The 60,000-nt window shown below is 44.1% G+C and overlaps 1 protein-coding gene across 2 annotated transcripts; it reads right to left on the bottom strand.

Annotated features, from left to right (window-relative positions):
- Positions 1-9,330: 9,330 nt before the first annotated feature.
- prkd1 (protein kinase D1) lies at positions 9,331-38,357 on the bottom strand (the record flags this gene model as incomplete). 2 transcript variants are annotated; one of them, XM_083682870.1, is made up of 19 exons in its annotated part: positions 9,331-9,549; positions 9,985-10,070; positions 10,860-11,127; positions 11,961-12,059; positions 12,526-12,687; positions 13,199-13,305; positions 13,520-13,592; positions 14,236-14,288; positions 14,668-14,962; positions 15,126-15,203; positions 16,412-16,535; positions 16,883-17,093; positions 17,391-17,480; positions 17,947-18,148; positions 18,355-18,378; positions 18,663-18,832; positions 19,332-19,463; positions 24,023-24,161; positions 38,193-38,357. In XM_083682870.1, the coding sequence occupies 19 exons, from the start codon at positions 38,355-38,357 to the stop codon at positions 9,331-9,333; spliced, it is 2,697 nt and encodes an 898-aa protein (XP_083538996.1). The 2 variants fall into 2 exon arrangements, with proteins under 2 accessions (XP_083538996.1, XP_083538997.1); XM_083682871.1 differs by lacking the exon at positions 18,355-18,378.
- Positions 38,358-60,000: the final 21,643 nt, after the last annotated feature.

Here is a 60,000-nt window from a genome sequence, read left to right as displayed (position 1 = left end):
CAATCAAGAGTCTTTATTATATTCCTGCTCCAGTCAAATTGGAGCCATCCTATGTTCTGCTCTAATGGATAGTTATCCAATCTTCCCGACGTTCTGATTGAGATTATCCTGATGATGTTCATAACAGAAGCGAGAAAAAAAAATCTCTCATTTTCAACCTTGGAACATCATAAGGCCGTCTATTAAAGCTGGACTCATTTACTCCCTGTCGCTTAGGGGGCTCGTGTGATTACGGTTACCTTGGTGACGTTAGGCACAGCTTCGGCACATAGAGACGGTGTCACGGGAGCGGCTAACGGAGAGCAGGGTGAGTACAGCCGAGGGGAAAATTGAATGCCATTACTGTTCATATTTACTCATTAAAAAGCGCGTCACTTTGAGGGAGGCTTGCAGAAGTCCTAATTTTTCAAATCAACCGCCGCTCATACCGTTTATTATGACCCTGTCACTCACGCACGATTTCGAAAAGGACATTAAAAGTTAGTCAGAAAGGAGTAGGCCTGTGTTTTGTTGTGTTGTGTTATTTGTTTTGAAGTTGTTTCCTGTTGCTTTTTATTTATAGACACCAATTACTGTGTTAGCTGTGTTTTGCTTGTAATAGAAATGACAAAGTGTAAGACGTGATGCTGGTATAACAAAGACAATATTTTGGGAAATTATATTGTGAGTCATTGCAACATCAGAGTAGCGAGTTTACCAAATACCAACTAACTACTAAAGACACTGTACACGTACAATACGGGATCTCATTGTAGTTTTGTGGGATACTGATGCAAGTATCCTTTGAATACTTGTGTTGATGGCTCATTGACTCAGACCTGATAACTCAGCTGATATAACCCACGACCAGGGGAGTGGGTGGACAGACAGATAGACAGGCAGACAGACAGGCAGGCAGGCAGGCAGACAGATAGACAGACCAACAGACCGACAGAAACACACACACACACATACACACACACACACACACACACACACACACACACACACACACACACACACATACACACACACACACACACACGCACACACACACATACACACACACACACACACTCACACACACACACACACACACACACACACACACAGATAAACAAACAGTCATATTGCTCCACAGAAAGCTAAGATAAGAGTAGCGATTACCTCCTCCCTTCTGCCATGACATCTGTCTTACAAGAACCAAGACTCCATGACTACAGTGTGTCATCACAGCTTCCATGGTTCCACTGATGCATGTTCTGTGTGCTCTTAGAATGGTCAGATAAACTCAACTAAACGGTAGCTGAGACAAGTAACAACATGCTTTAGGGAGGAAGCAGCATCCACAGAGCAGCAGAGCCTGTGGCAGCATTGTGTTGCATGATGTGGCATGACGATGTGGACTAGGATTAGTCCACTAGTGTTACATGGTACTACTGTGCAGAGAAAGGTCTGTAAACCCTGTGCTTCCCCACTGCCAAACCTGTAATCTGCACTAATCTGCACCACATTGCCCAAGAACATGCAGAGTCTCAACAGATCCCCATGCATGCATTCAATCCCTGCGGCATAAGCAAGCAAACACACAAACACACACACACACACACACGGCCAAGCTGGCTGGTCAGTCTGCCACCCCAGTTTAACACACAACCAGTGACGTTGTTGGTTTACTACACTTGTCTGCTGTTGGGGGCAAACAACGGAAACGTTTCCTGGTCGACAACTTCCGCCCCTGGCCTCGTAGCATGGCGTCGGGTGCGGTGGGAGACAAGGTTGTGCTCAGTGATGCCAACTCTATAATCTCAGGCACAGAGGGGCTCCTCTCTTCAGCGGGCAGGGAGAGAGAAAAGGAGAGGGAGAGAGAGAGAGAGCGAGAGAGAGAGAGAAGAGAGGTGACCCAGTATAACTTCATCTAAGATGGCCCTCTCTGTCTCTCTCTCTCTCTCTCTCTCTCTCTCTCTCTCTCTCTCTCTCCTCTAGTCAGAGCAGACATGTTTAAACACCACAGCCCAGTATAGCTCCAGCACAGCAGTAGAGCAGGGCGATCAGCCTGGAAATTCTTTGTGAGCCTCTTAAGTTCTCTGTTGCCCAAACAGCTAGTAGGACCATAACAAACACACACATATGAACATAAACAGGCTAGGTGTGAAATCACTGCCATGTAGCCGCACTGGAAACGCCCTGCTAACAACACACATCTACTCTCAATGGACTGACAGGCAAATTGCTTCATGACTTTTCCTGATTCTTCTGTTTCACGCCCAACTAAGACAATAGCACAGCTCAGGATACAGACAACAACGGGACGGTTGTGTTTGTGGGCTAAATAACTTTCCCATGATGCCGTGTGGCAGGGTGCACTCCACCCGCCCCCCCGACCCCCACCCCACCCCTCCCCACCCCCCCACCCTCCCATCCCACCCCACAGCCCCCCCGCCCCCCCGGTCCCCGGCCCGGGACCCCCACATTCCCCAGCGCTAGCCCAGCTAACTCCCTGACATCTTCATGAACCATGCACTTGAAATGTTGCGCCGTAATTGGTGTTGATCCTAGCATGTGTGCAGACTGCACTACAAATTAGGATGGAAAAGGTTATCATAATATTTAGCTAGCCCAATTTGTAGTCTTGAACTTCACTCTGTGGGGGCATTCAGAGGCAAAAAATGTTTTTAAAAGTTAAAGTTTTGACAGAGGGGACTGGGATGTTGATGGAATATTAAAGAAGGTAACACACTCCAACAATCATTTGAAGTCAATGCTGTGATGTTGACCTGGATGGAGGAATGGAGGAGGGAGCAATCTAGCGTCAGAACCAAGGGCTTCAGAGGGTGTGAAACCGAGCAAGGTTCAGCTACAAAAATGTGGGATAGTACTTGCCCCTCCCCAACCCCGCTTAACAGACCTGGCACTAATGACATGAAGAATTTGATCTGTTTATTGAAAATCTCATGAAGTTTTAAACTAAAGCTCTTTGAAATTGATCACACTTTCTTGGATAAAACAAAACTATTTGCCAGTCAGTTCCCGAGCTGGGGGTCATAAGTTGCACAACTAGTGCTTATTAATTTTAAGGTCTGTTGCAACGGTAATTTCATCAAGGTGCTGCCGTTGAATAATTGGAATGAATGGAATGTTTAATTGATGTAATATATTTTGATTGAGAATGTGGACGTGGAGTGTCTGATGTTTAAGGTTATTAATTCAATTTGTCTGCATGTCAAGTTCTTTACAATGAGCTACTCCGGTTCGCATGTCTAAAATATCCGTCTTTAACATCACCTAGCGACCTCTAGCGCTATATTCATTTGACAGGTTCCTCTTTAATGAAAATATACTTCTCTTTCATTTTCCTCCGGAGAATAATAATATTCAATATATATTTACATATGATTATGAATAATTCTAATTATTATGTGCTAAATAGTTTTTGGCTTTCAATTAAAGTGTCAATTAGTAGGCCTGCATTGTTCGTAAATAAATTTTTAATGTTGGCGAGTTTATGATGTTGACATGTACACGGGATCATAAATCATAATGGCATAAAACACATATTTTTTCAAAACATAGGCTATTTAAACTGTCTAATCATGTGCATTTTAATAGCCTAAATTACCTATATAACCTACATATGCAATGTTTAAGGGCCACAAAGTATTTGCAATCCTATACGCGTTTACCCATTTACTGCATGCCAAGGGAGTGTTGATACAAAATCATGGACATTGAAAAGAGCAAACTTTCAAAGAGCAAAATGTTCGCCGTAAAAAGTATTGCATTTTAAAGTTGTCTGTTTGTTTCAGAGGGATTAGGCCAACCAGAAAACAAAGGGTGGGAAATGAAAACGCGAAAAATAGTTGGTGTTATGTGGCACTGTTTGTGTTTAAGGCCTATTTATAAAAGTTACGGTTGAAAAGCTGTGTCCTCTCGTCGCTCGCTGACCGGTTGAACAGTGTTTGTTGTAAAGAATGTGTTTGTAGTAGTAGTCTGACCAAGGGCAGCGTTCAGCTGCAGGTGTACATTCTTCAGACAGGGACCCGTCATCCACTCAACACCCGGCTATTTCTCCCTGGTAATGGATTCAGTCTGTTCCCATGCTCCTTGTGTGAGCCGCTATATTCCCGCTCTCGTAGGAAACACTGATCCATACGTCTATGGTGTTGTTGTGTGCAATAAACACCAACCGGCAATAATGGCCGCCATTCTATATTCAAAGTTGAGAACTTCTTTTCAAATGATCCTTTGGGAGCGACATGGAAAGGAAAACAGTATGTGACACAAAATCAATACGAGAGGAGGGACAGAAAGGGCCGTCAGTAAACGGTGGGAGCAGGAGAGACCACATGCAGAAAATGAAATGTGTCTTTTGCTTAGTAGGCCTATGCTCTCCAAATCGACAGGACACAATCTATACATATAGGGGGAGTTTTATTTAATGAACACTAATGCTATGGAAAGATGCCACGTTTGAAATTAAAACAATTATATGGGTAGGCCTACGGTTATAATGTATAGGCTTTTCCACACGCAGCGTCTGTTTCGTTGTTTTCTGTGGGTAAACATGGAATAGGGTGGAATAAACTATTTGTCTGTTTTCTTTATTGTTGTCTAACAGAAGTACTAAATAATTTAGATGTGGGAAACTGTTATATATGTTTTCCTGTTGGTGAAATTATTCGTGCCAACAGTGACAGGATGAATAAACGAGTTTCTAAGGCAACAACCCCATCATATCTCCTTTTTTTCTTCTTCTTCTGTGAGACAGACAGAGCATATGGTTTTTCATCGATAGAACTGTGATATCTAATTAGCATAACCAACCCCGTAAAACTCCTACAACCGCTGGCGTCGCTGACAGCTCTCTCTGCTATTTTGAATACAATACAACAAACCTTAACAGCGAGAACATTCAAGTAGGCTATGCATATTAATTAACTGTTGATTTTCGTTGAATTTGAATTGCCGTAAGGTTAGATAAACGCCTATGTATTCGAGATGGCGATGCCAATGTCAGAGACTTGTTCCATATAATCTATTTGGCATTTCAGAAAGCTTCGAAATGTCTAAATTGAATATATATATATAATATATTTATATATTTACTTATAATATACTTTATTATATACTTAACATATATAACACACACACACACACATATATATATATATATATATATATATATATATATATATATATATATATATATATATATATATATATATATATATATGTGTGTGTGTGTGTGTGTTATATATGTTAAGTATATAATAAAGTATATTATAAGGTATAATATATTGAGCTTTTATACAGTTTATTTTAAATTATAAATTATATTCTATATAGGCATATCCTACAGATTTTGCTGTGTTGATATGAGGAGCAGGCGCTGTGATTGCTAGCTTTATAAAAGTGTAAACATTTTATTTCTGTCCTTAGCAAAAAAACAAACTGTGTCATTACGTTATTGTTGATTCATTAGAATTACCATGGACAAATATGTGCATGTAAATTACGTCTGTTAATGATTTACTTTAATTAATAATAGCCTAATAATTCTAATAATCAGAGTCATAATAATTCAAAAATAACAAACACAACAGTGCACTAATAATAATAATAATAATAATAATAATGACATTATTGTTATTATTATTATTATTATTAATAATAATAATAATAATAATAATAATAATTGTATTTATGTATATATGTTTGATCTATTATCAATCATTATTGTAAGCTATTCCACAATAATTATTCTATTACCGTTCCAATTAAATTATTGTTTCGGGTGTGTATCTTGTATGTGTATCAATGAGTACAAAGCACAGTAACAGGACTTTTATTGATCTTCCCCGTGAACGGCAAAAGTAATTTCGTTACATTTTAGGCCTATGCTGTATGAGAGAAATCATGTTTCCCAAACGCACTAATAATAATAATTGAAAATCCTTATAACTTTATAACATTTCAGATAATACAAACATTGATTGATGTCTTGCACAGGAGCACAGATTAAGGCTAGGCCTATAACGTTCTGTTGGTTGTTGGTTTGTTTATAATGCACACATGCAATGATCAGTTAATGTTTTCAACAATAAAGCACATCCTATCTTAAAGTAGGGGCTAAGCCTTCCTATTGCCTGATCCTCTTTCAAAACATAGAAATGCATGTTTTCCATTTGACCAATCTAAATCTTTAGGATTGCAAGGTGTGAAGGCTCGTCCATTGTTTTGACAGGTGCGCTGGAACTACGGAGGCCGATTGCATCTATCTGCATCAGAAGGCCTAAATATGAGACAAAGCAAACTGAGCGGGCGTGGGTCAAATTCCACAAAATAAAAGGCCGTGTAGTCCACAAGCTTGAGGTGTGAACAATGAACATGGTCATCTTATATTGGTACTGTAGTTAGTTTTATATTTCTGTGTGTCTCACTTGAATGATCTTGAATTGAAACACACATCTCCAGGTCTTTTTTATGTTTTGGGAAATCACATTTTTATAAGAAAATCAGTGAATCAGTCAGTGGCCAGGTAATTATTTTCTTTTCCATGTTGTTTAGCCATGGGGTGAGTGTGTGGTTAGTGTTAGCATACAGGCCTATTTGTTTTCATTTACCAGTATTTTCTAAATGTGAGTGAGTGAGTGTGTGTGTGTGTGTGTGTGTGTGTGTGTGTGTGTGTGTGTGTGTGTGTGTGTGTGTGTGTGTGTGTGTGTGTGTGTGTGTGTGTGTGTTTTCATGTGGCCCTTGGTATCCAAATAATCAGAGGTAGGTGTTTGCACCCTGTTCCATAGGCTAAACACGGGAAACAACTTGTATTGAGCGCCATCTTCTGGCGGATTGGTAACTGCTGTAGACTCCGCCATGCGTACAGCCTACAATTTGTGAATGAGCCAGAGTAGAATAAGCCTAGGTATCTGCATTTGTGTCTCGTACGTTTCAAAACAAATATTCGATTCCCTATGAACACCGAAACATCCTTCAACAAGACTAGAATTAAACTGCAATCAATCTACCTAATATTTTCCTCTGAAAAGTCTACCATCCGATGTTGATTGTTACCTAAATCAATCTTAAAAATCTAATCCTATCGCGGTATGCTCTGACTAATAGGATTTGGCTTGCTTTTTGGGGGTCTATGGTTGGTGTTATCTCATATTGTTTGTCTTGTATTTATAATATATATTGTATATTGTTCTTGTTTTAATGCACTTTGAGACAATTGTCTTTGTAAAAAGCCCTGTACAAATAAGATCTGAGGCATAGTTAACTGACTCAAATCCCTCAAAAAAACAAGGCAAAAAAACACATACAAATCTGCTTTGAAATATCTTTATTCAAACATAGCCAGAGAAAATAATTCCTCCTCTTTTCAGCAGGCAGTAATGCATTGATTTCAGGCTGGTTGCAGTTGCACAGAGGCAGAGCACAGACATGTAGCCACATACAATCCACCATTCAGAGCCACATCAACACACACACATACACACAAGACTATAGAAGTAGTAGTAGAGGGACAGGGTTCTCACACGGCTGAATAGTCACTGGTTGCGTCATAATAGTCTCTCTTCTACTCCTCATCTCCTCTCTTCCTTCTCAGAACGCCTCGGAGGAGAATATCTAAAGGAAGGAACCATTAATCTTCTCTTCCAATGTGTTTTGATAAGGAAGCAAGGACAGAGGAGGTTAGGAAGGAGATGAGGAAGGAGACGGGGAGGAGGAATAGAGGAAAGACAATTGGGACATGTGTCAAGAGCCAGGCACTGAGGCTGGGGCTGGGGCTGGGGCTGGGGCTGGGGATGGGGATGGGGATGGGGATGGGGATGGGGATGGGGATGGGGATGGGGCTGGGGCTGGGGCTGGGGATGGGGATGGGGATGGGGATGGGGATGGGGATGGGGCTGGGGATGGGGATGGGGATGGGGCTGGGGCTGGGGCTGGGGATGGGGATGGGGATGGGGCTGGGGCTGGGGCTGGGGATGGGGCTGGGGCTGGGGCTGGGGATGGGGCTGGGGCTGGGGCTGGGGCTGGGGCTGGGGCTGGGGCTGGGGCTGGGGCTGGGGCTGGGGATGGGGCTGGGGCTGGGGATGGGGATGGGGATGGGGCTGGGGCTGGGGCTGGGGCTGGGGCTGGGGCTGGGGCTGGGGCTGGGGCTGACTGGCTAGGACTGACTGGGGCTGGGACTGTGCCAGGTACTGGGTCTCCATCTTCCTCTGGTACAGTGGGGTAGTCCTCTCATATTCCCCTACTTCTCTTCATCACATGTATACATTTGATGTAATTCAATAGATGTTTTACTTATTTAAACCTTTATTTCTCCAGGTTAGTCTCATTGAGATCATCATCTAGTTTTCAAGAGAGACCTGGAACATACAGTATCATGATGAGGTCATCATATTATGGCAGGTACATTCACAAGGTTAATAATATATATTATATAATATCGCTTCTCTGTCTGTAAAAACACTGAGACTGATCCTGAGCCAATCCTGAGCTGTCACATTGGGTAGCGCCCAATCACAGTGAAGCATATCTCATTTTGGTTTAAAACAATCATTGAGCAGGATTGTGTGGGGGTTCTGTGGGTGTAACCTACACATGGGCCATGTTCAAAACCACACAAAACAACTAAGTGGCATAAAATGAAATATTTTGCGATGGAAAATTAAAATCAGTGTTCTAATTGGACAAATTCAAGGTGGTAACCCCTCAGTTATCAATCTTTTTCCGAAACGTTTCTCCTGTTTTGTGCCTACGACTGAACATGACCCTGAATGACACACACACATATATTTTTTAAGTATTACACATGGACTATCTTCATATGGCAGTTAAAGGCAGGGTCTGGACATCACTTTGTCAGAGGCAGCAGTCAGAGGCAGCTGGCCTCGTCCAGAAACAACCCCTAACCCCTTCATCTTAGACACTTGGATGGATCTGATAGGGTTGGATAGGTATGAGGAGGAACATTCACCATCTTGCTTACATCTATCCAATCCTTTCAGATCTACACACGTATATATCAGAGGAGGCTGGTGGATGTAGAAATCGGAGGCCGGGTTCATTGTAATGCATGGAATGGAATAAGGAAGGGTATTAAATACGTGTTTGACACCATTCCTCATTCCGTTCCATGCATTACAATGAGCCCGTCCTCCGATTTCTACATCCACCAGCCTCCCGTGGACCTATATGGGGAGTAAGGGCTATGGGTTGACTCCGGACAAAGCCAGTCAGTCAGTCAGCCTTCCCCACAGAGAGAGGAAATGGCTCATAGAAACAGAACGACACAGCTCTTAAAGGGGCAGAAACGGACACCTCTCTCGAAAGGGGAGGTGTGACCATTTACAGTCCACTGACTCCCAGGCTAAGGGCGCTCATCTCCGCCTCCTCTGACTCGGCCCCCTCGCTGACATCGGTGTGCGGGTTGACCAGGTGCTCGGGGTAGGGCAGGCCGCTCTGCTCGGCGTGGTGCTGCCAGCGACGGTCGTCACTCTCGTGGGTGATGTAGCGCTCGTGCATCTTCACCTCCAGAGCCCGCAGGTCCAGCCACATCTGGTAGTCCTGCCAGGGACACGACCACAGTTAGTCACTAGAAGGGCCTTACCTACATCGTCACTTCAGGCCACACAAGCTTGATTCATTGTTTAACGGATGTCCCGCTTCATTTATAAAAAAATAACAAAAGATTTATCAAATATTAGGAATATGGTTAATGCTTTATTTTCTTGAGGCCGGCCCAAAGCATAGGATCATATTTCCATCTAAGCTGGATATTCTTACAGTCAATACACTTTGATACTGTTTTTTTTATTGCACCTTTAATAACGTCTTACTCCTCTAGAGCTAATATCTACCTCTATATCAGTAATCAGTATGCCTTTGAGATAACTAAGGAACTCTGTAGTTAGTATCGATGAGTGCTCACTCCCTGGTCTCCCTCACCAGTAACCATAGTGAGCAGTAACTAGTAACTAGTTGGTATAGAGCCTGTCTCACCTGGAGCCAGGGGTGGCTTAGGGTCTTGTCCACGCTGTAGCGCTTCCTCATCTTGACTTGCAGTAGGTTGTTAATGAGGTCAATTGCTGCAACAACAAAGCAGGCGGTAAGGGGTCGGGGTTGGGTGGGGAGACAGACGGTGTGTGTGTGTGTGTGTGTGTGTGTGTGTGTGTGTGTGTGTGTGTGTGTGGGTGCGCCTGCCTGCGTGCGTGTGTGCGTGTGTGTGTGTGTGAGAGAGAGTGTGTGTGTGTGTGTGCGGCTGGGTGGGGAAGGAGGTGAGAGGTGAAGGCTGAAGAGGGGCTGGGGTTGGGTGGGAAAGCTGGAGGAGTTCAGGGGCAGGGGCCTCAGAAGGCCAGCCAGGGCTAATGAGCAAAGCTAACATGATGTTAAGATTACTTCTGGGGTCACAACTCTCTGAGTCTCAGCTGGGATTCACGACCTTGAGGCCCCACTTCTATAGGCCTTGGATCGCTTGCTATTATTCACATGAATAGGCTGCAACAAGAATTGGTCTCTCCCTCTCTCTTGCTCAAACACTCTCTCGCTCTTTCTTTCGCTCTCTCTTTCTCTCTCACACACACACACACGTGCATATACACACACACTCTCTTTATCCCTCACAACTCTCTCACTAATTTTCATTCTCTCTTTCTTTATCTCTCTTTATCTCTTACACACACACAGACACACATGCACGCACACACACACAAACATATCATTGCCCCCCACCTCCATCATCATCATCCATCACCACCATCCACCTTCCTGTGAGACCTTCTTCCAGGGGTTAGTATGGTACATTAATCACCACCACCATCATCATCATCATCACCATCATCACCACCATCACCATCACCATCACCACCACCACCCACCTTCCTGTGAGACCTTCTTCCAGGGGTTGGGAGGGTACATGAAGGCAGCATTCTGGATCTGGTCGTGTATGTCCTCGTCCTCGTTGAAGGGGAAGGTTCCGCTGAGGCTGACGTAGATGATGACCCCCACCGACCACATGTCCAGGGAGCGGTTGTAGCCCTTGTTCCTCAGGACCTCGGGCGCCAGGTAGGCCGGTGTGCCCACCACCGAGCGCCGGAATGATTTCTCACCGATGATGCGGGCGAAGCCAAAGTCACACAGCTTCACCTAGAGGAGACAGGGAGAAACCATCCTGTTCAAAAGATGCATTGTTCATGTTTAGAATATAATGGAAATGTGTATTTGACAGACGTGGGTTTTGGTACCATTCCTCATTCCATTCCATGCATTACAATGAGCCCTCCTCCGATTTCTACCTCCACCAGCCTCCCCTGTACTTCACAATGTAGCTATATAAAGCAGTTATGGAGCTTTTCTTGTCATCATTAACATCAACAAAGACATAAGGAACTGCGGTTTATTTATTTTTCATTAACGTATTCATTTTGATAAGGTACAGTCATGAGCTGATTAACTGTGGCCACAGTGTGATACCTTAAAATTATAACTGGATGGGAACATTGGATGGCGGCAATTCTTGGCATAATGACTTCAGTGATGTTGGCAGAAGAGATCTCTTCAACAAGAATAGCTACATACTCTAGAACCAGACCAGACTATTTGTTGTAAATAACAGAAATGTGATTAGTTATCTCCATGTGTGCTTGGCTGAGTCTAAACACTGTGTGAATCACTGTGTGTGTGTGTGTGTGTGTGTGTGTGTGTGTGTGTGTGTGTGTGTGTGTGTGTGCGCTCCAGCCCTGCAAGGCTACAGCAGCAGAGTTCAGAAGGGAGGCTATGGAGAGAAGAGGAAGGTAATTGGGAGTGTATCATTAAAATCAGGAGACATAGAACGTCGTAGAGCCACTGAGCGTAAAGTTGCTATAATCATCCACATTATCTTAGAATAGACGAAACCATGAATGTGTGTGTTTATATCTATGAAATTGATGTTTCTGTATTGGTTTGTTTTGCGTCAGATGATCTCGAGGTATTTTTACCTGAGGGAAAGAGTCTGCGGATGCCAGTAACACGTTCTCTGGTTTGAGGTCACAGTGGACAATGTTTTTGACGTGAAGATGACGAAGAGCACCTAGAATCTGAAAAATGGTTACCTAATTAGTATTGTTAGTATTCATTATTAGTACTCTGTGGTTGTCTTCAAACAACTATGCTTTTGGTTATTCACATCAAAATAATAAGCCAGTAAATACACTTGATATGTATCGTAATGTCAAATGTTAAATGATATAATAAAGTCATATGTGAAGCCAATCTCAGGAGGTAAAGCCAACATGACAAGAACAAGTGATCATCAAACAAAGGTATTGTGACATTTTCATAAAACAAAGAAAAATACAAGCATGAGCCGTGTGCGTGTGCCAGCAGTGTGTGTGTGTGTGTGTGTGTGTGTGTATATCTGCAAGCTGTGTGTTTGAATGTGTGTGTGTGTCCACAAGCTGTGTGTGTGTGTGTGTGTGTGTGTGTGTGTGTGTGTGTGTGTGTGTGCGCGCGTGTGTGTGTGTGTGTGTGTGTGCGCGAGTGGTCCCTGTCAGCTAGACTCACCTGTGTGACGAGGAACTTGGTGATGCGTTCCGGCAGCCTCCCCTTCTCACTAGACAGGATCATTTCCAACATATCGCCATGGAGCTTCTCCATGACAACAAACACGCGCTCTGGAGTCTCAAACATGCACTCCAGGTTGACCACCCCAGGGTGGTGAAGGTTCTAGAATACAGAGAGAGAGAGAGAGAGAGAGAGAAGTAGAGAGTGAGGGAGAGAAGAGAAAGATAGAGAGGGAGATAGATAGAGAGAGGGAGGGAGGGAGAGAGAGAGAAAGAGAGGGAGTGTGACAGGTGATCACACACCCACCGTGTTGTCATCATAATTACCTCATTATCAACACTCCCAATAGGAGGTCTGTGTGTGTTATTGTTGGTGTTTCTTCATGTGTGTGTTTATACCGTAGTGTGTCTCCTACCCTCTTGGAGCAGGTCACAGTGTGTGTGTGTGTGTGTGTGTGTGTGTGTGTGTGTGTGTGTGTGTGTGTGTGTGTGTGTGTGTGTGTGTGTGTGTGTGTGTGTGCAGACGGGCAGGCGGGCGTTCATGCGTGTGTTCATTCGAGTGTGTGTGTGTTTGTGTGTGTGTGTGTGTGTGTGTGTGTGTGTGTGTGTGTGTGTGTGTGTGTGTGTGTGTGTGTGTGTGTGTATGTGTGTCGGAGCCCGCTGACTATGTTTACCTGTAGTATAGCCACCTCATTGCGTAGCTGGCTCTCTTGCTTGGTGGGGAAGCGTAACTTGTCTATGATCTTAATAGCTACGTCTCTCCCTGTCTTCCTGTGCTTGCCTGAGGTACCGAGACATTACAATATGAGTCAACTGCAAGTTAATCATCTTATAATATGCTTAATAACAACAATAATAATAATAATAAAAAGGCCTTTAAAATCATGTTCTATTTTGATGAATAATAAGCGCTTTAGCCATACACGTATTATGACTCATTTTACAATATGATTCTAAGGGGGTTTCAGTGTGATGTTGTGGTACACATCCTTCACCTCCATACACAATCCCAAACTGTCCTGATCCCAGAACTTCGTCTGGGAAGATCTGGTACACAGAGCTGATATCCTGCCGGAGTAAAGATAACACAACGGGTCAGTGAGTTGGAAGGAAAGCTTCAAGTGGAGACTGTCACAAATATTTTCTTCGGGTTTGTCTACAAACCTCTTCTCCTCTCTTTCTCTCTACTGTGACAGTCTAAAACCCAGTGATCTGAGAGACTCACCCCGAGAAATATAATTATACATCCAGCGGTTACAGCGACTAATTACCACACGGGGTAACCACGGCAACGGCTTGGCTGAGTGGGTAATCAAAATAATCTCCATTTGAGGCACTTAAAGATGATCTCACCTCAGCTCAGCACCGAGAGAGAGAGATGAGAGAGAGAGAGAGGGAGGGAGAGAGAGTGAGAGAGAGAGAGAGAGAGAGGGGGTGAGAGAGAGAGAGAGAGAGAGAGAGAGAGAGAGAGAGAGAGAGAAAGAGAGCTAGGCATGGAGGACCACTGAGCAACTGGCTGTGTGGAGCTTCCTATAGAGTACCTCATCTATATATAGGCCTACATGAAAGTATTTTCTATAAAGATTATATTTGAATGATATTCTATTCTGTTCTGTTTTCTCCTATTATTTTCTTCATATTACATTCTGCATACAGAGGGTTGTTGACTGTACAGTTATTTGAATATACAGATATGAGAATGTCTACTCACCACATCTTCCTGAATCTGACAGTTGGACACAGAGATGCTGATGGAGACGTCCTCTGTGGGCGTGAGACAGGAGTGCAACTCATCAGTCAACTGGTAGAGAGTACAGCTGAACAGCAATACAACACAGAGCAGTAGGATACACTCAAGCAGGGGAGGCTGGTGGAGGTAGAAATCGGAGGACGGGCTCATCGTTATGCATGGAATGGAATGAGCAATGGTATCAAACAACATCATTCCATTCCATTCAATGCATTTACAATGAACCCGTGGGGGGGGCAGTACTGTAATAAAGGTTTGATTGATTTCTGGTCTCTACTGTTTGTTAACGTCCCTACTGCAGGCCAGGGGTACTCTGGAATACGAGAAGTCTGGAATACACAACAAATCCCAGAGTGTGTCTTTAACCCCAGGTGGTACAGTAGCAGTACGTACTGTGTCCTCCGTGCCGCGACCCATGTGACATGCCCTTGGCGATGACCGGCATGAGGGCGTGCTGGATGGCCATCTCCCACATGCGTGCCACGTCCAGCCCCACACCGCTGACCAGCACGTTGGTGTTGCCGCGACCGTGGCCGCTACCGCCCCCTTCTGGCCTCGCCAGGTTCTCCCCCACATAGTAGACCAGCGTCCCCGTGGCGATCTCGAAACAGTGAGGGTTGGCCCCTTCCGGCAGCAGGTTGAAGGTCTTGGTTGGGTCCAGGGACAGCACCTCCGACAGGGGGATTTCCTATTCGACGAGAAGTAGAATGACATGGTTGTTTTCGAGAGGTAGAGATGTAGCGAATGCTGGCTGGATGAGCAGCCCGGTCTCGCATATGTCATCTGTTCCATAGTAACATTCATGATGACCATAGCAACCAACCTCACAATAAACTATATCTTCCTCTTACCTTGTAGTATTTACTTCCAGTGTCATTCTGGAACAGAGTGATGCATTTACTGTCCAACCTCCAATAGTGTCTCTTCCTCTGTGGTTGAGAGCAGAGGGGAGGGGTTGGGAGGAGAGGGGAGGGGGGGGGGGGGGGGAAGGGAGAGGAGAGGAGGGGGGGGGGGGGGAGGGGAGGGGAGGGGAAAGATGGGGAGGGGAGGGGAGTGGTGGAAACACACAGAACAGAGAGAGCTTAGTTAGATACTGTCAGTGACTGGACCAACATATATGGCCAGGGGTGTGTTCAGTAAGGTAAAACTTAGGGGGGTGTTAAATACATCGCTGCAGATAGAAATGCACTGTATAGAGCTGACAATCTTCCCTATTCTATCATGACCGACCATCATATCTGCTCTACTCAATACAATTCTATCTGAACATTGTGCCCTCCTAAACAAGCCCCTGTTGTCTCCCATCCCTAGTCAATAGGATCAACATCCGTGCCACCCTATTCAGATGTGATCGCCCTATAGGTCAGTGCCCATGGCGGGTTGGAGCGATGCCCACTCTCTGTCCACTCTCTGTCTACATCACAATTTTACGCTTCCTGGACACTCCTGATCAAACAATCACAGGCGCTAATGAAGCATCCATTCAACATTGACTATTTCATTTACACATAGTATTATAGGTTGGCACGACATCAGTTTGGCTCACACAATAAATGCACTCTTATTAAAGGGACCCTCTGGTGAAAAAATAGAGAGAGAAACAACAGCTACTGAATCGTGTCAGCTGATCCGTTCCGTTCCTCTCAGCAAACTTCTGATTCCTGCTGCTATTATCTATGTCACTTTAAGCATGTTTAATCAGACAATAATAGGACAAAGTTGTGAATTCTGTATGCTGTCTGACCAGAGTGTCTGCTGGTGAAGTGCACCAGCTAGCCTGTACTCTGAACTCTGGTTCCCAAACTTCTTTGTCTCGTGACCCCAAATTGACCTCATTCATTTCCTGTGACTCCAACAACTTGATTGTGGGCTATGACAACACATATGAATGATGTACGAGTGTATTCTAATCGTCTAAAATATGCTCTAATTGGTTGGATTTGAACCCCAAAAAACACCGCAATATAGGCTACATATATAATATGTCTTCATACAGAATTCAATATTTGTGTCTTATTTACCAAATCAAAGAGGCTAGTTTGATTTTCTCAGAGGACCTCAATTTGAAATCAGGGGACCCGGTCCCGACCCCAAGTTTGGGAACTTCAGTGTATACTATACTATAGTATAATCTTACCAGAGTATCTTTACTGGTGTAGTGCACCAGCCATCCTTCCTTCATCACGTTGCTGCTTTTCCTCTTGGTGTGTTTGACAGACTGGACCACCCGCATCAGAGGGATGTTGTTACTGGTCGACGGACTGGGACGGGAAGAGGAAGAGGAGGAGGAAGAGGGGCAGATATCATTCAAAGTCTTGTATAGCTCCAATACACACATTCATCGCTTCTAGTTTTAAAAATAACATGGTGTTATAACAATAATGGCTGCCTTCTCCTCAAATTCTTCTCCATTGCACATGTCCTCTACCCAGTGAGAGCAGAGAAGACATGGAAGAGAAGTTGTCATACTGTAGATACATGATGCCATTTAAGATCCAGTGGGGTCCTAGTCACCTATAGCCCTGTTAGAGAAGGTACCATGGCTTGGCCTTAGTCATCCTGAGCCATAGTACCTGTGTATTGTACCAGCATGGGGTCCCCCAGGTACCTTATAGCCCTGTTGGAGTCGTCCAGGTCCTGGTCCAGGTCCAGGGGGTCTCCTATGTCCGTGTGTCCGGCCTCCAGCAGCCCCCCCTCGGGGTCAGGCCCCATGGTCTCCTCCATGTCATCCAGCATCAAACCACCTGACCTATCACCATCCTGGTCATCACACCCCTCCTCCATCACCACGTCTGACTCCGCCCCCGGGCTCAGCAGGTCTGAGGACGCACACGTGCGCGCACGCACACAGGTACACACACACGCACACACACACGTATCATTACATAAGGTGAGTGAGGGATAATGTAAATTATATTAAAATGTAAAATTGTGGTAGTCAGGGCTACTTATGCTAAAATGCACTTATTGTAAATAGCTCTGGATTAGAGCATCTGCTAAAACATCTCCGTCCTGCTGTGACTGGCGTTGCTGGGGAGCCACAAGGGTGTCCAGTGGTGTGAAACTGCCGGCACTTTACCGGGAAAATCCAAGCCATACTTATATCATTAAACCACAGAAAGACTTGCCTCCATTTCTAGATACTTCTCCAAGGCAGTTGTTTGGCACTTTGGGCGCACATCGTTTGTGACAGTTGAATTTGCAATCTGAGAGTGTGAGAGAGAAACAGAGAATGTGAGAGAGAAACAGAGAGAGTGTGAGTCGAGAAAGTGAGATAGCCGGGGGAGAGAGGGAAAGAGAGAGAGAGTGATCGATGAGAGAGAGATATGTCAGGACACACCAGTTGCTGGCAGAACAACCCGAAGCTCGGTATTTCCAAAAATACGACAGCAGAGCACAGAGAGCCAGAACTAACAGGTGAGTCACAGCCATTGATGAGTCACTACCACCACCTCCACCGCCACTGTCAGCCTCCCTAGTCCAAGCCAGGCTCAGAATAGGGTGGCTTTATACATCATACATGAGGTGCTTTAGTGTGTTCCTTGCACTAGGTGGGATTGCACTTTTTTAACTCTTACACACACACACACACACACACACACACACACACACACACACACACAGACAGACGTACACACACAGAGACAGACACACACACACACACACACACACCTTTACACTGCAGACCCTGTCGGAACAGTCCCTTGAGCAGCTTCTTGCAGTGCTGGCAGACGGTGGGGCGTGTGTAGGAGTGGATGAGGAAGGTATGAGGCACCTTGACCTTGGACAGCAGGATCTTGTCCAGCTCGATGGGCCGCCCAATGTAGGAGGCCCTCCGCTCTCTCCCTGGGAACACCATGTCAGACTGGGTCTTCTGTTGTGCGGGGGAGGATTATTTAGAGTTTTTACTGGATAAGTAAACAAAGACTAAATCCATGTATAATTTTTTAAGTCATTTATATGGTTTGTGAGAGAAAGGCTGAGATGAGCTGAGGGCTGAGGCAGGGTGGGGTGGGGTCGGTGAGGCTGAGGTGTGTGTGGGGGCGGGCGGGGGGGGAGGGTCCTTGAGGCAATACCTACCTCCATGCTGGGACTGACAGGAGACTGGACATATAGAGAGAAGAGGGGAAGAGAACAGAGAGAGAGAGGAGAGGAGAAAAGACAGGAGGAAAAGAAGAGAGAGAGTAGTCAAATCAAGCCAATATCCACATCCTAGCTTCAGATTCCACATGGCAGAAACGTGTTTTACAACCAAACTATTAGGGCTGGAGTGTGTGTGTGTGTGTGTGTGTGTGTGTGTGTGTGTGTGTGTGTGTGTGTGTGTGTGTGTGTGTGTGTGTGTGTGTGTGTGTGTGTGTGTGCGTGCGCACGTGTGTGTATAAACTCACCAGTAAGGCCTCATCGTTGGGGCTAGGTAAGGGTTCAGTGGAGACGGAGCGTGTGGTGCAGAGTCCAGGCATACCCGTCAGAGACACATTGGACAGCCTGCGCTTACGGATGCCGCTGCAATTGTTGGGGATTTTAAAGGCACAGCGCTTGTGATAGTTGAGGCCACAGCCTTCAGAGGAGAGAAAAACAGAGCCAAACATGAGCATCTGTCATCTTGTTATCTGGTATCACACTTGTGAGAGAGCAGTTGAGGCTGAGGGGGGTAAAATCGGAGGACCGGCTCATCGTAATGCATTCCATGCCTTACAATGAGCCCGTCCTCTGATCTCTCCCTCCACCAGCCTCCCCTGTGTGAGAGAGAGAGACCCTCTATAGGGAACAAAGAAGCCATTCTCTAAGAACCAAGTCATCCATGGACTCAACTGGGCCTCCTCTTCTGCCCTCTCTCTCTCTCTCTCTCTCTCTCTCTCTCTCTCTCTCTCTCTCTCTCCTCTTGCACTCTACATGAGCAGATATGTTCTCTCTCCAACATAATAAAAGTCACAACACTGTTCAAGCAGGGGCCACCTCGCATTCATCAAGCTGAACTGAACACGTGACATAAACTACGGAAGCCTGAGAGGATCAGAACAGTCTGTCTACCGTGTGACATATCACCTCTCGCCTACCTTCACATTTGAGGCCCTGTCTGACGAGTCCCCACAGCATCTCTCCACAGTGGTCGCAGAAGGCCGGGGCGCGGTACGAGTGGACGTACAGGGCATGAGGACGGATCTGGAAGTCCTCTACTGTGGCCGAAGCTGGGAGGACAGGACAATAATGACACAGTCAGGGGTCAGAGTTCAACATCTAAGATGGCTGTAGTTTAGCCCTGGCCAACGTCTAAGATGGCTGTAGTTTAGGCCTGGCCAACGTCTAAGATGGCTGTAGTTTAGGCCTGGCCAACGTCTAAGATGGCTGTAGTTTAGGCCTGGCCAACGTCTAACATGGTCTAAAAACTGAGAATTACAGTCCGATGTGGGAGTCTAAAAGCTCTTAGAAATCGTCAAAACATTTGAGAGGAGAATAAAGGGTATAAAGACTGAATGGTGCGCTAGTTAGTTTGTATATATTTTGGAAATTCCAAGTTGAACGAGTGGCTTGTTTTGCTGCAGATGGGGAGTGTTGTGATTGGCTGTAAATGGCTGTGTTGGGCCAATCGTTAGAATGTTCCAGAATGGTTTTGACTGGAGAGCACAGCATGAGAACCGTGTAGCTGATCACACACGTGCTGCCTTCCCCTCCAAACACGCGTGTCCCAGCACACTCAAGTAGAATACTCCCTGATTAGACATTCTCAAGGGAAATTGCCTCAATTTATTCAAATTATTGTTTTGCCTTTTGTCTAAAGGCCAAGATATGTTTGGAAGTTGAACAACCTGTGTAAACTGTCATTACATGCTTCAGAAAATGAGTATGTGTGTGTGTGTGTGTGTGTGTGTGTGTGTGTGTGTGTGTGTGTGTGTGTGTTTACACACAGTATATATGTGGAGCGTCCCTAGGTAGGTAGACTTAATCTAAATAAACACTGTACCCTGTGTTTATTTACCAATGCATTCTTAGGTTAGTATTCATATTGACTTTCTGCCCGTGTGTTCAGATTGTACTGCATAAATACCAGACACACAGTACATGAACATTAAAACAAACTGTGAACTTACAGGGCGATATGCTCACTCCAGGGGAGGCTGATGGAGGTAGAAATCGGAGGAGAGGCTTATTGTAATGCATGGATTGATACCATTCCTCATTCCGTTCCATGCGTTACAATGAGTCCATCCTCCGATTTCTACCTCCACCAGCCTCCCCTGGCTTACTCTCCCACTAGGTCCCTAATTGATGTATATTCTGTATGTGGTATTGTTCAAGTATTGTTGAGGGGGAAATCGTCAATATTTAAGCCTTTGCTGGAGGATAAGAAGTGCAGTATAGTCATAATTATATGCTATTGAAGCTAAGGTGTCTACAAGGAGGAACACTCAGCAAAAGCATTTACAATGTACAGACTGCAGTGGAGGCTAGTGGAGGTAGCAGAAATTGGATGACAGGCTCATTGTAATGCATGGAATGTTATATGGAACGGTATCATTTTAATACCCTTAATGGAACAGGGAATGTTATCGTTTGATACCATTCCCTATTCCATTCCATGTACAGTATTACAATGAGCCCGTCCTCCGATTCCGACCTACACCAGCTTCCCCTGACAGACAGCCTTCTGGAGACGTCCTCCTCTCCAACATTGACATCTCCAGCCTCGTGTTGCGGGGCTGCCGATCCCTGTTTGCATGAAAGCATCAGCTTCTCACCAGCAGCACCGTAACGACTCGAGGTTGTTCACACCCCAGCGGTGGTGGCAGCACACGTGTTTTAGCATCGCATCGTATCCACCTTCCTTCACACTCATTAAGACGCTCCCGCAGTGGTAACGATCAAACCAGACGAGACACACAGACACTGATAGGAAGGACGCCTGGAACAGGCGAGTGTTCATTTAGCTCCGAGCAGGGATCGAGTGGTAGGAAATACAGGTGGGTAGACGCTGGACGCCGGAGATACATGTAAATGCAAATGTTCGCTGAAAAGGTGTGTAAACGCTATGTTCACCCAAAATAAAGGTACGTAAACGCTGTTTACACGTGTTTACCCTCCCTTACATCACTGCCTACGATGATGTCATGCTAGAATGCTCATTTCGCTGACGCTCAGCATGTCCTCTTTCCTGCTGCAGTAGAGAGACTTCATCTCAATGTACTTTAACTTGCCGCAGGCCTGGTAGTGTTCCAAACAACACAAAGCATCGTCTGCAACCAGATATATACATTTCAGATCATCACGCTCTTTTAATCCAAGCTGACGCGTTTTGATACAATAATTCCTGTGATTTTGGTTATTTTGGGGGGGGGGGGGGGAATATGACAAAGTGTGTCGCCTGTTTGAGCACCTTCTTTGGGTTAAAAATAGTCTGATATGATATCTGCAAGCTGTATGTAATTATGTATCTCTCGCTCAAATACAAAGCGATCAGAGATGAATTAATAAATCATTCTGGTGGTGATCACGTGAGGGGAATTAGACGGTATTGATGAGGTCATTGGAGCAGAAAGGAAGAGGACCCCTGTGGTGAGACCTGTCCTACTGGGGCTGAAGCTCTACTGTAGCATGATAATACAGTAAGCACAGTGTTTGCAGTCACACACACATGCACACACACGTACACACACACGCACACACTAGCATAATAAAGTACTCATACTGTCTGCAGTCAGTTTAAGGAATGGGATAAGATCCCGCTGTTTTGATCCTTCACCCTGAATGTGTGAATGAGCACCAACTGAAGTGAGGGTTTGAACGTTTAAACGTTTCACAGTGGTGCAGCAACAGACAGTCATTCTGTTTACAGTTTTGTCAACATCAGTAAAGTAGGACCTACAGTACTGCTACTACGATTACAGTGGAGGTAGAAATCAGTCCTCCGATTTCTACTTCCACCAGCCTCCCCTGCTATTGACCCTTATGTTCTCTTATCACATTACAGCTTTGACTCAATAGATTCCAGCTCTCTGTTATCATGCTAACTTTGGAGGCGTTCGGGGGTGGGGGATTCACAATTAAGAACATTGACTTGACTCTCTCCGACAGTCTTCAGGATTTCCTGTGTTACCTCCACACACACAGAGCACAGCTGTCAATACTGTCATTAAAAAGTGTTATAACAGGTTCCTGAGAGCATGTGTGTGTGTGTGTGTGTGTGTGTGCGCGTGCACGTGTGTGTGTGTGTGTGTGTGTGTGTGCACGTGTTTGATCTGAGCGAAGACACACACACACACACACACACTCCTAGCATGGGGTGTAGCCAGGAGGTAGCAGAGGTGTCAGTCTCCCCTGCCTCCCCAGCTCAGACAGGAACCCCATTACCTGTGGTAGCGCGCTGAGAGGGGGAAGAGCCGCCTGCAGAGCGTTTGTAAAAACACTTTAACGGCGTCAACAACGCACGGCTCCATCACTTCCTCCTTCATCCCACTTTCTCACAAGGTGCTGCAGCCAAACTTTCTACAACATGGAGGGGTGTGTCTGTGTGTGTGTGTGTGTGTGTGTGCGTGTGTGTGTGTGTGTGTGTGTGTGTGTGTGTGTGTGCGCGCGCGCATATGTGTGTGTGCATGTGTGTGGGTGGGCGGAGCCTGGGCAGTAAATTTAGGGTGAGAGGGAGCTTCACTGAATATACATGATGGCATATTTACATATTTACAGATCCTCAGCCCTGTTAACTGTACAGTATGTGTTGGGTACCCTGAATTGCAGCATTTGTCTCCTATATTACCGGCATTACTGTAGCCTGCTCACAAGTCACGTGAGCAGCACAAAGCTCTCCGTCTAAAAGCACCTTCTATGCAGCCAGTGTATTATCTTAGGCTTTTGATGACTGAATAGACCATCTACCTGAACAGACCACATACATTGGATACAATCTAAAGCTAAATAGGTACATTATGTGGTCCTGCAGTATCATCATGGGTGTCTTTGTATTCCACCACAGTGTTCAACATGGTATCTCTCCTCATAATGAGAGGGCTATTGTGAAGAGGCTTTCTACCCCCTCCGTCATCGGGATGAACCAACATTAACTGCATTTTCAACGCAACAAAAGGAAGCTTCCATTTTCTGCCATGATTGCATCTAAAGACTGCATAAGAAGGTATCCCCCCCCCCCCACACACACACACACACACATGCAAGCACACACACACAACCTATTGAATGGTCTATTCAAGAGGCTATTTATGCGTATTTATAAGGAGGTGTGTAGATCAAGTGGACTAAGGTGTAATAACAACAACAACAACAAAATCCTTACTAACAAGAAAAACTGTTAACAGCTTTTTGCTGATGTAGAGCTTTGTGATTTCTGTGTGAAATTAAAATGGCTCGGCAAATACAATTCATTATTATGATCATTATGACAACATAACATTTGTGAGCTTATAAAAGGCTTTTTGTAGTATTGTGCCCCATAGTCTCACCTGATAGGACAACATCCAGGATAATATTGTATTGTATCGTATCGAATCGTTTTATACAGATCTTATCATACAGTGCCCCGCAGTCTCACCAGACAGGACGCATCATATCGTACAGTGCCCCATAGTCTCACCTGATAGGACGCATCATATCGTACAGTGCCCCATAGTCTCACCTGATAGGACGCATCATATCGTACAGTGCCCCATAGTCTCACCTGATAGGACGTATCATGTCGTACAGCGCTCCATAGTCTCACCTGATAGGACGTATCATGTCGTACAGCGCTCCATAGTCTCACCTGATAGGACCACCTCCACCAGGTCTCCCTCTAGGATGTCGGAGGCACACCTGACCAGCTGGAGGACATTCTCTGACGCTGTGTCGTGGCGGAACAGCATGATCTTGTCATACATCCCATAGAAGCCACACTCAGGGAACTGTAGAGAGAGATGGGGGAGAGAGAGACAGAGAGAGATGGAGAGGGAGAGAAAGAGAGAAAGTGAGATGGAGATGGAGAGAGAGATGGAGAGAGAGAGGGGGGGAGATAGAGAGAGAGATGGAGAGAGAGAGGGGGGAGATAGAGAGAGATGGAGATGGAGAGAGAGATGGAGAGAGAGAGAGAGTGGGGGGGAGATAGAGAGAGAGATGGAGAGAGAGAGAGAGTGGGGGGAATGAGAGAAGGTTAGATAACCTTGTTAATGTTGTATTGATTCGCTGATTGAAGAAGATGACAACTAATGGTTGCTAATGGTTGACTTCGCTGTGAACTACAGTACATGTAGGTCATTAATTTGCTATGGAACAAAAGTTAGAGCATTAACAAAGCAATGTGATATAATAACATAGCAAAATAGCTTCTACTAATAGAGCTTGTGAATGCAGCTATTGATGGTGGACGTGTGTGTAGGGACAGCAACATGGCGCTGAAACTTACAGAACACCAAGACTGTCTGTCCTTTCCAGACTTCATCCTGAAGACCAGTTGCAGCATTAGGCCATGAAACGTCATGTGGGTGAAACTAATGATGTGCTTGTTATCAAATCTGATTAGCCCAGCAGCTTGCGGTTTTGTCCAATCACAAACGATGATACAGCTGGCTGTTGATGTAACGAAAACACATCACTGATGACCTGGATTAAAGGTTCATCTGGGATCTTTACTAAACTGGCTCTCATCACCGACTCCTTTCACGAACAAGACAAGTTACAGCAGAGTAATACTGTATTGGTGCTTGTTGTTGATCAGAATCAGAATTCTTTTATTTGGCCAAGTATATTTGCACATACAGGAAATTGACTTGGTGAGGTTGGTGCATGGGACATAAAAAACAACAATATATAACCAAAATATTTTTTTAAAATTGACATAATAGCAAAATATTAACAAAATAGCTTCTTTTTTTTTTTACAAAATAGAACAATAAATTATGTAGGCTGTGCGAGGCTAAGAGGCAATGAGCCTAGAGGCTGTGAAATGGGTATGGGTTTGGCTCTCCATTATGAAGCAAAACTGTGTCCTCACATGCACCAGATATAAAATCGGGAATTAGATGGTGATGATCTTTTCCATTCATTTGGGATGGGGGCATACAACTGAACACATGGCATACATTAGGACATGGACTGATCACAACATCACACCATTTTTGAGGTGGTGAGAAAAAAAAAAGAGTGTACTGTCCCTTTAAGCAAACATCCAATAATACATCCAGTTGCCTAGGGAGCGCACATCAAGAGGGGCGCACTTGTACCATAGCTCTCTTTGAAAACAGTTAGAAATGACCTGTGCCTTGATTCAATTAAGAGGCAGGAGGAAGGAGGCGCGGAGACCACCCACAGCAAGGGAACAAAGCCAAGCCCTCTATCAAGGAGAATGTAGAAGGAGATTAGAACATCAGAATTTGAATTCAAACTGTAACTGCCATTAATGTAATGTATGTAATCCTTACCATCCATCTGCTGTGTTAATGTAATATATAATATAATAATATATGCCATTTAGCTGACGCTTTACTCAAAAGCAACTTACATTGCCGTAAGTGCATACATTTTTCAGTATATATGGTCCCAGCAGGATACGAACCCACAACCTAAGTGTTGTTAGCGCCATGCTCTACCAACTGAACCACAGAGGACCATGTATGATGCGTAACGTGTGATCGCCATAGGTTTCTATGTGCCTGTTTATATCTGTCAATGTGTACTACGGTGGCCTCTGGGACGTTCAGAAAGGACCCCCTATCAAATAAAACATATTGTGAATGTAAAGCTTAAAACACACACACACACACACACACACACACACACATTCAGTGCTTCAGGTCCAAACATGGTTGTTTCTGTGTTTTTTTTACTCAACAGTTATAGGAGACACCCGACAGTGTGACGATCAATCCAATGTCCGAGAAAAGAGCAACATATTGACTGACCCCGCAGCTCTGCTGCGCGAGCGACGAAGCACTCCACACGCCATCGACCCACGCTCCGCCTGGTGACAACAATATACCGTACCAACCAACCAATCATAGGGTCCCGTCGTCTGTCAACACCACGCACGCCGTCAGAGAGGATATGTTGTCGAAGGGTCACTTAATTGTCTGTTGTCTTGATGATGGGATTAGGAATCATTCATTCAACACCGAATACAAATCTATTGCTTTAAAGTCTTTTTCAATCTTAATCTGTCAACGAGCGAGAACTGGAAAGAGAGAGAGAGAGAGAGAGAGAGAGAGATGCAGGCTGGACAGGATGTAGGGTATGATTGAGTTATGAGTTATACTTGGACAGTATTGGTTTTGTATTCTGTGAATATGTGTTATACAAATGCATAATACCACTGTAACCTCATTCAGACTGTCCCCTCAAAGACACACACTGCAGAGAGAGAAAAAAAATCCTCAACGCTTTCCTGGAACCCAATCAGGTGACAGTAGAACTCCGTTGTTTTACTGTTCATCAGCCAGATGGGAGGGTAAAGACTGAGGCAGGTTTACATCATCACAAAGACAGAGACCTCACGTAGTACTACACCTGCAGGGGAGGCTGGTGGAGGTAGAAATCTGAGGACAAGCTCATTGTAATGCATGGAAAGGAATATCATCCCTCATTACAGTAACCCTAACCCTAACCCTAAATATCTGAATAGTAACAGCACAAATATGTTTCTCTGATTCATATTCAGATCAGATTCTGCGCCCATCAGAATGAAAAAAGCTCTATTTTCTCTCTCTCTCTGTCTATTTCATAGCCTATATTATTTCCCTCCTGTCAATACCTCTCCAATAATAACGCCCTCAACAAAGACAGACAGACAGACAGAGGAAAGTGTGGTCCCGAGGTCTCCATGACAGCGGCGCCACTGTAACAGTAGGGTTGCCGTGGAAACGGAACCCAAGGTTTCTCTCCTCTCCTCTCCTTTCTAGTGTGATTGAATGCTATTCATTTATCTGACACAACGAGAGGGATACAGGGAAGGGATACACACATATAGAGGCTACATCTGCTCCCCCCCCCCCCCCACACACACACACACACACACCACTCCAGTACATCAGTGTCGCCCCTGGCTATCACGCCTACACCGTACCCTACCCTACCCTACCATACCGTACATACATCCACCTGTGATGTGGCTCTCTGGGTTCAACATACAGTAGCCAATTAAAAGCGAGTTGCTAGGCTGTCATGCCCAAATAATGACTACTTACACGTTTCTGTCTGTTTTTTGACAGGGGCCTGAGTCTGGCTACTGCAAGTGTCCAAGTCCACCAATATCTCCTGTATGATTATTGTATTATCTTTGAGATGAAGCCAATGACCGTTTTTTCTTATCTTCAGATGGACAATAAAGTTATATTCAAATACATTCCATTCTATTCAGTTTCATTCCATTCCATTCCATTCATATCAATTCTATTCCTTTACATTCCATTCTATTCTATTCCATTCCATTCTATTCTATTCTGTTCTGTTCTATTCTATTCTATTCTATTCTGTTCTGTTCTATTCTATCCTATTCTATTCTATTCCACTCCATTCCATTCTATTCTATTCCATTCCATTCTACTCTACTCCATTAATATCCATTCTATTCTATTCTATCCCATTCCATCCTATTCTATTCCATTAATATCCATTCTATTCTATTCATATTCATTCTATTCCCTCCTATTCCAGAGCCCTGCAGAGTCCCAGAGTGAACCCTGTAGCGTAGCCTCATCAGATACAGGAAGTGCAGATAATGACTCCACATCCTGATTTCACAGAATCAATGAGATGAGAGAGCAAGTGGGATCATGAGGAAAACAAACGAATCAGGAATAACATGGACACTCTTGAGACGGACATGATATGTCAATGTTCATTTTATTTAAGTATTTATCATACCGCTTTCAATCCCCTCTGGAGTAGCTCGCTGTAGGCCTGGTGTTGTAGTGATGAGGTTTCAGCAAAAAAAACTGAAAAAGTAGCAACACTAAATCCTGTTCAACTTTTAGCTTTATAACACCTCCCTCCCGAGAGTGATGGTGTCTCTTCACAGAAGCAGGCTACATAAAAGGTTATACAACTTTTCTTGTGTTCTCACAGACATCTATAACCCAGAAATAGTCTGTTATTCTATCCCACAGACGCATTCCTGAGGTGTGTTAATGGAACGTCAACAGGGAGAGAAAGAGAGAGGGAAGCAGAGAGAGAGAGAGGGAGAGCACAGAGAGAAGAAGAGAGAGAGAGAGGGTGAAGAGAAGAGAGATAAATATATATAGAGAAAGGAAGAGTCAGAGAGAATTCAAATTCTAAAAAAAAGTTACAATAAATATAGACAAACCTTACAATAAATCAAGACATGACTCAATCACATACAAAGTCAACACTCCCCATGTCAGAGTCAGAAAGAGAGAAAGAGAGAGAGAGAAAGAGAGGTGTGGACATGCTGCTTGGTCTGATATGCCACCGCTGACCCCCTGACCCCCAGAGATTGACTGGCTTGTCTGAGCTGTTGTCACTACCAGAGGTGAGATATTGTCCAACCAGACTGTGGCAGCTTTAAATCTGTCTGGAGAGGTTTTCAAACAGACTGACAGACAGACACACAGACACACAGACAGACAGACAGCACCTCTCAAAGTAGAACTTCTGTTTACTTCAACAGATAAGATTAGAACTGAAATAAGAACAAGTCAAAGAGAATACTCTCTCTCTTTCTCTCTCTATTTTCATAAATATGAAAACTAAATACATGCAGTAGTGGTGAGCGCTTGAAATGTATCCTTAGGTCAGTTTCATACTGACCAAAGGTCAGTTTCATACTCAATACGACTGAATGTGTGTGTGTGTGTGTGTGTGTGTGTGTGTGTGTGTGTGTGTGTGTGTGTGTGTGTGTGTGTGTGTGTGTGTGTGTGGCCTGTGGCTTCAGTATATTACAGTAATAGCACAGCAAAGAATACAGCCATCATCAGGTGTCGGAGGGCGCTTGGAACATACTGAAGGTCATGGTGGCGTTCAAACTAGATCAGACAAACTAGATAGTCATTTTGTTGAGGAAAGTAAAGATAGGCCAAATCTTGATGAGAGTCCAGTCACATAGGGCAAACACATACAGTAGGCCAGGGGCTGGTGGAGGTAGAAATCAGAGGACTGGCTCATTGTAATACATGGAATGGAATGAGATGTCAAACACGCGTGTGTGTGTGTGTGTGTGTGTGTGTGTGTGTGTGTGTGTGTGTGTGTGTGTGTGTGTGTGTACTGAAATTCACAAGTAAAACGGAAGGTCGACATGGAGAGTATGGTCTGGATCCACCCCTGGTACAGCACGCCCTTCATCATGTGACGTATGGTTAGAAATCACTGGTCTCCACTTTGTATCCAAACACTCAAAAGCAAACAACAAAACGTTACGTAAATCATTCATTCGCGGGCCACCTCCACTCCACTTCCACGCCTCCGCTGTCCTTTCTGTCGTATCCCCCTCTCTCTCTCGCTCTCTGACCCCCACGACCCCGCTCCATTACACAAACACAAGGGATACACACAGAAGTGATCACGGTGGTTTCAAAACAACAACGATCAACACCGTTTGAGCCTGCTGTCGTCTGAGTGTTGTTCAAAGGCTGTCGTTCCTCTCCCGTTCATTGGTTATTACAATAACTCATCCTACAAGAGTAACAGACTGTTTCACGAAACCAAAACATAAGCATAATCAGCTATGGTAATATTTCCATTGCGTATATTCTGTTCTGTTCTGTTCTGTTTTGTTCTCTCAAGCCTGGTATGAGCAGCGCTTTCTGTTCTCTCCATCCAGACCTCTGTCTCTTCTCTCTCTCTCTCTTTCTCTGCTGTGTTCTCTCTCTGCAGGCGAGCTGTAACTGATGGTGGTGTGACGACCACTGGTCAATACTGTCACACCACAGGGCCTCTGTTACACACACACACACACACATGTACACACACACACACTCACACAAGCAGGCACACACAAACGCACGCCGACACACACACACACACACACACAGCCAGATGCCTGCTAACTCTCCCCCTACATGTACCTCTGCTTGTGTTTATGCTGCTACCTGGCAGACAGAAAGAGGCAGATTTATGCTCTGTACCTCGGTCTGTGTGCTGCGAAGCCTCAAGGATGCTGGAGAACTGAAGACATTCATCAGGACAGAACATCCTGGAATATTGGAGGCTGGAGGGCTACAACAAGGAGCTGAGAGAGAACTGGCAACATGGGGTATCTGGCAATGATGAGTTACATTATCTGAATGAGTAAGACCTGAATCTGCCACTGTTCCCTTGCTCCCCCCCCTCCTCTCTCATAGACACCTACAGTGCTGATTGAAAGTATGTGAACCCCTTATGCAATTATAGATTTTTTTAGTTTTTACTATGAAATATTATTTAATCAGAACCAGTCTTTTTTATCTGACATAACAGGTTTGTATTTACCAATTCCATATGTAGGTTTAGAGGAAATCATGTGTGTAGTAGAAAAACTAAATTGTAAAGAAATTTGTGCAGGTGCAAAAATACGTGAACCCCATGTTGCATTGGTTAAATCAAGTAGGTCAGTAGAATTAGGTGGGTAAATAATTGGGTAGCAAATGAACCAATCAAAGGAGAGATCTTTAGGAAAGAGTTTGGACGGGAGTCTGATAAATAGAGATAAGACACCTGGTCAGTTTTGTGTTACCCATACAGGTGAATGCAAAACACACCATGCCAAGAGGAAAGGAGATCTCAGAGGACATCAGGAAGAGGGTAGTGAGAGCACATCAGTCTGGGGAAGGCTATAAAAAAATATTTTGTACACTGTGCGGCAAATAATTTACAAATGGAGAGCATTTATCATGACAGCAACTGGGCCTAGAAGTGGACGCCCTTCCAAAATATCCCCAAGAACCACAAGAAAAATAATAAATCAGGTAAAAGCCAACCCAAACATAACATCTACAGATTTGCAGACCTCCCTTGCTGCATCTCAGGTAACTGTGCATGCTTCAACAATAAGAAGAACATTGAATCGAAGAAGCCTCTGCTGTCAAAAAAGAACCAAACTGCCCATCTTAACTTTGCCAGAGACCACCTGGACAAGCCTGAAGGTTTCTGGAAGTCTGTTCTCTGGACAGATGAGTCCAAAGTTGACCTTTCTGGTCACAATCAAAACCACTTAGTTTGGTGAAAACCCAACACTGCCTACTACCAAAAGAACCTTATCCCAACAGACATGCATGGTGGTGGGAATGTCAAGATCTGGGGACTGCTTTTCCTCCTCTGGACCTGGACGACTCTACATCATTAAGGGAGCCGTGAATTCAGAGGTATACCAGGAGATTCTTGAACAGAACGTCAATCCATCAGTCAAGGAGCTAAAGCTGGGTTGAAAACGACCCAAAGCATTCAAGCAAATCTACCAAAGAATGGCTCAGGAGAAAGAAGATTTGTGTTTTGGATTGGCCAAGTCAAAGTTCTGACCTAAATCCAATTGAGATGCTGTGGCAGGACCTGAAGCGGGCAGTTCATGAAAGACACCTCTCAAACCTCACTCAATTGGCTGAGTTCTGTAAGGAGGAGTGGGCAAAAATCCCTCAAAACAGATGTCAGAGACTGATTAGTGGCTATACGAGATGTTTACTCCAAGTTATCGCTGCTAATGGAGGTGCCACAAGCTATTGACTGAAGAGGTTCACATATTTTTTAATATTCAAACTGTATTTGTTAAATAAATCACTTTCGTTAAATAAGCAATGAAAATATCATATTTTTTTGTTTGTCTCCTTTATTTGGAATGTCTTTTATGAATTGCGGTTTAGATAAATATTTTATAAGTTAATTTTTATATTTTATACAAAAATAATGGCCATCCCTGTAGGGTTCACAAACTTTCAAGCAGCACTGTATATTTTACAAAGAGAATAGTTCCTCTGTATAATAATTTGACTTGTGCGGGTATCTAATTATAGTTCTTTTAAAGCCTGTTAACTTTCTCTTTGTCACCTTAATAGCTGTATGTTCACACATTATTAGAGAGTATTTTACAGCTCTGCGGCTTACTGCTGGCATGCCCCCCACCCCTACTGCACACGCTCCCTACACAGGCCCTGATAGGTTATACACTCCACTTGTTAGAACACACCACACACTCCACAGGGGGCGGGGTTAAGTTGTCAATTTGAAGAAAAGGGTTTGCACTAACATGTTTGTTAATATTAAAAACATGTTTGTATGTATTATATGTATAATGTTGATATAATCATTGTATGTAATTATATATACAGTATGTATGTATGTGTGTGTGTATGTACAGTATGTTGTGAGGTGTGTTGTAGTATCACATTTATATTCAAATGAAAATATGCGCAATATGAAATCTCTGACACTGCTTAACACCTTAGATGTTGAATAGCAAGATCATTATCTCCATTAATATCCATATCGTAGCTCATACATCTACCCAGACATGAGTTCCCATAGTGAACATTAGAATATACCCAGGAATTACACTGCCTGATTGGATACAGTCAACAGAAGATTAACATAACACAGCAACAATAAAAACAAACTTGTACAAAAACAAAGCCCTGTATCTCTAACATTTGTTTTTTTGTGTGGCAATTATCATGTGTTCTTCATCCATCTGAAAGAGGTCTCACCTTCACTTTGTTTGTTTAAGATGTTTAACTTGAGAGCCAAACAATAATACACCACTTTCTTCACAGGGATGTTGGTGAGAAAGCTTGTTCAAGCTTGATGACTGCTTGTGCCACTTCTTATAAAAGTCTTACTTGTGGAGACTGTGAGGTATAATTGATCCACTTACTTTAGATAAATGTACTTAGTGTACTGGATATGTCTGCCAAATGACTCAAATGTAGAAGTGTGAAATGTAGAGAACACTGTCATCTATAGCATGGAAACGTATATCGCAACAACAATAACAGCGACAGAAAGCAGCATCTTATTCGTCTGGAGAGATAATGGTGTGTGTGGATGTGTGCACTCGCGTACGTGGATGTTCTTGTGTGCGTGTGTGTGTGTGTGTGTGTGTGTGTGTGTGTGTGTGTGTGCGCGCTCCAGCACCTGTGCGTGTGCGGGTCTACCTGCGTGTGTGTGTGTGTGTGTGTGTGTATAATGAGGATCAGTACAATAGAGACCAAATAGCAAAGGACTGTTTCTCTTTTCCTCTAACAGACAGCAGCAGAGCAGCAGCTAATGAATATTCAACTGTAACACAATGGAGAAAGAACACACTGTCCCTGCTGTAGGTGTATACCCCTGCACCTCCCTACCTCTCACTAGCTGATTAACCAAGGAGAGAAGAGAGGCTTTTATGGTGCCGACTGTGAAGAGGTGAAGAGGGGCGGGGGGGGGGGGGTAAGGGTAAAGAGGCGCAAGGCACATATACAGTATATATATATGTGTTTGTGTGTCTGTCTGTGTGTGTATGTGTGTGTGGGGGGGGGGGGGGCGGATTGAGAAGAGCCCTGAGCCTCAAAGGTCTGTGGTCCTCAACAGCATCTTCGTTATGCTAATGAAGAGACATGTTGCTTTGAATGCTTTCCAAAACAGCTGCTCACCACAAAGGCCTCGGTGCAACCTTTATCTCCCGCCCAATCTTCTGTGTTAGTGTGTATGTATGTGTGTGTGTGTGTGTGTGTGTGTGTGTGTGTGTGTGTGTGTGTGTGTGTTGAAGGTTGTACAGAGAAAGATAGTGTTTGCGTGTGTGTGTGTGTGTGTGTGTGTTACTGTAGTACGTGACCAACACCCTCCCCCCCACCCTCTCCACAGCACATGGCCCTCGTCAGATAATGGCCCTCAAATGGATACTTCACTGGCAATCATCATCAGTTGCCAGGCAACTGGGGGACTATTCTCCAACAAGGAGCTGTAGTCGGGAAGCTGACCACACATCCAATATCATTAATTAATTTCTAATACCTTGGGGAGGTACTCTTCGGTAATCTATAACTTCATAATCTTAGTCTAATGTTGCACATTAGTAATCCCCCCCCACCCCCCCACCCCCCCACCCCGAGAGGTGAGCCTTGATGAGGTGATCCTAACATAAGCTACAGAAGGCCATGACAAACATTGAGATGCAGGGGAGGCTGGTGGAGGTAGAAGGACAGGCTCATCGCAACACATGGAACGGAATGAGGAATGGTGTACAAATTGTGTGTTTGATAGCATTCCTCATTCCGTTCCATGCATTACAATGAGGCCTGTCTTCTGATTTCTACCTCCACCAGCCTCCACTGCGAGCTAGTCATCATACCAATAGGAAACTACCGTAGACATCACAGAGACGCATACAGTACAGGTAGGCTGCAGTCAAACTATGTACCTGTATTGCTGTCATGAATAATTCCCAAGTAAATGATCTGTGTTTACACCGACAGTTGCGTGTGTGTGAGAGAACATCCAAATAATTATGAGTTGAGTCTTTCTGAGCAAAAAGATCAACAACACCTTGGAGTGGAGGAGGACGGAGGGGAGGAGGTAGAGTAGTGCCTTTTGAAGGGCTACATTAGGAAGCACATCTCTCAATCAGGGGGAGCTAGTGTAACCGGCGGGGGTTTGAACCCGGGGACATCTCGCATTGGATACCACAGACATAAACCTTTATACCAAGAGGCAATCCTCGTGGTACTAGGGCTACATCTGGGCCTAGAAGTCGCTGGCAGGGCTACCTCCTCATCACCACAGTGTGATTCCAAACCCTACTATACCAGGGCTAACCCAGCGTCCTCTCCTTCTCTCTTCCCCTCTCTTTCCATCATCTGCACCAGTGGAGGCTGGTGGAGGTAGAAATGGTGTGTTTGATACCATTCCTCATTCCGTTCCATCCATTACAATGAGCCCATCCTCCGATATTCTCCCTCCAACAGCCTCCCCTGATGTTGCACCAATACGATAGAACTGGAAAGATGAGAGGAAATGACTGCTAAGCATCCGCCACATTGACTTCACCTATCCTGTGTTGTCAGATCAGTGCATATGAAGGAGGTGGACACAAGGAGAAGAGACAAGGAGAGGACACAAGGAAAGGATGCAAGGAGAGGAGACAAGGACAGGAACAAAAGGAGAGTAGACAAGGAGAGGAGATGAGGGTGCCACATTAGAGTACTGAGACTCACATCATAACTCAGATCACAGCTCTGCCTGTGGTGCAGACCTAGCGAGGAAGTTAGCGCCCCCTGCTAACAGCACGCTACGCCAACTGGTTAATAATGACACTTGAAGGAGTGGTAATGCGAAAAGGAGCCAACTTGAAACAAAGGCGTCGTGGCTTTAATTAGCGCTGATAAGCCAGTGAGCTAATGGGCTCTGATTAGGCTAGCCTGTTGACAGGATATTAGCCTGCAGCCTTTTGAAGGCAGACAGGGCCCATGGTGAAGGGACCGGGGGAGTTAATAGGGATAGATCAATCAATACTCAATAAAGCATCAGGTGTTTTAAAACCTCCAAAGTGGCCGGATGTCAAGATGAGTCCATTCCACAGCAGGGGCATTCGTTAAAGGACTGTTCAGCATATTAGGTCATGTGATGTCTATGGTTATACAGGTTCATAGCTGCATGGTCTTCATTGGATTTGAGTGGAGAATCACAATACAATGCTTTATAGGCCTGTCACGCCCACTCCCACTAGTGACACATGACATTAGACGCATTATAGCTCGATTTGTAGTACTAAACCTTTCATAGTTATCACGGAGTGCCTATTAATTACAGCATGTAGCCATCATTAAACATAATTTAGATAAAAAACAGTTCCTCACATCTCTTCATCGTGTAGGGCCTTCCATCAGTTTGTCTTCACTATGATTGGCTGAGCAGTTTAGTGTGGCTAGTGATGTCAAGTGACATTGTTAGTTGATTAGCTAATATAATTAGCTTCCGATGTAGAACAGATCTCTCGAGTTTGTTCTAGAGGGTAAACGTTCTAGCATCTTTGCACAAAGGTGAACTGTTAATTCAGTGAATTTGGAAGCAAATCAGTGTTGTTTTATCTTGCTCTAGTGTACAATAATTCAAGTACTTTTGAAGATATTTACTCTTTTGAAGATATTCAAAGTCCACAAGGTAACAGCCAGTCCTGTCACAACTCACACTGCCCTCCTATGAGAGAGAATACAGTCCCTGGAAGTGAAGAACCTGAGTAGCCCCAAGCTTATAGAGGTAGTTCTGTGAACCATGCTCTGGTATACAGTAGCCCTGTCTGACACCTGAAAACATGTCTCCAGAGCTAATGCATAAACACAGTTTTGTGGTGTTCACTCTGTCACAAATCTACCCTGAAGAAAACAATTACAGCCTACAGTGCCAATATGCTCCTGACTCCTTAAAACATCTCTCTCTCCACACACACATACACACACACACACACACACACACACACACACACACACACACACACACACACACACACACACACACACACACACACACACACACACACACACACATGAAACATCTCACTTCATACTATTTAAAGTGTTAAGTGTTCTGAGCAGCGATACACAGGAGGGATGAAGTGTGTTAGAGTGTATCACCAAGGTGTTGAGGTGGCCTGCTATACTTCATACTGAAACTGTTGTTGTTACTTACTTAATTAAGAACATGCTTAGAATTCCCAGTGCCCACGCCCCCCCCCCTCCTAAATCTTCCCTTCAACAGTGAACTGATAATGCAGGGACAGACAGACGAAGGTGTTTCTGGTTCCGTGGCTTCATGTCGTACTGCTGACAAGGAGACAACAACAATAGGCTCCATCTTAACACCCACACTTCAGAGCATGACATAGGTGCAAGCCTTGCACTTTGCATACATAACAGAAAACTGCTCAGAAGCAATTATCATTCACATGTGGAGAGATAGACCTGTGAAACGAATATATGTTGTATATATGTTGAGAATATGTTGAATATGTGTTGTATATGAGATGAACAGTGGAGGCTGATGGAGGTAGAAATCGGAGGACGGGCTCATTGTAATGCATGGAATTGAATGAGGAACGGTATCAAACACGTGATGGTACCATACCTTATTCCATTCCATGCATTACAATGAGCCCATCCTCCAATTTCTACCGCCACCAGCCTCCCCTGAGATGAAGTGAACTGATGATCTTCAGCAGAGTGCAGTCAGGCCTTGTTATATGAAGACACACGTCTACATACCGTCAGCAAACATAAGCAAAGACAGATCAGTATGTGGTCTCAAACCTTTTTTTGTATTAATAAGGTTTTTTTTCTGTAAAGCACATTGTATTGCATCCCTGTATGAAGTGTGCTGTATAAATAAAGTTTGATTTGATTTGAAGTATAGACTGAGGCTATGATTATGGAAATGTCCTCACCTATGGGAGGCCGGCCAACTTCAACAACAAGTAACTTCACAAAGTACCACAACCATACTTGTACATATGGCTGCCTGCCGAGCTGTGCCTGTAGGCCCTAAAAACCACTTGAAACTAGGCCTACTCTATTTTACATTATCAATACACATGATCAATAGACTAGTACTTGTGGCCAATAGTGGTGTATGCAGGCCCTCATGTCAGCTATGATGGTGCTACTGGTCTGGGCACAGAGAAGTGGTGGTGCTGATCAACTTAGAAGTAAATAATGATGTCCTTTTATTTCTAGCAGAATTGTGTGAATATTTGTTTAATTCAATGTGTTGAATGTGGCATAGGATATCAAGGACTTTTTTTTTCTGCGTGTGGTCCAGCCTTTGAGAATGGATCTGGCAGCAACTGAATATTTCTGGGTCTGAGTGACATAATTGGATCTCATGGATTCCCTCACGCATGACTAGATGAACCACACGATAATGATGTCAACATCGTAGGGGAAAGTTCACAGATGACTTTATTAACTTTTAACTAAGCATAATGTTTAGGATTCATAGACACTACAGAGTCATAGACAAGATTAGAAATGTTCTAGAAGTGTTGTCTGACACGGTACCTTTTGGTCCACTATGGAGCACGCCATCTCCCGAACCTGCGCGAGGCTGAAGTCGAACGAGTCCAGCAGGACGGGCTCGCGACTCAGCCCGATCTGGATCTGGAACGAGATGCCGTTCGTCCCCGCGAGGGGACTCGGCGGACGGATCACCGGAGGCACATTCATGGGAAACTCCCTGGAGAGTCCAAATAACACCGACTTTACAGGAGGTGAGTAAATAAAATGCCTAAAAACCGCTCAAGAGCCAACTGTTTGAATATCCGAAACTAAAACTTCAGATTTTCAACCGAGTCATGAATGCGAATGGCGAGGTCAAAATACTAATGGGAAGAACTCTTCGTTTGGAGAGATATTGAAAATCGGATAATTTTCTGAGCCGTGAAAAGCGCTGATGAAGCCAAAGATGTCAGTTATGGTTAAATGTTGAGATGTGACCAGAGAGACCGCCTCCCGCCTGATGGCTCTCGCTCTCATCATTGAAGCACGGTGATGCTAGGGCACAGCAGCAGTGACGAGGACCGATGGAGAGGAGAGAAGGGTAGCCGAAAGCATCTTTCTCTGAAAAGTTTATTTTACCATCGTGAAACAATGTGTTCCCACACATTAGACACACACACACACACACACACACACACACACACACACACACACACACACACATATTAATATATATATGTGTGTGTGTGTGTGTGTGTGTGTGTGTGTGTGTGTGTGTGTGTGTGTGTGTGTGTGTGTGTGTGTGTATATATAAATGGGAAAATTAGATTCGAATTAGAAAGGTTAAAAGGTTAGTTCACCCAAATTACCAAATTACATATTTGGTTCCTTACCTTGAAATGAGTCTATGGACAAGGACAGACTTCAATCCAAACTTTGGTTCTGTTTATCCGGGAACTGTAACTAACTACCAAAAACCAATGGAAATTTGAGATGATTTAAGCATGACATTTAAAACATGATTTTTTACATTTTGGCAAAATATCCCTTTAACATCAAGGGGAGAGATTTATAGAATAGTTATTTACAATAAAATAAATCTTGATAAAATACATGAAAAGTGTACATTTAAAATGTTTCCACAACACGTTAAAGGAGCAGGTCTACTTTACAAAAAAATATATATTCAAGTATATTACTCACCAGTCCACCATATGTATGGTCCCAAAATATCATTATTTTGTTCATTATAGCCTCATAGATATCCTGTTGACAAGATTATATTTACTTCCTGGAATAGTGATTTGGTGATGAAAAATGACTAGATTTAAACTACTACATTTTAACCTGAGACAAATAGGTGATCTAATCCAAATTTGTAAGAATGGCAATCTTATTTTTATTTGATTTGATTTGATTTGATTTGGGGGTTGGAATTGGAATCTAGTACTCAGAGATAGCTTAACTAGATCACTACAACAACATTAATGTGCAGCAGAAGAACATTTATATGGTGTGTAGATATGATCCTTGACAATTGGCAGTCAATGGTCATTCATGTGTTTCAACCTCAACCTGGTCCAAGATCTGTTATGTGCTTTCACCAACAACTCTTATGAATCCGATGTCACTGTCCTTCGATGCTATTCACAGTAGTTGGCTAACAAACGTACAGATCTGGGATCAGGCCAGGGATCTGGGACTTAGCCTCTAACAGTGTTTTCTTTAAGTCATTAATGCTGTGATGTATTTAATAAGCCATGAGTGTATTGCATAATATTCATCTGAAAGAGGCAAAAGGTCAAGAAGCAAGGTCTGGTCAGTGGTCCAGGTGAAGAAAATCTTTCATTCAGATATCTGGGAGCTTCACATACAAAGTACACAAGGTACAATAAGATGATCCGTTCTACTTAACAATGTGAGCACCAACTTCTTCTACTCCATTCTAACAAAGGTCCTCTTTATCAGCCTATCATGATTAAACGCACATCCACACATTTAGGTAAAACAATCATGGCACACACGCTTCACAGCCCATTCCCCAAATGTGTCTGAGTTTGCAGACTGCTGCGTCTAGGTGAATTATCGCGAAGCCCAGGGCCATGTCATATCAGACGCTATCTGTCAGACGTTATGGTTATGGTTATGGTTTCTGCTCATCTATAACCCTGGAGGCTGAGGACAGAGGGAAAAAGGAAAGAAACAGCCCAGCATAAGAGGAAACATCTCTAATCTGCAGAGAGAAGGTTCTCTTCTTTAAGGCACATTATATTCTGTTCTTAAAAACACATATTATCACATATTATGTGTGTGAAGAATTAGTAAAAACTAAAGGATTATTAAAAAGAGAGAGAAGGACTGGACGGGGTAGGAATAAAGAACATACATTTATTCCCTAGTACAACTAACACATTACGTTATATCTGACTCCAAATGATATTTTGTGATTAATAATGATTGATAATGATTTGCTCATCCCAGTGTGACAGACACTCGATGATACCGGATCCTAGATTCCATTAAGAATACCCAATATACTATGGCCATACTTTAGTTACAAGAAATCGTGAGGAGTTTACACATGGTATGATACCTGATGTTGATGACTTGAGTCTACATGTTGTTAACTATGCATGTGAACATTAGAGATTCATCTGAACTCTATGTAATAACCTGGTCACGATTATGTCCTCTATTTTTAACAGAACCTTTATCTAGCACACAACATCACATTAATGCACATAGGAAGAGTGAGAACAGAGTAGCAACAAATTAACCAATTTAATAGTTTCAAAGAAACATACAAAATAAACAAACTGTAGTAAATGAATGGAAGTTTAACCATAAACTAGTCTAACACTATGTGCGTCAAGAACAACACAGGCCTAACATAGTGCACATAGGCCTAACCCGAGAAACTGAAAGAAAATACTGCTGTTCTTGTCCTTAACTACCATCCCAACAATAGGACATCAGAGACATCGATAGGAGAGGCCTATTGGCCTATACTATAAACAGGCGAGGCTTCCTGATAGCATCAGGATGTCCACCAGGTATGCTCATTCAACTGTAAATAGGTGTTCCGGGCTAAGAGAGGGGGCCATTGATCACCATTTACAATGGAAGGTCAAACAATCACTGTCTTTGTATGAGCCACATTTAAACACGGAAATCGCATTATCGGCGCCACCAAATCCGTTTACGTATGTGTGTGTGTGTGTGTGTGTGTGTGTGTGTGTGTGTGTGTGTGTGTGTGTGTGTGTGTGTGCGTGTGCGTTTGTGTGTGATTTGTGAAAAAAAAACAGAGGCGGGGATACTTGTTTTTATAATTCCAGAAATGTATATCAAGAACTTTGTGACTGGTTTGCTTAAGCCAGAAGCGTTTCTAGGAATTGCACACATTCTGGGCTCAGCCCCAGGGGAATAATAATTGGAGCGTAGGGTCCTGGAGGCCTCTCCCGGGAAAGTGTGGCCTTTTAGAAACACATTTCATGCAATTCTACCTAATTTTACATGACTGGAAACATATTTTCATAATCTTTGTTTTGTATAAATATGTTGAACTCTCATGGGCGAATCATTTTCGTGGGCGCAATGCAGCTTCTATTTTTAACATGTTAGCTGTCTAGCTGTGACCACTTGCTAGTGTCTACCTTTGCCAGTCCAATTTGCATGCAGCAACACACTTGCAAAGGAAACTGTGAGGAAAGATATGGTAGACAGACATTGAAACCATGTATGAACGAGTTAAGCCTATTAACATAAGAAAAAAAACATTACAAAAAGAATGAATTGATTGTATTTATGCATTAGGATCTATTCTGGGAATTAATGTATAAACGCATATCAGAAGTGGGGATATACCATGTCTCCACCGGGGACAAAAGATATTGATCAGAGGGAGGGATAAGAAAAGAAGAAGGGGGGAAATCCCCACCATCCCCAGCAGCAAATCTCAGTGTGTGTGTGTGTGTGTGTGTGTGTGTGTGTGTGTGTGTGTGTGTGTGTGTGTGTGTGTGTGTGTGTGTGTGTGTGTGTGTGTTGGCATGTACTGTAGCAAACAGCAGAGCAGCTTCAAGTGTGCTGGTTGCTAGGAGAGCAAACAGCTGATGCTCTCTCCTCCTACGCTTCAACCTTGTATCCAAGACTGCTGCTCTCCCTGTCAGCCTCACTACACAGTAACTGCATCACTCTGCTACATACAGCCTTTCATATATATATATATATATATATTCTGTATTAAATCAGGGATACATTCATTCTTAATTAACTCTAAGCTGTACATTCATTCTTAATTAACCCAAAGCTGTATTGATGTAAACAAATGCTTTTCCAATAACAGTGTTATTGTTACTGTAGGACTCCATTTGTCCTCCTAGCAAGCCAAGACTAGTCTATGACAAGTCCTCCCAACTCTGACAGGTGATTTAACAACTTCCTTCCCCTCTCCTGAAGTGTGAGCTGTTACTGTGTTAATGGAATGGATCTTCAGTGAACACTCTGAGGGTGTGTAGCATCTGGATAGATGGATGGATAGATAGATAGATAGATAGATAGATAGATAGATAGATAGATAGATAGATAGACAGACAGACAGACAGACAGACAGACAGACAGAGACAGACAGACAGACAGACATATAGATAGATAGATAGATAGATAGATAGATAGATAGATAGATAGATAGATAGATAGACAGACAGACAGACAGACAGACAGACAGACAGACAGACAGACAGATATATAGATAGATAGATAGATAGATAGATAGATAGATAGATAGATAGATAGATAGATAGATAGATCCATCCTTTCAGACCTGTGCCAGACTACTGACGCTAGCTGTGTGTTTTCCTGAGAGAAGATCACAGAGACCCAGAGTGGGCTAGAGGCGGCAGCAACAAATGACTCAGATTATTATACGATTCTCTGGAATAATCGAGGGAGAGAGCTATTACATCAATCCTTTTAGAGGATGTATTGGCGTGTATCTGCTTGGAAAGCTGATTGTGTGTGTGTGTGTGTGTGTGTGTGTGTGTGTGTGTGTGTGTGGGTGTGTGTGTGTGTGTGTGTGTTGTATAGTGTATAGGAATAGCAGGCCAATACTGTTTTTTTCCGTAATGCAGCCTTTTTGCATTAGAAAGGCTAATAGCAAAGTTATCAATGCCGTATGCAAGTATTTTGTCAGTTTGGAGAATGAAGTTGTGTATCAAGCTATAAAGACCTTTTTTTTAGTTCAGTTCCATTCCCCCCTCTTCACTCATTGCTAGAAAATGTAATGGGCATAAATGATATAGCATTTACTATCATTAAAGTCAACAACAAGCACCCTGTTTCCATTTCAGGTGGGTAACCTTCCCAGCGGCTTCGCGTCATTCCCGTGTTTGACTCCGGTAAAGTCGCGGTAATGACATATAATTTCTCCCAACCAACAAAGGAAGCTCAAATTATTCCACTCATTAATCTGTAAAATAGCCTTTCTGAAATATGTCTAAATTACAGTAGATTTGAGTCAAAAGATGATCAGAGCGTGCCTCACAGGAACCAAATACATTCGTCAATCACCCAAATACATTCGTCAATCACGGGGGGTGGGGGGGAGGGGGTGGGGGGATAGAGGGTAGGCTAGGAAGGGAGGAGGGTGGTGGGGGGGGTTGTCAGAGCACCGCTGGTTGGATAATAAAGTCTCTGTGCGTGTGAGGGAGAGCCCCCCTGCCTCACGTCTTCATGATTTCTAATTGTAATTTATGTAATAAGCGGGAGAGAGTTTTGGAAGCATGTGGAAAAGGAGAAGAAATGATTATGGCTTGTCAAGTGTGACAGTTTTCAGTTAAGCGCCTCTAGCTGTTGTCCCTGCTGTAGCTGAGCTGTGCCTGTGTTAGCTTCTCCTAGCTCTGCTCTCAGGCGGTAATTAACTTAGCGGGTCTGTCGCTAATGACATCCACATTTGACGTGAATGGCGAGGTAATGTCCAAGACATGCAGGGGACCAGACTGACTGACTGACTACTGATGATGATGATGATGATGATGATGATGATATAAAATCCTGTTTGAAAGTTTGGGTTTCATCATACAGTAGATTTTTCCCAAATGTGAGCTCATTACAAGACTGATAAACAGTCCATAAACTGGCTGTTATGGCACTTATTCTAAGGTGTAATCGTTAGTTAGAATAAAAGTTAGAATAAAAGATAAAAAATACATTTTCTGACAGATTCAATCCATTTTAAATGCATGTTGGCACATTCTTACACTTAATTTATTAAAGTATGTCAGAATCTATATATTTTGTGTGTGTGTGCATTTATCATGCCCATCAGAGTTGAACTGTTGGTGCATTACAGAGAATGAAATCAGAGTTTGCCCCTAGTGGCCATGTCCAGTTATAGCATGACTGACGTTTCGATAACTTTCTCTTGTACTGTATCTGTCCTAATATGGGCAGTGTTTGGCTGTACCATCAGTCCCAAGAGTGAGCCCTCCTTATGTGCTCCCCCTGTGATGACACTTCAGTAGTAACACTGCAAACAGCTCATGTGTGTTGAGATACTGTGTAAGTTAACACCCCCATTGTTACACTCATACCCTGGGCGACATTCAAGACACAATGGGAGGCGGGCAGGATGTGTAAAAACAGGCAGGATGTGTAAAAAATGTGGCAATGTGTGATGCCATGTTGTATGAAAATGTTTTGGGTGCAGTTTGTTCAATTTTCCTCCTCGTTGCACACAAGAAGCAAAGGGCACCACAGTCGTGAGAAAAGCATCCTGCGATCCTGTCTGATTACTGTTCTTCCTCGTCTCTCTCCTAGTCTCCTCTCCTAGTCTCCTCTCCGAGTCTCTCTCCTTGTCTCTCTTCTAGTTTCCTCTCCTAGTCTCCTCTCCTAGTCTCCTCTCCTAGTCTCCTCTCCGAGTCTCTCTCCTTGTCTCTCTTCTAGTTTCCTCTCCTAGTTTCCTCTCCTAGTCTCAAATGGCACCCTGTTCCTTAGTGTACTTCCCTCACCCTGAGTGTGCAGGGCTGAGTGTGTAGGGCTGAGTGTGTAGGGTTGAGTGTGTAGGGCTGAGTGTGTAGGGCTGAGTTTGCAGGGTTGAGTGTGTAGGGCTGAGAGTGCAGGGTTGAGTGTGTAGGGCTGAGTGTGTAGGGCTGAGTTTGCAGGGTTGAGTGTGTAGGGCTGAGAGTGCAGGGTTGAGTGTGTAGGGCTGAGTGTGTAGGGTTGAGTGTGTAGGGCTGAGTGTGTAGGGCTGAGTTTGCAGGGTTGAGTGTGTAGGGCTGAGAGTGCAGGGTTGAGTGTGTAGGGCTGAGTGTGTAGGGCTGAGTGTGCTCCTGTTGTGACTGTGGAGAGGAACAGTAACACAGAGCCTGATGTTTCCATATGGAGCCCAGCCTCCCAGCACACCAGCCTGGTCACATGACCATGTTTAGTTAATCATTGGTTGACTTAATTTGCTGCTCTGGGAGTCCTTCACTGGGGTGAGACGCGCAATTGATATCTCCTCCTTTTCATGAACCATAGAGCCCTCCTAAGATCACTAGGAAATCTGCATCCTCTACGACACACCATTTTTAAATTCTTTATTCTTTATTAGGATCCTCATTAGCTGGTGCCTAAGGCTTAGCGCCTACTAGTCTTCCTGGGGTCCACAAGACATTAGACAATTAACAAAAAACATTTAATGTACGACGAGGGCAAAGAACAACAACAATGATGTACATACAGTAGTTGATGAAGCAGAACACTGGTTGTGGAGCTGATGGTGTAGGTTACAACCTGTACTGTTGCTGTAGGTTACAACCTGTACTGTTGCTGTAGGTTACAACCTGTACTGATGCTGTAGGTTAGGACCTGTACTGATGCTGTAGGTTAGGACCTGTACTGTTGCTGTAGGTTACAACCTGTACTGATGCTGTAGGTTAGGACCTGTACTGATGCTGTAGGTTACAACCTGTACTGATGCTGTAGGTTAGGACCTGTACTGATGCTGTAGGTTACAACCTGTACTGATGCTGTAGGTTACAACCTGTACTGATGCTGTAGTTTAGGACCTGTACTGTACTGATGCTGTAGGTTAGGACCTGTACTGATGCTGTAGGTTAGGACCTGTACTGATGCTGTAGGTTAGGACCTGTACTGATGCTGTAGGTTAGGACCTGTACTGATGCTGTAGGTTAGGACCTGTACTGATGCTGTAGGTTAGGACCTGTACTGTACTGATGCTGTAGGTTAGGACCTGTACTGATGCTGTAGGTTAGGACCTGTACTGATGCTGTAGGTTAGGACCTATACTGTACTGATGCTGTAGGTTAGGACCAGTTGAGGAAGGAAGGAGATTAAAAGTGTTGATGGAATACCAGTGAGACCAGGGATAAATAAAAGTCTTTGAAAGTTTTTGAACACTTTCGTTATTTATACGTTCTAGTCTACTGCCTGTTTAGTGCTAATATTCTTAATAGATTCTCATTTGTTTGTACGATGCATAGTATGTTCCATTGTATCTTCAGGTAATCACTTTTAGTCAGTGATTCACAAAAATAACACTTTATATATAGTACAAGTTATACAAGTTATACGTTTCCAATGTTCTCCATCATATTAAGCTAATGTACGTAACCTGAGCTAACGTAAGCTAATGTGATTCCCTCTTGGGTACCGTAGTGTAACATCACTGTTAAATACACACATACGCACACACACACACACACGCACGCAGGCAGGCACGCACACACACAGACACCCATGTAACATGTTGTTTTTGAATCATAACTCTCCATGGGTCGACACACACGTCACTGTTTACAGGGGAGAGCTGGGAAAAACATAATAATATTGTTATACTCGAATTTTTTTGTGTAGATATTTATAAACATATGTCTTGTTTATCCTGCCCATAATGCGTCAGTGTGATGAAACTCGGTTGGTTGTATAACGTAAATCCCCTCTTCATAATTACACTCCTCTCACATGAGCAATAACAAGTCCCCATGTTCTGTTTTGCAGGATGGAAGCAGCAAGCCAGAATCTGCCTTTGGTATTTTTGATACTTAAGTGGGGGGAAATTGAATAGCAAACAGGAGAAAACATAATGCAACAGTGCCAGGGGCTGCCATTACTCACCCCAAATACTAAACAACAAAGTGCACCTTTAATTATTTTGTGTCTCCCACAAACAAGTTTAATTGGCTTGGAGGAGCTTGGAGGAGGCAGGGGAGGGAGAGCCAAGCCTCTGTGTCTGCTCATTAGAGGCTGTAAAGGCCTGCTACTGTCCCCTCATGGCCCTGTTCTGTGACTACACAGTCTCAGGCTGCTAATGACCGTGTTGTCACCCCTCTCGTTAGCTCAGGACAGGCCCCGTGAGGCTCACACACACACACGCACGCGCACGCACGCACGCACATACACATTCAGGCAGGCACATGCACGCATACACACAGGCACACAAGCGCACACATACACACATGAACATGCACACGCACACACACACACACACACACATACACACACTTATGTTGTGGTCACAGAGGATATGTATTCAGGCAGGCAGGCAGGCACACACGCACATGCACATTCATGCATGCACGCAGTCACGCACACACACAGGCATACACACACAAATGCACACATACACACACGCGCGCACACGCACGCACGCATGCACACAAACACACACACGCACACTGGCACACACGCACACACACACATTCAGGCAGGCACACACACGCACACACACGCACGCACGCACACATACACACATGCACACCCAGACGCATGCACGCACACGCACGCACATATACACATACACACACACATACACACACACGCACACATACACACACACACACACACACACACACATACACACACACACACACACACACACACACAGTCACACATACAGTCACACACACACACACACACACACACACATACACACATACAGTCACACATACACAGGCGCACACATGCAGACAGGCAGGCAGACACACTTTCTCTCTCTCACAGACACACACACACACACACACACACACACACACACACACACACACACACACACACACAGCCCCAAATACAAACTGTAGCCCACGGCAGTGTGTGTGTGTGTGTGTGTGTGTGTGTGTGTGTGTGTGTGTGTGTGTGTGTGTGTGTGTGTGTGTGTGTTGTGTGTGCGTGGGTGTGTGTGCGGTTGCATGGAGGTGGGTCATGGAGGAGGGCATTATAACACGGGCCAGCAGGCGTGATAATAAAGTCCTGTGGGAGCGTATCAATCTACAGTTTCAGACCTGCAAATTAAACTTAAACCTCCACTGAGCTCCCTCCTTGCCGTGTTAGTCAGGTCAGTGATTCAGCCGCAGCTAAGGGGCTCATTTACTCCATTTACTGTTGCACCGGCATAATTGGACGCTGTAGATCTCCAGCTTTCTCTGATCAGACGAGTTGATGATGCAGTCACAGACAAAGACGTCAACAACTGGTCCTGAGACACTCAGTGCTAGAGCATTGAGCGGACGGTAGGGTTAGGCTTTGTTATCCCCGTTGTCTTTACATGGTGTTTACTCTGTGTTTACATGGTGTTATTTCTCTCTGGGATTCTTGGAAGCAAGTACCACGATACTGTATTCCACTATACTGGATACCTCTTGGTACCAGGTAGGCCCACACATGGGTAACACACGGGGTTCAATTCTTTGAAGTAAATGTCAGAAAGATGTCACCGCATATTCTCTGAGTAGATACAAATCAAACCCAAGTTTATTCAGATACCAGTGGATAAAGGAGTGCAGTAGTGTAGTAGTGTCCGTCAAGAGGCAGCAGTAGTTGTATTTGTGCAGTAGTGTAGTATTGGTTGTGTAGTGTTGTAGGAGTGTATTTGTAGTGTAGTAGTGTAGTGTTGTAGGAGTGTATTTGTAGTGTAGTAGTGTAGTGTTGTAGGACTGTATTTGTAGGGTAGTAGTGGCCATTGAAAGGCAGCAGTAGTGTAGAACACTCTTAAAGAAAAAAGCTGCTCCCTAGAACCAATAAAGCACTTTTCAAAGGGTTCTCCCACAGGGGCCGTCGAACAAGAGGAGTCAGGGTCTCGTCCTAGGCCAGGGTCTCGTCCGTGCCCTTTGTTGATTGGCCGTCGCCCAGATGGTCGGCGCTGTTGCCTTGGCAACCTGTAACAGAAGGTGTAATCAGGTAGCGTGTCCTGACAGTGATGTTTTAATGGTGTACGGGCCGTAGAGACGGAAATAGAATGGACATCTCTTCATGGTCCTCTGTGACCATGGCTATTTGGCTGGCAGGTTACCCCATGTTAGTCTATAGATGCTGATACTACAGCTACACAGAGACATACAGACAGACATCAGGGGAGGCCCCCCTCCCTCCCTCTCTCTTCCCCTCTCTCTCCCCTGAACACCCACCTACCTCCCTCCCTTTCTCACCACCTCTCTCTCTTTTCCTGTATACCTCCCCCTCTGTCCCTCTCTCTACCCCCCCTCTCCCTCTCTCTCCTGTATACCTCCCCCTCTCTCTCTCTCTCTCTCTCTCTCTCTCTCTCCTGAATGCCCAGATCCATTGGAGGAGCAGCCACACACGTATGATATACATTCTGCTTAATTGCAAATCATCTGTGATGTACACGACTGTTTCACTAATTGCTAGTGGAAGCTGTGCTCATTAGCTGTTCTCATCTGGCTCGGCACACACGCTAAACAACCTGCAAACGATCCGCCAATTACTGCTGTTTTATCCCTGCAACGCCGCGTTGCGCGCATCAAAATAACTGCAGCAAATAACAAAAGGTGTTTGGCTGCAAATGTCTGGAGCGGCGTACTGTAGCACAGAGTGACTCATTACGACATATCAGTGTGTTTATTGCTGTGTGTAGCGTGTGTGTGTTGGTGTTGGTATTTGTTTGTGTGTGTGCGTGTGTGTGTGTGTGTGTGTGTGTGTGTGTGTGTGTGTGTGTGTGTGTGTGTGTGTGTGTGTGTGTGTGTGTGTGTGTGTGTGTGTGAATGGACCCACTCCTGAAGGTCCTTGTGAGGGGCTGTCTGAAAGTACAGTAGATCATTTATTGACCAAACTCAGCTTTCTTGTTTATCAATAAAGTGTTGCTACATTGACAGCGTGTGGCGAACGGGCTGGCGCCTCCTCACAGCCATCAACCACACGCCGCTTCAACACGCTTCGCTACTCAGCTGGCTGACTAGCATGTCTACTGAGACAGACAGGAGAGATGTTCAGTAACGTGTTCATTCAGACAGACAGTGGAGCAGAGGATGCTCATCGTAATGCACAGAACGGAATGAGGAATGGTATCAAACGTGTATTTGATAGCATAGAGTAAGGATGTATACTCATATGTATGGTAGTGCAGTAGCGATGTAGCATGTCCACCCAGACAAATCTAGACAAATCCAAGCTTAAAATCATCAGCTTTTAACATGGCCTTTTCCCAATTTCCCCAGGAATTGCTCTTCTTTTTTTATCTTTTGCAAAGTCTGTTGTGACACTGCCTAAGATGCTATTTGATCCAAATTATCTTGCAAACTTTAATAAACATAAATCACACACAGTAAGGTACAGGAGAGATATAATATCACACACACACACACACACACACACACACACACACACACACACACACACACACACACACACACAGACACAGTAGAGATACAATACACAATAGAGATATAACATGTCTCAGTAGCTCCGTCTCCACAGGACACCAGCTGCTTTAAGGAGGAATCGTAAGGGTTCATGTGGATGAGAATCACTATACACAGAGACGTTTGAACGCCTTGAAATTATCATTGACGTTATATTCAATGACCTTGAAATGAGAAACAAATTGAACAAATATCATATATCATCATAAAAAGAACAGCACACTTACAGGAACATAAGTTATTGTGCAGTGTACCTTTAGCCATACAATTTAATTAGTATGATTCTGGCCAAAATAAATGTGAATATCTAAGAACACAAACTAATGAATGAACTAATCAGGGAAGGTGTGAAAAAAAAAACAAGTGAAATCAAGCCCCATAACTATGAGAGCTCTGGAGAACAATAGGCGGTGTTGTCTCTGTAAACGTGCTCATCTAGATGCTCATTATCAAGTGTATCATTAATATTGTTGTGTTGCATGAAGCCCATTGGCAAAGTGTCTAAACTGTCAGAGGCTTTGTGGTAAAAACACAAACAGCTCTCAAAACACACACATAATCCTCACGCCCTCCCTTTTCTCTCCTCTCTGTCGCTGTTTCTCTCTCTACCTCTCTCTCTCTCTCTCCTCGTCGCTCTCCTCTCTCCCTCTTTCTCTCCCCCAATTTCTCTCTCTCCTTCCCTCTTCCTCTCTATGTCCCTCGCCCCTCTCTCTGTCTCTCTCGCTTTCTCTCTCCCATTCTCTCTCAACTCAATCCCTCTCCCTCTCTCTCTCTCTCTCTCTCTCTCTCTCTCTCCCTCTCTCTCTCTCTCTCTCTCTCTCTCTCTCGCTTTCTCTCGCTTTCTCTCTCACTCACTATTTTTCACACATACACATGCACACGTATACAAACAAAGGGAACAGGACTCATGTTAATTTGTGCATTATGGGATGTGAATCTGATGTAGCTCCCAGCCATTATCTCCCATTGTGGAGAGAATGAAGGGGGTAGAAGAGGTTCTGTGTGGGCGGACGACAAGAGAGAGAGAGAGAGAGAGAGAGAGAGAGAGAGAGAGAGAAAGGGAAAAGGTAACACTGAAATTAATCAGAGAAGGCTTAGACTGTTGAGGACTCGAGCCTATTAGTCTAGAGGTGATTGGCACATAGAAGGACACCCTGTACCAAGAGACCCAGGGTAATTATCCCAGGTGTGTGTGTGTGTCTGTGTGTGTGTGTGTGTGTGTGTGTGTGTGTGTGTGCCTATACTGTGCACGTGATATACAATCCCTAGTCAATTAAAGTGACAACATGAGATCATCGCTAAGCCCTAAGATCATCGCTTCAATAACACCTGAAAACAACATCTAACCAAACCACGGAGCACTTGCCCAATCACCTCAGGTCTTCTGCTGTAGTTGTGGGTAACGTAGGCGTGGGGGGAAAGGAAGCCGAAGCCACAGTCCTAGGTGTGTCATCACTGTCATCATCAGCTCCTTCTCCACCTAGGATTGAAACCTCCTGGGACTGGCACTGAACACATACAGAACATATTGTATCTGAGTTAATTAACAGAACAGACGCTGAGAACACACAGGTCTACATCGTCAGGGGAACAGGCTCGGCAGGAGACGATCCACCATTTGTTATATTAAGTGTTTGGAATTAGCAGCGGTCCAGGTGTAATTAGAGACTTTGCCACTTTCACCCTGCAACATGTGGAAACTTGCTAATTTACAACTTTCCTTGTCATCTGCTGTTCTCAAGTGACTTAAAAGATGGCATGAGAATATTCTGGAAACTAAAGGAAAGTAGAAAGAGTTTTCACAAACACGTTGCTGTTAAACGTCATGGAGAGACCACCTGAGCAGCCTGTGCGTGCGTGCGTGCGTGCGTGCGTGCGTGCGTGCGTGCGTGCGTGCGTGCGTGCGTGAGCATGAGCGTGAGCATGAGCGTGAGAGTTTGCGGATTTGTGTGTGTGTGTGTGTTTGACTTGTTGTCCATGGTCCGTGCCCAATAAACAATTAAATATGTAAACATTGTTTGATACCATTCCTCATTCTATTCCATGCATTGCAATGAGCCGTCCTCCGATTTCTACCTCCACCAGCCTCCCGTGTTAGAGGTTATGGCTGTGGTGTACAGTTTGATGCGAGGAATCATGCCAGTCTTCAGTGCCAGGTCAGTGGGCACAGTGGGCGGACCACTCCCCTGTGAAGCAGAGCAGCCATGTATCCTACACACACATCCTTGAACACACACTCAGCTAAACACCAGTGTAGCCTACACACACAACCTTGAACACACACACAGCTGAACACCAGTGTAGCCTACACACACAACCTTGAACACACACTCTAGCTGAACACCAGTATAGTCTACACACACAACCTTGAACACACACTCTAGCTGAACACCAGTATAGTCTACACACACAACCTTGAACACACACTCTAGCTGAACACCAGTATAGTCTACACACACAACCTTGAACACACACTCTAGCTGAACACCAGTATAGTCTGTACTGTACTGTAGACATCTATAGGACATGGAATACCCAATACAATGGGTACATCCTCGTGGGTACAGCCTCCTTCTGTCATGTAAGGCATGGCAACTTTAGAAGTTGGCTAAAACAACAGCTCGCTGCCTCCAGAGACAGTACTAGCTCACACAGGTGAGAGGCGTCTGCCGTGTGTCCATGTTACCCCCTAGAATCTCATGTCCAAGGCCATCTGTCAGGTTTCACACGACAGCTATAACATAACTGTTTACATTGAACAATCCACACAATGTACGTCACAGAGGAGACACATCTGTTTAGCTAGTGTTGTTGTGTCAAGAACTTGATCTACTGTGTGCGCATCTGTCAACTAGACAATAGTCTAGTTTAGTACTATTCAGTAGCATTGCTTGGATAATTTATAATCCCTTTTTTTCCTCCCTGCCCAACCCTCCTCTAAGAGAAAAATTGTAATTACAGGTTTTTATTGGATTTTTTTGCCCAGCCACCACCGCCCCCTCATCAAAGGACCTAAGTACTTTGTTTGTTTTATTTATTTTAGCAGTTATTACAGATATATTCTATCTACTAGGTACTTATTGATGTTATTATTCTATTATTTTTTATTAAAACACATTTTTAACACAGTAATTGATGTCCATTCTGGTATATTTGGTATTTTTCATGTTGTACATGCTAAGATATTTTAAATTTTAATTGGTATAGTTCTTTAGATTTCTTTCTCTTAATTCCATCCCTCAGCTGCTCCCAGCCCATCCCACCTTTCTCGATATACCACTCTCTCTTGGTTTCCTTGTGCCATATATTTTTCAATTGTGCTGTGATGTCTCACATAGAGACAATAGTCTTTACACGCTACAGTAGTAGCTGTACTGTAAGTGTGTGTGTGTGTGTGTGTGTGTGTGTGTGTGTGTGTGTGTGTGTGTGCGTCTGTCTGAAGATTATATGTTCTCAGGGTCTGCCGTGACGAGATGTGCAGACAGGAGGTAAACAACAGGGCGGTATGTTCCATATACGCACAGCGCACTTCTCAATTAACCACAGATCCCTCTAACCCTGCAGGCAGGCAGACAGGCAGGCAGGCAGAAAGGCAGAAAGGCAGACAGACAGGCAGGCAGAAAGGCAGGCAGGCAGGCAGAAAGGCAGACAGACAGGCAGGCAGGCAGGCAGAAAGGCAGACAGACAGGCAGGCAGAAAGGTAGGCATGCAGACAGGCAGGCAGGCAGGCAGAAAGGCAGGCAGACAGACAGGCAGGCAGGCAGAAAGGCAGGCAGAAAGGCAGGCAGACAGGCAGGCAGAAAGGCAGGCAGGCAGGTGCGTAGGTAGGTAGTGTAGGTAGCCAGAAAGGCATACAGGCAGGCAGGCAGAGAGACGGGCAGGCAGGCAGGCAGACAGGCAGGCAGGCAGGCAGGCAGACAGACAGATAGACCGATAGACAGATAGACAGATAGACAGACAGACAGGTAGCTTAATAGACTGTAACCTCTGTCTCCATATAGTGTGGAGTGTAGTAGAGCGTGTTTTCTGCCGTTGCCATGACTACATCTCGTTTGTGTCTTTCAGAGGAGCCTGTTTTGTGTGTGTGTGTGTGTGTGTGTGTGTGTGTGTGTGTGTGTGTGTTCACAGCATGCCCATGATGTCGGAGTGTTTAGGACCACTCTCCTCCCTGCACAGCAGCACACAGACATGTTAGCTAATTAGAAGCCTTTATTGTTGTTTTCCAATCAATCAATCAATTTTAGATCGAAATAGATAATGTGTGTGTGTGTGTGTGTGTGTGTGTGTGTGTGTGTGTGTGTGTGTGTGTGTGCAGTTCAATATGTGGGGGATAATCCGACTGCTCTCACAAGCTGATTCCCATCTGCTATACAGCTTATTTGTATAACTGCTTGAATAAAGTGCTACATAAATGCTAGTTCCTCGAAATGCTGAAACTATTAAGATACAGTATTGTCCACTGAAGTAGACTAGCTGCCCACTCAAGTTGGCTAGTTGTCCAGTTAAATTGCCTAAACTGCATTTCTTCTGCTTGATAACCAGGCTCTCTGACCCAGCCTTTGACTTGGCCTAACCTTAATTCCTCCTCCACGATGCATCGCTTTCTATCTCTCCATCTCCCTCCCTCCATCTCTGTCTCTCCCTCTACTTGGCATTTGACTCTTGCTTCCTTTCCCTGCCCCAGAGCCTCTCCCTCGGCTTGTCTGCCTGCGTGACACACTGACTGAGAGGAATTAGAGCAACGGAATCACTGCTGCCCAAAGCGGTGACATCCAATGGTCTTGTAGGTTCTGCCCAAGAGAGAGCTTTAGGATTGAGTGAGTGCACAAGTGCTCATGCATACTGTAAGCTTGGCCTACTGCTGAACCGTGCATCACACACACCTCAACGCTTGGCTTTGGTATCATTCAGTTTCAAAGGACCGCTTTGGAAACAAGTCAAGTCCATGACTTAATCATGTTAACCGTTGTCGTGTTTAATGTAATCTACAGAGACCTGATGTTTTTTTTTAGTTTTTTTTTTTTTTTCGGGGGGGGGGGGGGGGGGGGGTTGTACTTTTTAGTGTTTAGTGAACGTTTGAGAAAGGTTTACACACCTCAGCTTTCTCCAGCGTCTTTCCACATAAACGTGTAGTAGCAACAAAGCCAGTGTGCTCACGTTTTTTTCTTTGTTAGTATGTAGTCAATAATTCTTTCTGTCATTCATTTATTCATTTTCTTCGCTAGTACTAGCCTAGCATAAGCCACATAGATAAAAAAAAAAAACTCAATCATAGAGAAGCACGTCTAGGTAAACCATGTGGATATACACTACTGTAGTCACACATACAACATACACATATAGAAATACAATTTACAGTTACACAGAACAGAACAGAACAATCATGGAGGTCATCAAAGATGCAAAGTGGGAGTTTACATGTGCAAGTTAAGCAAGTTTATTACACCGGGAATGAGAGAGTTTTTACTACAATAGCACATGACCTGGGCAACTCTGAATCGGCGGCCTCAGGGGAGTGTTTCAAATTCACAGTGAAGGGAATGGTCTAGTGCATGTATTTATCAATGTATTTTCACTAGAACTAGAATAGCATAAGCCACATAGATAAAGTCATATCTATGCATGCTTCTCAACCATACAGTAGAGACCCATAGAGAACCATACAAAGGTAAACCATGTAGCAGTCATAGTGCATGTTATTATTGCACCTATGTTATTGAAGGCACAATTATCATCATAATTAATCTAGCCTTCACTCAGCTCCATGGCCTTCAACAGGGTATCAATAGATGAATAATTGTGTGTTATTCAAAACATGAATCTCCAACATCCAACACTACTACACACACTGGTCATTAAAACACCAAATCACAGCATCTTGATGTAATTAATGAAAAACACGTTTTAAGAATTGATACATGTGATTGGAGCTATTACTGTAAATAATCATGTGTTATTTGTTTTTCTCTAACAGTTTATACAGTTCTACATCCTATACAGAGCCACAGCGATGAGTGGCTGTGGCTCATATTGTGTTCTGCACTGCCATCTACAGGCCATTAGGGAGACACAAGGTTTGTTGCCCACACAAAACACACACAAAACCTTCAGTATCTCTACGTAGATACTGAACTGAATTGAATTAATAATCTATTCAATTAATAATAATAATAATAATAATAATAATAATAATAATAATAATAATAATACTATGTCCACCAAAAGCTTGTTATTATAATTTGTATATAATTGTAAAAATAGCAGAATTATGATGGTATTGTCATGTAGTATTAAAACTGTATGTGAAATGTGTGTGAAAAATATTAGTACAAATATTTCTTGACACAAAATTATAGCTTCAGTTTTGACGCAGAATTTGGTTAATATTATTATTTAACATGATTATGAACAATTTTCTATGAGACTTTTTGAAGGCAAATGCCAATATCCAGACAGCCTACACCAGACAGCCTACACCTAGCCAGTTCCTTCATCAGTCGATGGACCGTTCTGTCAGCACTGCTGTGAGGCATCCTCACCAACAGGGGGCACCGTGTGCCATATTTCACCAACCATCCCAGAACCTGATAAGACAGTCACACAGATATGTGTTTGGTAGGAGTTGTGCTTTAATTTAACAAACTATCATGTATAAAAAAACATTTGATGAGGGTCATCTACTGTAGCCTATGACCAAGGGCTCAAGGATTTTTCTCAAACAAAAATAGCCATGACATTTACGATAAAGCTTCATATGTGTTTGGCATGTCAGTGAGCTATTTTGCCAGGCAAAAGCTCTGTAATGGAATTTATAATAACTTGTGTCAACAACTTATCGTGGCTTGACAGTTGTAGACCTCAACCCAATATGATAACCTATGAACTTTGACCTTTTCTTCATGTGACTTATTTACACCTCAACAGTATCACACCCAGTGATGTCATGTACATGATGCCTGTGATATAACCACCTGGGTATTTAACCTGCCTGCCTCCCACATACCTCCTGACTCCTTTACATGTAGCTACTGTATTCTCTCTCTCTCTCTCTCTCTCTCTCTCTCTCTCTCTCTCTCTCTCACACACACACACACACACACACACACACACACACACACACACACACACACACACACACACACACACACACACACACACTCCCAGTGTAACAATAATACATGTGCAGTAGCTGTTCTGCCCCCAGACCCCTCAGCTATGCATGCCTTCCTCAGTGAGTAGGAAACAGTCAACGTACTGTACTGTATGACCAGCCACATGTGAAACACATGATACATGTGGAAGCCCACACATGAGAGACACAGCTCACGTCTGACAGGGTGTGTGAAGTCCCTCTGGCCAGACCTGTCAATGTACAGGTGAGAAAGAACAGGTGTGTCATATGGCAGATTAAACATACAGTGTGGACACAGGTGCAAGCCACAGTAATAATGTAACCTATAACACCTAGGTAAGAGTTATAAAGTATAATAAGGATAACCAGGTCCTTACAAGAATGACACCTGGCTCACAGTCTCTCTGTGGCTCTCGAATGTCTTTTCAATGTAGGCCTACTGAGTTTTGTTATTATTATAATGACACAAATACCAATTGACATATTACTGGATATTGTACAGAGGTTCAATGTACTGTAGAACAGGGTTGGGGTCAATTCGGTGCCAATTCAAGTCAATTCAAGACGACAAAGAATTCATGATTTTCTTTTTGGGAAATGTTCGCACGTGCATTTATAAATTCATGACCCGAACCTGGTGGAGCTGTCGGCAGTGATAGGGGCTGGCGCTGTGGTGCAGAGCAGGCTGGAGTGGATGTGTCAAGACCGGTGATGTTTACTTCCAGGTGAGCTGCCCTCTCTGACCCATTTACAGTAGCAGAGTCTGGTTGCAGTACGTAATGTTACGCTGCTGTGCTACATCCTGCTGTAGTCTAATTCCCCTGTATGGTCATATTTGTTTGTGTGACCTAAATGGTCAGCGGGGTAAAGGTTAATGAGCGCTGACCTGGCAGATAGCCATGTTGGCGTGCTCAGACGGTAACACGGCTGTAATATGGGTGTAATCTGGGTACGGGGTTATTGATGTGTCCAGATAATACGTGTATCATCTGTTGACGCACGCTGTTGACAGGTGTCACTTTGTTCGCCTGTTTGTTTACAAAGGCTCCTAAATCCTGTCATGTGTCGCAAATGTGAATCATTAGCTGCGTGTCCGTTGGTGTGAATGAATTCAGGTGGCTTGAAAAGGCTTGATTGTGAATCTGAATGTGTGGTTGAGAAAGAAAAGAGGAGACGGGCGGAAGCTGCCTTGTTTTTATTTTCTCCTCATCTTTTATAGAAGGAGGGAGGGAGGTAGAGAGCGAGGGAGGTAGAGAGGGAGGGAGGTAGAGAGGGAGGGAGGTAGAGAGCGAGGACAGGTGGAGTGCAACACTGCTGTAAAGTACCTGTGACATCATTACCTCAGATAGACCTGAGGGCACGGCAGGGCAACGCCAGCATCTCATACTGTAGCAGGGGAGGCTGGTGGAGGTAGAAATCGGAGGACAGGCTCATTGTAAATGCATGGACTGGAATGAGGAATGCGTTTGATACCATTCCTCATCCCATTCCACGCATTATAATGAGACCGTCCTCCGATTTCGACCTCCACCAGCCTCCCCTGATGTGCATTATAGAGAAACCCATCACAAACATGCTGTTAAATGCTGCTGATTAATCTGTAGAACACACAGTGACTGTAGGCCAGTATTTAGAGACTATTGTGATTGCAATTACAATGTACAGTAGAAGCTGTGAGGGGTTTTTGCTCTTGTACATGCTGACTGCTGATGGTGGGATAAAGTAGGGTTATTGGCATTATTGCTAAGTAGCATAATTTCACACCCGCTAAAAGGCTTATGTGCTTAACAGAGCAAAAGGGCTGCTAGGCTGGTTCAGGGCACGCACAGGGGTTCACACACACACACACACACACACACACACACACACTGTTGTTGCAGGGGTTCACACACATACAGTCTTGTCATCTCCCTTGCTAATGCGACAGACCGGGTTTGAACCAGGTCGCCTGTGCATGCCACAATGACTGTGTTAGCTCGCTGAGTTAAAGCCTATGCATAAGGGATTCCAAAGCAAATGTACAGTACAGTTCACTGGATGATGATGTTTCAATTAAGATCAGTTCATCTTTTTTGTTTCGGTTTCATCA

The sequence above is a fragment of the Argentina silus genome (genome assembly GCF_951799395.1).
Source record: "Argentina silus genome assembly, chromosome: 13".
In the NCBI taxonomy this organism is placed as follows: domain Eukaryota; kingdom Metazoa; phylum Chordata; class Actinopteri; order Argentiniformes; family Argentinidae; genus Argentina; species Argentina silus.
This window is presented reverse-complemented; position numbering and strand designations above follow the sequence as displayed.